The sequence below is a fragment of the Rutidosis leptorrhynchoides genome, chromosome 6 (genome assembly GCF_046630445.1).
Source record: "Rutidosis leptorrhynchoides isolate AG116_Rl617_1_P2 chromosome 6, CSIRO_AGI_Rlap_v1, whole genome shotgun sequence".
NCBI classification, from domain to species: Eukaryota; Viridiplantae; Streptophyta; class Magnoliopsida; order Asterales; family Asteraceae; genus Rutidosis; species Rutidosis leptorrhynchoides.
This window is the reverse complement of record NC_092338.1, coordinates 360,216,434-360,288,522: the sequence shown is the minus strand read 5'-3', so window position 1 is coordinate 360,288,522 and position 72,089 is coordinate 360,216,434. Positions and strand designations below refer to the sequence as shown.

Sequence of the window (72,089 nt, the reverse complement as noted above, 5' to 3'; positions counted from 1 at the left end):
ATCACTAGAACATAGTTTAGTTAATTCTAAACTTATTCGCAAATAAAAGTTAATCCTTCTAACTTGACTTTTAAAATCAACTAAACACATGTTCTATATCTATATGATATTCTAACTTAATGATTTAAAACCTGGAAACACGAAAAACACCGTAAAACCGGATTTACGCCGTCGTAGTAACACCGCGGGCTGTTTTGGGTTAGTTAATTAAAAACTATGATAAACTTTGATTTAAAAGTTGTTATTCTGGGAAAATGATTTTTATTATGAACATGAAACTATATCCAAAAATTATGGTTAAACTCAAAGTGGAAGTATGTTTTCTAAAATGGTCATCTAGACGTCGTTCTTTCGACTGAAATGACTACCTTTACAAAAACGACTTGTAACTTATTTTTCCGACTATAAACCTATACTTTTTCTGTTTAGATTCATAAAATAGAGTTCAATATGAAACCATAGCAATTTGATTCACTCAAAGCGGATTTAAAATGAAGAAGTTATGGGTAAAACAAGATTGGATAATTTTTCTCATTTTAGCTACGTGAAAATTGGTAACAAATCTATTCCAACCATAACTTAATCAACTTGTATTGTATATTATGTAATCTTGAGATACCATAGACACGTATAAAATTTTTCGACCTATCATGTCGACACATCTATATATATTTCGGAACAACCATAGACACTCTATATGTGAATGTTGGAGTTAGCTATACAGGGTTGAGGTTGATTCCAAAATATATATAGTTTGAGTTGTGATCAATACTGAGATACGTATTCACTGGGTCGTGGATTGATTCAAGATAATATTTATCGATTTATTTCTGTACATCTAACTGTGGACAACTAGTTGTAGGTTACTAACGAGGACAGCTGACTTAATAAACTTAAAACATCAAAATATATTAAAAGTGTTGTAAATATATTTTGAACATACTTTGATATATATGTATATATTATTATAGGTTCGTGAATCAACCAGTGGCCAAGTCTTACTTCCCGACGAAGTAAAAATCTGTGAAAGTGAGTTATAGTCCCACTTTTAAAATCTAATATTTTTGGGATGAGAATACATGCAGGTTTTATAAATGATTTACAAAATAGACACAAGTACGTGAAACTACATTCTATGGTTGAATTATCAAAATCGAATATGCCCCTTTTTATTAAGTCTGGTAATCTAAGAATTAGGGAACAGACACCCTAATTGACGCGAATCCTAAAGATAGATCTATTGGGCCTAACAAACCCCATCCAAAGTACCGGATGCTTTAGTACTTCGAAATTTATATCATATCTGAAGGGTGTCCCGGAATGATGGGGATATTCTTATATATGCATCTTGTTAATGTCGGTTACCAGGTATTCACCATATGAATGATTTTTATCTCTATGTATGGGATGTGTATTGAAATATGAAATCTTGTGGTCTATTGTTACGATTTGATATATATAGGTTAAACCTATAACTCACCAACATTTTTGTTGACGTTTAAAGCATGTTTATTCTCAGGTGAATACTAAGAGCTTCCGCTGTTGCATACTAAAATAAGGACAAGATTTGGAGTCCATGTTTGTATGATATTGTGTAAAAACTGCATTCAAGAAACTGATTTCAATGTAACATATTTGTATTGTAAACCATTATGTAATGGTCGTGTGTAAACAGGATATTTTAGATTATCATTATTTGATCATCTACGTAAAGCTTTTTAAACCTTTATTTATGAAATAAAGGTTATGGTTTGTTTTAAAAATGAATGCAGTCTTTGAAAAACGTCTCATATAGAGGTCAAAACCTCGGAACGAAATCAATTAATATGGAACGTTTTTAATCAATAAGAATGGGACATTTCAGTTGGTATCCGAGCGTTGGTCTTAGAGAACCAGAAAATTTGCATTAGTGTGCCTTATCGAGTTTGTTAGGATGCATTAGTGAGTCTGGACTTCGACCGTGTTTTCTTTAAAAATGATTGCTTAACATTTTTGTTGGAAACTATATATTATTAACATGTATATATTATGTGATATATTAATCTCTTAACATGTTTGATATTGTGTGATATATGTCTACCTCTAACACAAATCCCATTGACTCACCTAATAATAATGAAGAGTCGAATATATATTGGACTGATCCACAAGTTCCCGAAGAAGAACCGGAAGAAGAATCAGAACTGGAAGAAGAATCAGAACCGGAAGAGGAGGAACCGGAGGAGGAAATAGAACCGGTGGGGGAAATAATAAAACGGTTAAGTAAAAGAAAATCCTCAACCAACCGACCAAGGTTAATTATGGTCAATGGTGTTTCCGCCAAGGAAGCAAAATATTGGGAGGATTACCAATTCTCCGATGAATCGGATTCCGACGAGAATTCCGATGATTTTATAGAAATTACCCCAACTGAATTTAAAAAGGCAAAAGAAAATAATAAGGGAAAGGGCATAAAAATAGAGAAATCTAATTCCAACCCCGATGAACTTTATATGTATCGTCAACCCCCGAAGTCCTTAAGTTGTAACAATGACCCGGGAACCTCTAAACCACCAAGTTTTTCTAAACCGTTGTGGAAAACGACAGCTCGTATTAGGGGAACATCATATATCCCTAGAAACTTGGCAAAACGAACCAAAACCGAAGAAGAAGAAATGAGCGAGTCGGAATAAGATAGTTGTATTCGTGTGGTGTAATATATGTAATATAGTGTGCTTATGCTTTATGATATATGTAAAAATTGCTTGTATTAATAAGTATTTTTTTATGAATCTAACCCTTGTCTATTTTACAGTATAAAAACACAAAATGGATAGACAACCCAATATTTTAAGAGACCTACCCGGAGACATGATTGATGAAATCTTGTCTAGAGTCGGTCAGAATTCTTCGGCATAACTATTTACGGCGAAATCAGTTTGTAAGACATTCGCAGAACGTTCCAAGAATGTCTTGGTTTATAAGAGACTTTCGTTTGAAAGATGGGGGATAACACATTGGGAAACCCATAAGTTACGATGTGTTTACTTTGACGCATATATTGCGGGGAACCCAAATGCTATTTTATGCAACGGGTTAAGAAATTATTTTGCCTCAATGTATCCGAATATAGGACTTCATGATTTAGAAAAAGCGGCTAACATGCAACATAAAGAAGCATGCTACGCTTACGGGTTAGTAATGTTCGCTTCTCACCAAAGTGAGAAAAAGAACATCGGGCTACAACTATTAAACAAAACGTTCCCACAAGTGACGGAGTCGGTAATTGGGGTAAGAAATGAGGTTTTTAGGTTATTATGAGACTGTTGGTCATTACGTAACCCTCGTCCCTTTGACGACGTTACAACACGCTGTCTTATCAACGGCCATAACGGTTATGTTCCACAAGACCAAGGATGGGAAGTAGTCCTAGTAAAACCAGAATGCATGACTTGTTTCTGGACGTATGAATTACGTGTCTTTATTGCCTTTGCTGAACGACTTGTGTACTAGCTAGAATTATCTTCACAACTATCTTGTATTAAAGTTATTGTGTGCTATATTTCATGCCTTATGTAAAATAAGCGGTATTGTAAGTTTGTAAAATATTGTATAAAAGTTTGAACGCGAAATATTATTATAATCAGTTTTTCATATAGAATTGTAGTAGTTGAATTGTATATTAGCTACTAAGTATGAACTTAACGGGTAGGTACTACCCGAATTTAAACTTATAAAACGCTAATATGAAGAAAAAGCTTTTATAAATGAGTTCATATTATGCTACGAAATACTATTAACTACTCTTAATATTCTGTATGATTAACTTGTTCCATTTGACTATTTTGAAGGAAATGGCACAGACTACTCGACACACCGTGAATATGAATGAAGAGGAATTCCGTACTTTTCTAGCTTCAAACATAGCCGCAGTACAGGTTGCGCTACATACCAACAATAACCTTGGATCTAGCAGTACAGGAATTTGTGTAGGATGCACCTACAAAGAATTCACTGCCTACAAACCTTTGGAATTTGATGGAACCGAAGGACCGATCGGATTGAAACGGTGGACCGAGAAGGTCGAATCGGTGTTTGCCATAAGTAAGCGTACTGAAGAGGACAAAGTGAAGTACGCTACGCATACCTTCACAGGTTCTGCGTTAACATGGTGGAATACCTATCTAGAGCAAGTGGGACAAGATGATGCGTACGCACTACCGTGGTCAGCATTCAAGCACTTGATGAACGATAAGTACCGTCCCAGAACCGAGGTCAATAAGCTCAAGACAGAACTTAGAGGGTTACGAACCCAAGGATTTGATGTTACCACGTACGAAAGACGATTCACAGAATTGTGCCTATTGTGTCCGGGAGCGTTCGAAGATGAGGAAGAGAAGATCGACGCGTTTGTGAAAGGATTACCGGAAAGAATCCAAGAAGATATAAGTTCACATGAGCCCGCCTCCATACAACAGGCATGTAGAATGGCTCACAAACTAGTGAACCATATTGAGGAAAGAATTAAAGAACAGACGGCTGAAGAGGCCAATGTGAAGCAAGTCAAAAGAAAGTGGGAGGAAAACGGTGATAAGAATCACCAATACAATAACAACAACAATTACAATAATAATCGCAACAATTATCCCAACAATCGCAACATCAATCGCAACTACAACAAACGGCCCAACAATAACAACAACAACAACAACAACAACAACAACAACAACAACAACAACAACAACAACAACAACAACAACAACAACAACAACAACAACAACAACAACAACAACAACAACAACAACAGCAACTACAACAATCATCCCAACAACAATAACAACTGCAACAACAACAACAATCAGAAGCAGCTATGCCAAAGGTGTGAAAAGTATCACTCGGGGTTCTGCACCAAATTTTGCAACAAGTGTAAAAGAAATGGTCATAGCGCGGCGAAGTGTGAGGTCTACGGACCAGGGGTTAACAGAACGAAAGGAACAAATGGTGTCGGAACGAGTAATGGCGGAGCAAGTAGTGTCGGAGCAAGTTATGCCAATGTAGTTTGTTATAAATATGGAAAACTGGGCCACATTATTAGAAATTTCCCGAACCAGGAGAACACGAATGGACAAGGCCACGGAAGAGTTTTCAATATTAATGCGGCAGAGGCACAGGAAGACCCGGAGCTTGTTACGGGTACGTTTCTTATTGACAATAAATCTGCTTACGTTTTATTTGATTCGGGGGCGGATAGAAGCTATATGAGTAGAGATTTTTGTGCTAAATTAAGTTGTCCATTGACGCCGTTGGATAGTAAATTTTTACTCGAATTAGCAAACGGTAAATTAATTTCAGCAGATAATATATGCCGGAATCGAGAAATTAAACTGGGTAGCGAAATATTTAAGATTGATTTGATACCAGTAGAGTTAGGGAGTTTTGATGTAATAGTTGGCATGGACTGGCTGAAGAAGGTGAAAGCAGAGATCGTATGTTATAAAAATGCAATTCGCATTGTACGAGAAGAAGGAGAACCCTTAATGGTGTACGGAGAAAAGGGCAACATGAAGCTACATCTTATTAGTAATTTGAAGGCACAAAAACTAATAAGAAAAGGTTGCTATGCTATTCTAGCACACTTCGAGAAAGTACAAACTGAAGAAAAGAGTATCAATGATGTTCTCGTCGCAAAAGAATTTCCCGATGTATTTCCGAAAGAATTACCGGGACTACCTCCACATCGATCTGTTGAATTTCAAATAGATCTTGTACCAGGAGCTGCACCAATAGCTCGTGCTCCTTATAGACTCACACCCAGAGAGATGAAAGAACTGCAAAGCCAACTGCAAGAACTATTAGAATGTGGTTTCATTCGACCAAGCACATCACCATGGGGAGCTCCTGTTTTGTTTGTCAAGAAGAAGGATGGTACATTTAGGTTGTGTATTGACTACAGAGAGTTGAACAAACTTACCATCAAAAACCGTTATCCACTGCCGAGAATTGACGACTTATTTGATCAACTACAAGGCTCGTCGATTTATTCGAAGATCGATTTACATTCTGGATATCATCAAATGCGATTAAAGGAGGATGATATTCCAAAAACTGCTTTTAGGACGCGTTATGGTCATTACGAGTTTATGGTTATGCCGTTTGGATTGACTAACGCACCAGCTGTGTTCATGGACCTTATGAACCGAGTGTGTGGGCCATATCTTGACAAGTTTATCATTGTTTTAATCGATGACATACTTATTTACTCAAAGAATGATCAAGAGCACGAAGAACATTTGAGAAAAGTGCTAGAAGTATTGAGGAAAGAAAAACTGTACGCTAAGTTTTCAAAGTGTGCATTTTGGTTGGAAGAAATTCAATTCCTCGGTCACATAGTGAACAAAGAAGGTATCCAGGTGGACCCGGCAAAGATCGAAATCGTTGAAAAGTGGGAAACCCCAAAAACTCCGAAGTATATACGTCAATTTTTAGGATTGGCTGGTTACTACATAAGATTCATCCAAGATTTCTCCAAAATAGAAAAACCCTTGACTGCATTAACGCATAAAGGGAAGAAATTTGAATGGAAGGATGAACAAGAGAAGGCGTTTCAATTATTGAAGAAAAAGCTAACTACGGCACCTATATTGTCATTGCCTGAAGGGAATGATGATATTTTGATTTATTGTGACGCATCAAAGCAAGGTCTCGGTTGTATATTAATGCAACGGACGAAGGTGATTGCTTATGCGTCTAGACAATTGAAGATTCACGAGCAAAATTATACGACGCATGATTTGGAATTAGGCGCGGTTGTTTTTACATTAAAGACTTGGAGGCACTACTTATATGGGGTCAAAAGTATTATATATACCGACCACAAAAGTCTTCAACACATATTTAATCAAAAACAACTGAATATGAGGCAGCGTAGGTGGATTGAATTGTTGAATGATTACGACTTTGAGATTCGTTACCACCCGGGGAAGGCAAATGTGGTAGCTGACGCCTTGAGCAGAAAGGACAGAGAACCCATTCGAGTAAAATCTATGAATATAATGATTCACACTAACCTTACTACTCAAATAAAGGAGGCGCAACAAGGAGTTTTAAAATAGGGAAATTTAAAGGATGAAATACCCAAAGGATCGGAGAAGCATCTTAATATTCGGGAAGATGGAACCCGGTATAGGGCTGAAAGAATTTGGGTACCAAAATTTGGAGATATGAGAGAAATGGTACTTAGAGAAGCTCATAAAACCAGATACTCAATACATCCTGGAACGGGGAAGATGTACAAGGATCTTAAGAAACATTTTTGGTTGCCAGGTATAAAAGCCGATATTGCTAAATATGTAGGAGAATGTTTGACGTGTTCTAAGGTCAAAGCTGAACATCAGAAACCATCAGTTCTACTACAACAACCTGAAATCCCGGAATGGAAATGGGAAAACATTACCATGGATTTCATTACTAAATTGCCAAGGACTGCAAGTGGTTATGATACTATTTGTGTAATAGTTGATCGTCTCACCAAGTCAGCACACTTCCTGCCAATAAGAGAAGATGACAAGATGGAGAAGTTAGCACGACTGTATTTGAAGGACGTCATCTCCAGACATGGAATACCAATCTCTATTATCTCTGATAGGGATGGCAGATTTATTTCAAGATTCTGGCAGACATTACAGCAAGCATTGAGAACTCGTCTAGACATGAGTACTGCCTATCATCCACAAACTGATGGGCAGAGTGAAAGGACGATACAAACGCTTGAAGACATGCTACGAGCTTGTGTTATTGATTTCGGAAACAGTTGGGATCGACATCTACCGTTAGCAGAATTTTCCTACAACAACAGCTACCATTCAAGCATTGAGATGGCGCCGTTTGAAGCACTTTATGGTAGAAAGTGCAGGTCTCCGATTTGTTGGAGTGAAGTGGGGGATAGACAGATTACGGGTCCGGAGATAATACAAGAAACTACCGAGAAAATCATCCAAATTCAACAAAGATTGAAAACCACCCAGAGTCGACAAAAGAGCTACGCGGACAGTAAAAGAAAAGATATAGAGTTTGAAATTAGAGAAATGGTCATGCTTAAGGTTTCACCTTGGAAAGGCGTTGTTCGATTTGGTAAACAGGGGAAACTAAATCCAAGGTACATTGGACCATTCAAGATTATAGATCTTGTCGGACCAGTAGCTTACCAACTGGAGCTACCTCAACAACTCGCTGTTGTACATAACACTTTCCACGTCTCAAATTTGAAGAAATGTTTTGCTAAAGAAGATCTCACTATTCCGTTGGACAAAATCCAAATCAATGAAAAACTTCAATTCATTGAAGAACCCGTCGAAATAAAGGATCGTGAGGTTAAGAGACTTAAACAAAACAAGATACCGATTGTTAAGGTTCGATGGAATGCTCGTAGAGGACCCGAGTTCACCTGGGAGCATGAAGATCAGATGAAGAAGAAATACCCGCATTTATTTCCAGAAGATACGTCAACACCTCCAACTGCTTAAAATTTCGGGACGAAATTTATTTAACGGGTAGGTACTGTAGTGACCCGAACTTTTCCATGTTTATATATATATATATTAAATGAAATTGTTATTTACATGATTAATTGTTTCCAACATGTTAAGCAATCAAACTTGTTAAGACTTGATTAATTGAAATAGGTTTCATATAGACAATTGACCACCCAAGTTGACCGGTGATTCACGAACGTTAAAACTTGTAAAAACTATACGATGACATATATATGGTTATATATATAGTTAACATGATTTTATTATAAGTATGTATCTCATTAGGTATTTTAACAATGAGTTATATACATAAAAATGAGACTATTAATTTAAGAAACTCGAAAACGATATATATAACGGTTATCGTTATAACAACGTCTTACTAGGTACGTATGAATCATATTAAGATATTGATACACTTGGTTAATTATGTTAAATGATAAGTAAATATATTATTAAGTGTATTAACAATGAAATACATATGTAAAAATAAGACAACTAACTTAATGATTTTGAAACGAGACATATATGTAACGATTATCGTTGTAACGACATTTAACTGTATATATATCATACTAAGATATATTATATATCATAATATCATGATAATATAACAATTTAACATCTCATTTGTTATAATAAATAATGGGTTAACAACATTCAACAAGATCGTTAACCTAAAGGTTTCAAAACAACATTTACATGTAACGACTAACGATGACTTAACGACTCAGTTAAAATGTATATACATGTAGTGTTTTAATATGTATTCATACACTTTTGAAAGACTTCAAGACACTTATCAAAATACTTCTACTTAACAAAAATGCTTACAATTACATCCTCGTTCAGTTTCATCAACAATTCTACTCGTATGCACCCGTATTCGTACTCGTACAATACACAGCTTTTAGATGTATGTACTATTAGTATATACACTCCAATGATCAGCTCTTAGCAGCCCATGTGAGTCACCTAACACATGTGGGAACCATCATTTGGAAACTAGCATAAAATATCTCATAAAATTACAAAAATATGAGTAATCATTCATGACTTATTTACATGAAAACAAAATTACATATACTTTATATCTAATCCATACACCAACGACCAAAAACACCTACAAACACTTTAATTCTTCAATTTTCTTCATTTAATTGATCTCTCTCAAGTTCTATCTTCAAGTTCTAAGTGTTCTTCATAAATTCCAAAAGTTCTAGTTTCATAAAATCAAGAATACTTCCAAGATTGCAAGTTTACTTCCAAGTTTTCTAAATCCATTCCAAGTAATCATCCAAGATCAAGAAACCTTTGTTACTTACAGTAGGTTATCTTTCTGATACAAGGTAATAATCATATTCAAACTTTAATTCAATTTCTATAACTATAACAATCTTATTTCGAGTGGAAATCTTACTTGAAATTGTTTTCGTGTCATGATTCTGCTTCAAGAACTTTCAAGCCATCCAAGGATCCTTTGAAGCTAGATCTATTTTTCTCATTTCCAGTAGGTTTATCCAAGGAACTTGAGGTAGTAATGATGTTCATAACATCATTCTATTCATACATATAAAGCTATCTTATTCGAAGGTTTAAACTTGTAATCACTAGAACATAGTTTAGTTAATTCTAAACTTGTTCGCAAATGAAAGTTAATCCTTCTAACTTGACTTTTAAAATTAACTAAACACATGTTCTATATCTATATGATAGGATAACTTAATGATTTAAAAGCTGGAAACACGAAAAACACCGTAAAACTGGATTTACGCCGTCGTAGTAACACCCCGGGCTGTTTTGGGTTAGTTAATTAAAAACTATGATAAACTTTGATTTAAAAGTTGTTATTCTGGAAAAATGATTTTTATTATGAACATGAAACTATATCCAATAATTATGGTTAAACTCAAAGTGGAAGTATGTTTTCTAAAATGGTCATCTAGACGTCGTTCTTTCGACTGAAATGACTACCTTTATAAAAAGGACTTGTAACTTATTTTTCTGACTATAAACCTATACTTTTTCTGTTTAGATTCATAAAATAGAGTTCAATATGAAACCATAGCAATTTGATTCACTCAAAACGGATTTAAAATGAAGAAGTTATGGGTAAAACAAGATTGGATAATTTTTCTCATTTTAGCTACGTGAAAATTGGTAACAAATCTATTCCAACCATAACTTAATCAACTTGTATTGTATATTATGTAATCTTGAGATACCATAGACACGTATACAATGTTTCGACCTATTATGTCGACACATCTATATATATTTCGGAACAACCATAGACACTCAATATGTGAATGTTGGAGTTAGCTATACAGGGTTGAGGTTGATTCCAAAATATATATAGTTTGAGTTGTGATCAATACTGAGATACGTATTCACTGGGTCGTGGATTGATTCAAGATAATATTTATCGATTTATTACTGTACATCTAACTGTGGACAACTAGTTGTAGGTTACTAACGAGGACAGCTGACTTAATAAACTTAAAACATCAAAAAATATTAAAAGTTTTATAAATATATTTTGAACATACTTTGATATATATGTATATATTGTTATAGGTTCGTGAATCAACCAGTGGCCAAGTCTTACTTCCCGACGAAGTAAAAATCTGTGAAAGTGAGTTATAGTCCCACTTTTAAAATCTAATATTTTTGGAATGAGAATACATGCAGGTTTTATAAATGATTTACAAAATAGACACAAGTACGTGAAACTACATTCTATGGTTGAATTATCGAAATCGAATATGCCCCTTTTTATTAAGTCTGGTAATCTAAGAATTAGAGAACAGACACCCTAATTGACGCGAATCCTAAAGATAGATCTATTGGGCCTAACAAACCCCATCCAAAGTACCGGATGCTTTAGTACTTCAAAATTTATATCATATCCGAAGGGTGTCCCGGAATGATGGGGATATTCTTATATATGCATCTTGTTAATGTCGGTTACCAGGTGTTCACCATATGAATGATTTTTATCTCTATGTATGGGATGTGTATTGAAATATGAAATCTTGTGGTCTATTGTTACGATTTGATATATATAGGTTAAACCTATAACTCACCAACATTTTTGTTGACGTTTAAAGCATGTTTATTCTCAGGTGAATACTAAGAGCTTCTGCTGTTGCATACTAAAATAAGGACAAGATTTGGAGTCCATGTTTGTATGATATTGTGTAAAAATTGCATTCAAGAAACTGATTTCGATGTAACATATTTGTATTGTAAACCATTATGTAATGGTCGTGTGTAAATAGGATATTTTAGATTATCATTATTTGATAATCTACGTAAAGCTTTTTAAACCTTTATTTATGAAATAAAGGTTTTGGTTTGTTTTAAAAATGAATGCAGTCTTTGAAAAACATCTCATATAGAGGTCAAAACCTCGCAACGAAATCAATTAATATGGAACGTTTTTAATCAATAAGAACGGGACATTTCATTAGGCGACTTGAGATAGGTGCCTAGACTTTGACTTTTTGTGTTTGCTTGTTGTTGGGGGACTTGTAGGAGTACGGGTCGGACTAGAATTTAGTTAGTGCCTTAGTGTGTAGGTTAACTAACTAGGATGGTGTTTGTGTTGCACTTATTTTTGCATGCGCTAATTATTGCGTTGTGTTTGTCATTGAGCAAGATGGTCGTTGTACTAATGAGTTGGTACGAAGTGCGTGCGAAATAAGGACTTGCAAACCTTATTACGAGTGCAGATCGTGTCTACAAGTGATGTACGACGAGTGTCGAGCAAGATGGGGCGGTTTGGTGCGTATGGTTGATTTTTCGTTTGTGTTTAATCAGTTTCTTGCATTCTTTAGAATGGCGACGGGAAAAAGTGCATCGAGTGTGGAGCGAAAAAACAACGATGAGTTTGCGGCTAGGGTTGAAGCCAAGTTTGTAAAGCAAGTGAAAACGATTCGAGAAGAGTTCGAAAGAAGGCTTATCGAGCCTCGGGGTAACGGTAAAAAGGAGTTTAGTTACAAGGAGTTTCGAGCGACTAAACCTCCTATGTATCATGCAGAACCGGATCCGTTAGTGAGTACTCGTTGGATCTCGGCTATCGAAGGATGTTTACGTACAAGTGAGTGTCCTCCAGACAAGAAAACGAGAATCGCTACTAGTTTATTGCGAGATGGTGCGAAAGATTGGTTGGATGGTAAAATTGATACGGTCGGTGAAGAACCGTTCATGAGTTTGTCATGGGGCAATTTTAAGAAAGAAATCTTTGAAGAATTCCGAACGCAAGCCGATTTGACAAGAATGTGTGAGGAGATATGCGTGTTGAGACAAGGGTCTATGGACCTAAATACTCTACGAGCTACCTTTATGTCTAAGGCGCAATTTTGCCCCGAGTACGTAAATAACGAAAGGTTGTTGATGCAAGATTTCCGTAAGGCTTTAAATGATGAGTTACGTGGGAAGATAAGCCTTGGGCAAGTGAACTCGTTTGCCGAGCTATTTGCCTTGGCTATGGGTTTTGAGCCATATCCTTGTGAGCGGATCAATAACGTTCCGAGTAAGAGAACGGTTGACTCGTATGGCGCTCCGAGTATGAGAACTAAAAGCGCAATTGGATGTACGAGTAATGTGGGGAAAGGAACATCGAATTCTAGTGCGTCTAGATGTTTCAAATGTGACGAAAGAGGTCACAAGTTTTGGGAGTGCCCGGCATCGGGTGATGGTGATGTTGTGTGTTTTAATTGTCATGGAAAAGGGCATCGCAAAGCGGAGTGTCCTGCGCTAGGGACGGCGAATGTCATGAGGAGACGATGAGGTACATTTATGTTGTTTTTGTATAATGTACTTTTGTGTTAAATGCATTGTGAGTGTAGGCCTTAGCTAAATTCTATTCTCCGTTAGATATAATAGTAGTGGGTGGTCGGCCTACTATTGTGATTTTGGTTTGCACTCGATAGAGTGTGTTGCTTTTTTGATGCCTTAACATTTGCATGAGTCTTTGTTGCATAGGCATTTTGTGATATGGCGTTCGGGTCGTTAAGCTCGCTTGAGTGAGACCTGTAGGACATTGGAGGCGATAGTGTCCAAGTGAGTGGAATAATTATGCATATGTGTATGTAATGTATTCACTTGTGTGAAATGCGATGTGGGGTTTAAGTTCGGGCGTACGATACCACATCGTGTTCACATGTGATATGGGTTTAAGTTCGGGCATTCGATACCATATCATCATGTGTGCGTGCGGGCGTGAAGTGTGGGTTTTAAGTTCGGGCGTTCGATACCACATTTCACGTGACGGGTGGGTTTTAAGTGCAGGCGTTCGATACCACCCAAGGGACTAGTGATACATAATAGTGGCGTCTGCGTGGCTAACGGTTCATTCGCGAGAATAGTTCCATTTTGGATTTTGGTTAACCATGGTTATGTGTTGTAGTGTAGCATATTATATTGTTCGTGTTATGCTATTGTTTGTGCTAGCTTGTATATTGAAGATTTAGCGTTATACTTTGCGATGGTATGCTAATTATTTTTGCTAGCGTGTGTTGATGGATAGTGTTATCCGTTAGGATTCACTAGAGTGTAGCAGTGCGCGATGTTGCACTACTCGTTGAGTAATCGAGGCCGAAAGAGCGTGGATGTGAAATGGATTGACGATTTGACTTATCCATACGGTATAGTGACTAGCAAATTCGAGTTAGTTCACTTGATGATCGACTAGCCTTATAAGTATAGTCTAGAGATGTGTGTTGACTTAAGTTGACTGTGTATAGTTAACCAAGTATATGGTGATGAGACCATAATGCAAATTGTACGATTGGCGAAATTGACAAGGCGTGTCAATATATATTAGCTAGTGATACGATGTTCGTTAGCGATCGAATGTGACGTGGTGAGTGATGTCGATTGATATAACACCACGCCAAAATACCATCTGACGGCGTGTTAATTCCGGTCCCACAGTTAACAGTTACGCCCTCTATATGAGACGTTTAGAGCAATCGCATTTAATTTTATTTAAAATAATAACTTTCAAAAACAAAAGTCAGAAATCCCAAAATAGAAACACTGTTGTGATCGTAACCACAAGCCAACAGTATTTAAACAGTTATAAAAGTTTTAAATGCAAAAGTAAATAATGTTCTTTAAAATCAAATGCTGACTCCACGGCCAGACATGCAGCAAACACAGCGGAAGCATACCTCTTAAGGACCTGAGAATAACAACACGCAAAAACAGGTCAACAACTAATGTTGGTGAATCTACAGGTTTAAACTAACATAACAATGTCTGAAAAACAGTTATCAGAAAAATAGTTTAATTTCATTGACCACAAGATTCTATCGCAAGCATAAACCGACCACCTGAATACTAGCATTAACCCGAGTATAGAAACCATTACACCCGACCTTACCTCGTAAAATGTTATACATTGTTCAGATGTATTAAATGTTCAAAGTAAATGCACCACTGCTTTTATAGTGGGTGAGGTTGTCAACCTAACGAATCCGTCCATCTAAATTGTGCCTACTAAATGGTATTAAAAGTATTCAAGCTAGAGGCTTTTTGAACAAACTCAATATGCATATGTGTAGTACTCATGTCAATATAAAGCATTTGAAAATGTAAATATAACAGCGTATATTCTCATCCCTGAAAACATGTAAAAAGCGGGACTGTAGACTCACCTTTGAATAAGCTCGGAATGAAAGACAAATGACTTGTACGGTTTAGACCCGAGTAATGTAACCTAAGTATACGTATGTAGGTTGGTCAATATATGTATCTTATATAAGTGTGGTTTCATAGTGTACGTTGTCTTATTGCTCGACCCGACGCGATTTAAAGTAAATGTCAACTATATCATGCAAGTCAAACAAAGTCAACCGAAGTCAAACCGAAAGTCAAACTTGGTCAATGTGGTCAACTAAAGTCAACATCAGTAGGTTCATGTCAAATATTGGTCAATAAGTCAAACCTAAGTCAAACAATACATTTTAGGTCATGAATAATCATTTTCACAATTTCAGTTTATCGTCATGCACCAAATTTATGAACACGTAGCATATTTAGCACATTACCTCATAGTACAAAATTCATGCAAACATGGCAAGCTCCAGATCATAAATAGACTCAAAATTGATTCCAAAAAGTCCTGCCAGGGACTCATACAACAATTAAAAGTCAGGAATCAGAAGGAATACATTTGGGGTTTGCCAGGTCAGTTTCTGACCGTGCACTGATTTCATTTCGGCTATAACCAGAGTTAGAAACATGCAATTGATACAATACCAGTGGCCATAGTTCAAGGAAAAATCAAAGTAATACATATCAAAAATATAGCCACTTTTGTTTAGCCAATTTGTACAGTTTATTCGTGCAAGTTGATTATTCAGTTTTCAGTTCAAATCAGAATTCACATAAAGTATGGCTCTATTGTGCCCAATGCATAAGGTTTCAGAGATTGACATAAACTAACAATAAGTCACATATCATGTTAAGTTTCATTTTCCAGAAGCATACATGTGATGCCCCGTACTAAATCAACATGTACGGACTATCAACAACATGATCATTACAAGGTCAAACACTATATGCGTTTTCAAAACAAGTTTGCATTCATAATAAAAGGTGACGTCGTAACCAACGTCAAATGTTTAACAACCCAAAAGTATGCTTCTAAGAATAGCAAGCATATGTAATAGTACGTGACCCATAGGTCGTTACAAATATATCATTTCAGAAGTTTCATGTTTGAATGCAAAATAACGTTTCATGCGGTGACATCTCTAAAAAGCGCAGCGGGTGTCTACAAAGCATGACTAGTACAGCGGAAGCAAGCAAACCTTAAGCACCTGAGAAATACATGCTTAAAAACATCAACACGAATGTTGGTGAGCTATAGTTTAAGTATAACAGTAATATAAGGTAGGCCACGAGATTTCAGTGCTACAAAGAGCGTTTCAAACAGTAATCCAAATTAGTATGACAAAGTATATGTTTAACCGTGGGCACTCGGTAACTAACTTAACGTTTATACCCCATGAAAGTACACTTGGCAAGTGCGTATGTCTACGAAGTATTAAACACTCGTTAAATGCTAGCGCTACTAGCCCGAGTGGGGATGTCAAACCCTATGGATCCATATCTAAGATTCGCGTTCACGGTTCAAAAACCAATGATTAAACGTTACCGAGCTAAAGGGAATGTTTATGCCGTTGTATAACCCACACATATATAAGTTTAAGTACTCGTTCCTAGTATGTAAAACATAAAATCCGCATGTATTCTCAGTTCCCAAAATAAGTTAAAGTAAAAAGGGAATGCTATAACTCACAATGATAAAGTAGCGGTAAGGTATGACTCGGAAAGTAAGCAAGTAATGAAGGTTGTCCAAACGGGTCCTCAACCTAAGTCAAATAGTACTAAGTCAGTAAATCGTCCGAATAGGTTTAAAAGTATGTAAATAAGGTCTTAAGGGTCATCATCATTCATCATCAAACAAAAGGTGTAAAGTAAGTTTCGTTTATGAAAAGAGTTTGAAACAAAGGCTGAGTTCGGTCAGTCACCACGGCCTCAATACCTACTGAAATAAGGTGAGACCAGTGGCCATGGCTCCGTATATGAGTCCTTTAGTTGTGGTAAAAATTACAGAAGCAAACTCATCTTCGTTTGACCGTGGCAACGGTCTAAGTGCGAGTAGGTCAGAATTTTCAGCACAACGTTAAATGGACATAGTGACGATCGGAGGGCCATAAATCCTAAACCGTAACTCGGATTAAGACGAGTCCTATATGAAAAGTTATCTACTCAAACAGAGCTATCGAAAAATCATAATTACAGTAGCCCAGGTCGTAAGGGTCAGACACATAAACAGTAGAACAGTAGGGTCAGTAGGTTCCGGTGGTTCTTGGTGCTCGATGCTTATCATGGTTCTCATCCTTGATGCATGTAGCTTCAAGTGTACAACTCGTTGATGTGTTTGCACCACTTTCACTAAGGTTTGACCATCATAACCCAAGTGTAAGTCTAAGACATGAAGCACAACTCACTTAAGTGTTGCAAGTGTTTTGATGAACCAAAGTTACATCAAAGTCTTAGATCTAACACATACATGAACTTTAAAACTAATAATAAGTTACAAACTTGAAAGTGAACTTATGAAATCAAGATCTTAAGATGTAGAACATAGTTCTTAGTTTGATCTTGAAGATCCAAGACTCAAAAGTCTAGATCTAACATAAGTGTACAAAATTATAATTAAAGAAAGCTTACTTACATGTTCTTGAACTTTTAAAGTAAATTTTAGTTCAAGAAAGTATGAGATCAAGACTAACTTGTAATACTTGACCAATAGTAACAAACATGAATTTAAAGTGCATAATATAAAGAAACAAGCTAGGTAAACAAGTAACTAGTTCATGGGTTGTTCATACTTTAAAGATTCAAACCAAAGTTTGATCTTTAAGAATGTAAACTTTAAAGTCTACAAACATGATTTACAAGTATGATTTTTACAATCATGAACTTACAAATTTTAAAACTTTAATGGTAGAACATAAACTAGTAAGTTTATGTTCTTGAGTGTTCTTGTAAATACAAGATAAAAGAAGAATCTAACTAGAAAGTTGATCCTTGTACTAGTAAGTAAATAACAAACAACAAGTAAGTAAGTAAATCATAAACATGAACAAGTAACAACAAACAAAAGATGATGGTGATGAGAGGTCTTGGGCCACGGTTTTAGTACAAGAAAAAGAGGAGAAGAAAAGTCTATGTTGCTTACATGAAAGGAGAGAAAATGAGAGAAAAGATGAGAGAACTTGCAAGTGATTTTGTGTGTGTGTAAATGAAAGAGTAATACTAGTAAATGAGGTAGTAAAAAAAAAAAAGCAATCAAACTCCTCTAAAGGCCTTGGAGGCCGTTGGTTCATCAAGGAATCAAGGGGAAGACATATATCCACAAGGTTCTTACAAGTATTATGCAAAAAAAATGGATACAAGGGGTGTTGCATGGGGAAGATGTGAGTAACTAGATTCCACAAGTTAATCTATCTAGTTTAAACTCAAAGTAATACTTACATTCATAAAATGGGCTTATTAATCCAATTCGTGTGTAGGGTGGGCTCTTAAGTCCATTAACAATAATAAAAGCCCAAGTTCAAGTAATTAACAAATTAATCCAATAAAGCCTAAGTAATTAACTAGTAACCTTAGTTAATTAAAATGATTAATAATAATTAATCATGAATGTAAATAATATTCAAAAATATTATTCGTGTAAAGTTCGTGTGTCACAAAGATGTGTCGGGCATTTAAAAGTCATGTATGGTAACAAGTAAATGTATAAAAATACATTCATTAAATCACAAGTATTAATAATAAACATTATTAATTAAAGATGGAAAAACCAGGGTCATTACAATACATGCTCAATCAATATACAAAATTCACAAAGTAAAAAAACCGTGTTCAATTTACAGATTCGATTCCCATTTCGTTAGTCACATTCACATACAATTATCCGAAGATCTAGATACAATTGGCCTATGATATCTACATGAAAGATGAAGTACTTTTTGTCTATTTTTTAAATATGCAAAGCTTCAATCACAGAAGTTAACACATTTTATCGTACAAGGTTATTTTCATGCAAGTGCTGTATAAAACTACATTTACACTAATCCTAGCATATCTCGGGCTATACATAAGCAAACGACATGATATCCTAGTCTAATTTGAGTGTTTTTAAATTATCTTTCCAGTGGTATAAGTCTCACATGCCAATTCGTTTTCTATCAATACCAGATTTTTGATCAAGCAACAATAACACAACGATAATTCAAATCGACATAACTTAATCATACGGAAACGAAATCAAGCGAATCCAAAGCCTAAACTGTCACGACCCGGAAAATTTTGACTAATTTTGAACCAAATTCTCGATACAATTTAATATCTTTAACACGATAAGCAAAGTCTATTAGGTTGAGTCTCAAAAATTTTGAACTGTTTTATGAATTCAATTACCCTTTGACTGTTTCCGACGATTCACGAACAATTATTACATAAATAGATACATATATATTTAAGTATATATAAAAAAAATGTTTAATTAGAAATATACTTTGAAATAATATGATTTAATTGTAAGAACTAAAACTATAATATAGCACCATGAATGTACCAAACATCCACACACTAACGTGATTGAAATTGATAATTAATTATTACACTAACTTTATTTTTTTCTTATTATTCTAATATTAACCGTATTGAATCTCTAGTTTTATAAACCCCTTGTTGTTTTACTTCACCCATTTAGAATTTGCTTTTACCACCTTATTATTATTATTATTATTATTATTATTATTATTATTATTATTATTATTATTATTATTATTATTATTATTATTATTATTATTATTTTGATTATTATTATTATTATTATTATTATTATTATTATTATTATTATTATTATTATTAAAAGTATCCTTATTGTTAAAAATATCATTATTAGTAAAATTATCATACTTACTAAACTTATCATTTATTTTCATTAACACTATCATTATTATTATTAATATCACTATTAATATTATTATTATTGGTACAACAAATATTATTTATCAAAAATATATTTATTACATACCTATACTAACATTACATAGTTTTATATTTTTAAACAAAATATTATTTTTATGAAGTAATACATAATATATAAATATCTTATACAATATAGATAGTAATATGATTATATATTTAAAAATTAATCTTAATACATTATAAACTTAATTAATTAATATTATACGTGTTAATATATATATACTTGATATAGGTTTGTGAATCCGATGCCAACCCTGTCTTGTTCAATGTCGTTATATGTATTTTTACTACAAAATACAGTATGGTGAGTTTCATTTGCTCCCTTTTTAATTGCTTTTGCAATATATATTTTTGGACTGAGAATACATGCGCTGCTTTTATAAATGTTTACGAGATAGACACAAGTACTTAAAATATATTCTACGTTGAGTTGTACCACCCTGCATATCTTCCCTAATAGCTTGGTAACTACTATTTACATGTGGTATTGTAAACGCGAATCCTGTTGATAGATCTATCGGGCCTGACAACCCCAACCGGACTGGACGACCAGTATTCAACGGTTGTACAGTACTTCGTTTTGGTGACTACACTTGGTACGGTGTAGTGAGATTTCATAATAAAGGGAATATGCGACGTTGATTAAATGTTAAGTATGGTTACCAAGTGCTCAACCACTTAGAATATTTTTACTAAAATGTTTATGTAAACAGAAATCTTGTGGTCTATTAATATATTGAAATGATTGTTATGATAAACCTATGAACTCACCAACCTTTTGGTTGACACTTTTAAGCATGTTTATTCTCAGGTACGAACTAAGTCTTCCGCTGTGCATTTGCTCATTTTAAAGACATTACTTGGAGTCATTCATGGTATATTTAAGTCAGTACCTCGCAATGGGACCAGATGTTGATGACTTCGTCCAGGTGGATAAGGACGGGTTGTTTCAGTTGGTATCAGAGCAGTGGTCGTAGCGAACCAGGTCTTGCATTAGTGTGTCTAACTAGGAGTTGTTAGGATGCATTAATGAGTCTGGACTTTGACCTAGTAGTTGTTAGGTTATATTAGTAAGTCTAGACTTGAACCTGGTCCGCATGTCAAAAGTTTTGCTTATCATTTCGTGTCGAAAAATTTCCTGCTTATCATTCTTAGGGAATCACTTGTTTTTCATTCTTAAAGTCTAGACACGTCTTACTGCCTCTATTGCATGGACTGTGTATAGATAAATTCATATCTTAGCGTATCTGTTATTGTTACATTTGCCTGACAGCTTCCGTAGATTTCTCCGTACCTTATGGGATTTTAGAATTATATATGCATATGTAAATTATGTATTGCAGGGTACTAATCTACATCCTATAATCTATTTCCTATCGAAAAATCCTTTATCTGATCATACGAGATGAATCCCTCAACCAATTCGAGTCCCTCAGATTTCGATAGCTATTCTGATAGTTATTCCGACAGCTATTCCGACATGGATATTCACCTAAGCTCTGAAAGCGGTGTCACCAGAATGAATCAATCAATCATCCATCCCCAATTCATCTGATGGATTCGTAGCCTCCTTAATCAATGGAGACGCGAAGAAGGCGATCCCTTTCATCAACCGAATTCACCTCTTGGCGATGAACCTGAAGCACTTACCGGCGAACCTATCTGAAACACCATTTTTAGCCTCATTTCCTGAGTAGCTCGACATGATTATATTCTACCCACAATTCTAAACCTTATTCATCCACTCGTTCTGACCGACAATCATCCGTGAATAATGGAAGAAGTCAACGAGCTTCGCGCCCGAGTTGTAGCCTTGGATAATATGGTGCAAAACATACCAGCTTCGGCAATATCATCGGCACCAACAGTACCATCAATAACAGCAACAGTACCATCAACAATCCATGCCTCAACATCTCATTATGTACCTCGAGTATAATCACCGTTATATCGTTCTACATCAATTATCTTCATTCTTCATGGCGATTATGTAATCTCTAAAGTATTAGAGATTATTTATTCTAGCTCAAACCGAAAAGAAAATGAGATTAATAACATATTAACTCATTAAATCCATGATTACATCTTAAGAAAATATATATGTATGTATGTTTTCATAAAGATTGTAGTTAAAAATTCTTTTGTACAAACTGTTAATGATGAAAATATTTTAACGGGTAGGTAATACCCGAGGAATATTTAAGATTTCACATTAATAAGTTACACTGTACATTCTTCGAATCTGATTCAACAAGCCAACTACTATCCTACTTACACCCACAGATATGCGTATCTGTTCACCGCAGAATAACCTTTTTTATTCAATTTAATATTTGGATTTTGACCTATCAGAATTTGACAAGTGGCATAATGAAGAAAACATTGGACAAAATAAAATTTGTTAGAAACAAACAAATTAACTATGTGAAATTTTGTTAAGAATCCACGCTAACGAAATCCTAGCTAACTGTTCCTAGCTAACTGATTACATTTTATTTATCGCAATTTATTTTATCACAATTTAATTCTCGCAATTTTATTTATCGTCATTTAATTCCTGTTATTTATTTACGCATTTAAATATCGGGACATGTATACAAGGTTTTGACATATCATATCGACCCATCTATATAAATATTTTGGAACAACCATAGACACTCTATATGCAGTAATGTGGGAGTTAGCTATACAGGGTTGAGGTTGATTCCAATATATATATATACTTTGAGTTGTGATCGAGTCTGAGACATGTACACGGGTCACGATACGTATTAATTAATTCAAATATTATATATTAAACTATATATGAATTATTGGACTGTTAAATGTGGACTATCGACTGTGGACAAATAATATTGGACAATTAAAATGAATTAAAATACTGATTATAACATATGAAACTAAATAATTCTTCAAGTTTGCCACTTGATTTTATCTTAAACCTCATTTGAATCTTGACAATTCCAATCCATGTTCAAATCTTTCATGATTCTTGAAAACACCTCGATCAAGAGGATGAACCAGCCGCATTTCATCTACGGAAGAAAAGATGGATGCATATAGTTATGCACCTGAAAAACCCTCGGAACCTGAGTAAACGTTTAACACGTATCTGTGCTAGCTCCTTTGGCATCGTTATTATCAAAAATAACATTACAATTCATTTCCAAATTAGCCAATTTTGTCACAGCTCCAGCAAGTCAACTTCGACTTTTCATTCGAAACACCTTATTATAATCTTGATATATCTGCGTGCTTTTTTATTATTACCGGGAAACCTTTTATATTTCACCATATTACCATCAGCGTTTAATCATCTAAAAACACAATTCTCTTGAAACCATCCCGGATAGATAACCGATGATTCAGATATGGCTGCATTAAATGCCAAGGAAACAGTAAATTGTAGATGGTCTAAAAGTTCAAAAGTTTGATAATAAAGAATGGAATGTTGGGAACGCTCGATAGAAAATTTAGTACTGAAAGCGGATTCGAAATTATGAAGGAGACTGTGGACAAATCACAAGGACTAAACTTGTACATAAAGAATCCTGATGATTCTGTATCTGATGAAATCTCTAGAGAATATCTTGCTCCGAGGTCATGTTAAAATCTTGCGGAAAATTTTTCTTCATCAACTTTCGAACTTAGAAATTCCAAAATATCATCATAAATATCTTCGAGATTTCTGAGAATATTTTCATAAATATTCTTGTCTGAAATTATATTGGAAACTTCTGTAAAATGTAAGTATAAATTATGAATGAATTGTAGAGAAGTGTTGGGAATTGAAGCATGAGTTAGTATAATATAATGGCGCTTGGCCAACGTGATTATATTACAGTAAGTTATGCTGAGTTTCTAATGAAACGTGATGATTCATAGATCATACCCTCATCATGTGCCATGTTACATAACTCTTTCATTCTACTTAATTTCTAAGCATATCACGGAAGTATTTCTTTGATATTTCAGTTCTTCCGTAATTCCAACAGTTTGCTAATAAATCATGCTATTTCATTTTCTTTCTGATTAGAAAATTTCTGTAAATTCCTTGAATTCTGGAAATCAAGCGTAACTATGTCAAAAGTTAAAACGAAACTTTTCACTCTTTTGTGAAAGCTTCACTCGTACGCTTTACATAATCGAATCATTTTATCTATATTAATCAATAATGATAAAACTCTATTTATCAACTCATATTCGCCACGAAAACATTTTTATTGTAAGCCACGACAACCTCACCCAAATTTCGGGACGAAATTTCTTTAATGGGTAGGTACTGTCACGACCCGGAAAATTTCGACTAATTTTGAACCAAACTCTCGATACGATTTAATATCTTTAACACGATAAGCAAAGTCTATTAGGTTGAGTCTCAAAAATTTTGAACTGTTTTATGAATTCAATTACCCTTTGACTGTTTCCGACGATTCACGAACAATTATTACATAAATAGATACATATATATTTAAGTATATATAAAAAAAATGTTTAATTAGAAATATACTTTGAAATAATATGATTTAATTGTAAGAACTAAAACTATAATATAGCACCATGAATGTACCAAACATCCACACACTAACGTGATTGAAATTGATAATTAATTATTACACTAACTTTATTTTTTTCTTATTATTCTAATATTAACCGTATTGAATCTCTAGTTTTATAAACCCCTTGTTGTTTTACTTCACCCATTTAGAATTTGCTTTTACCACCTTATTATTATTATTATTATTATTATTATTATTATTATTATTATTATTATTATTATTATTATTATTATTATTAATATTATTATTTTGATTATTATTATTATTATTATTATTATTATTATTATTATTATTAAAAGTATCCTTATTGTTAAAAATATCATTATTAGTAAAATTATCATACTTACTAAACTTATCATTTATTTTCATTAACACTATCATTATTATTATTAATATCACTATTAATATTATTATTATTGGTAGAACAAATATTATTTATCAAAAATATATTTATTACATACCTATACTAACATTACATAGTTTTATATTTTTAAACAAAATATTATTTTTATGAAGTAATACATAATATATAAATATCTTATACAATATAGATAGTAATATGATTATATATTTAAAAATTAATCTTAATACATTATAAACTTAATTAATTAATATTATACGTGTTAATATATATATACTTGATATAGGTTTGTGAATCCGATGCCAACCCTGTCTTGTTCAATGTCGTTATATGTATTTTTACTACAAAATACAGTATGGTGAGTTTCATTTGTTCCCTTTTTAATTGCTTTTGCAATATATATTTTTGGGCTGAGAATACATGCGCTGCTTTTATAAATATTTTCGAGATAGACACAAGTACTTAAAATATATTCTACGTTGAGTTGTACCACCCTGCATATCTTCCCTAATAGCTTGGTAACTACTATTTACATGTGGTATTGTAAACGCGAATCCTGTTGATAGATCTATCGGGCCTGACAACCCCAACCGGACTGGACGACCAGTATTCAACGGTTGCACAGTACTTCATTTCGGTGACTACACTTGGTACGGTGTAGTGAGATTTCATAATAAAGGGAATATGCGACGTTGATTAAATGTTAAGTATGGTTACCAAGTGCTCAACCACTTAGAATATTTTTACTAAAATGTTTATGTAAACAGAAATCTTGTGGTCTATTAATATATTGAAATGATTGTTATGATAAACCTATGAACTCACCAACCTTTTGGTTGACACTTTTAAGCATGTTTATTCTCAGGTACGAACTAAGTCTTCCGCTGTGCATTTGCTCATTTTAAAGACATTACTTGGAGTCATTCATGGTATATTTAAGTCAGTACCTCGCAATGGGACCAGATGTTGATGACTTCGTCCAGGTGGATAAGGACGGGTTGTTTCATAAACTCAATAGTTTTTCGCAAGGAATCTGATTATAACATAATAATTAACATTTGAAAAACTTAATTTTTCTGATCAAACAAATACAAATTCATTTTTAAACCCTAGCGCATCAAACAATCAAAATTACGATTACAATTAACACGTACGCATATGGACTTGAGCAATTGACAACATAACTATGAAACTTTATAAAAATCAGATTTTTAAGAATTAGGGTTCATGCAATTATACCTTTGATCGCTAAATTAAATACACCAACGCGTAGAGGAGATCGAGCATTGCAACTTTCGTGTTCAAGGTTTTATCAAAAGATCAAAAATTGAAGGTGATGATGATGGTGATGTTGGGCGACGATGGGGAGGAGCCAGGGAGAGATCGACTGCAGTTTTTGTGTAAGGGTTTACTAATTTTAGGTTAATACTTCTATTTATACTAACCCTAGTTTCACAAATTAGCACATAAGCCCCTAAACTTACAAAAATTGAAACATAAGGGGGTGAGGGGGAGGGGTCGGCCGAATGGGGCCCACCATGGGTTCCCGGGTTCTCGTTTTGCAATTCCGTGTATTCGTGGTCCATTTTAAGTGTCGTTTAGTCGTACCGAAGGCCCGGAACGCTAATCCGATCGTTAAACGCAACCAATCGCTTAATTTATTAAAAACCCAATAAATTAAATATTTTAAAAAGTTAATAATTAATTAAATTAATTATTAAAATAAACCCGAGCGTTTCACTGCTCAAAAAGCTATTATCAAAATCGTATCGTTTTTATCGTATTTCATTATCCGAAATATTTATTTGAATTAATATCAACCCATATCAATTATTGAAACCCTCCAAAGGTCAAGTACGCATTTAATACACGTAAAAACATAAAAGTTAAATAATCGCCGTTAAATAAACTAACGGAAGGTTAACGAAAGTAACGGAAAAATCAGGGTTGTTACATTGCCCACCTGTTATTGAAAATTTCGTCCCAAAATTTTAGTGATCGTCCGCTGAAGTGGTTTCCTCGGGAAACAATTGCGGATACTTCAGCCTCATCTGGTCTTCACGCTCCCACGTGAACTCTGGTCCTCTTCTCGCGTTCCACCGAACTTTAACGATAGGAATTCTGCTTTGCTTCAACTGCTTGGCCTCACGGCCCAAGATTTCAACAGGTTCCTCAATGAAATGAAGTTTGTCATCGATACGTAGTTCCTCTAGAGGAATAATCAAATTATCATCGGCTAAGCACTTCTTTAGATTGGAAACATGGAAAATGTCATGAATACCGCTGAGTGTTTGTGGTAGTTCCAATCTGTAAGCTACTGGTCCAACTCTTTCAGTTATCTCAAATGGTCTAACATATCTAGGACTCAGTTTACCTCGTTTCCCAAATCGTACAACACCCTTCCAAGGTGATACTTTAAGCATAACTTTGTCTCCAACTTGGAACTCTATGTCCTTCCGTCTAACATCGACATAACTCTTTTGTCGACTTCGAGCCGTTCTCAATCGTTCCTGAATTCGTAGAACTTTCTCAGTTGTCTCCTGAATAATCTCAGGACCTGTCAACTGACTATCTCCCAACTCGCTCCAACAAACGGGAGATCTACACTTCCTTCCATACAATGCTTCAAATGGTGCAGCTTTAATACTCGCATGGTAGCTGTTATTGTATGAGAACTCAGCTAGTGGTAAATACTTATCCCATCCGTTTTCGAAATCAATGACACACGTTCTCAACATGTCCTCAAAAGTCTGAATAGTTCGTTCGCTCTGGCCATCCGTCTGGGGGTGATATGCTGTACTCATATCTAAACAAGTCCCCATTGCTTTCTGCAATGATTGCCAAAACCTGGAAGTAAATCTGCTGTCGCGGTCGGATATAATAGATATAGGAACTCCATGCCTAGAGACGACTTCCTTAATGTAGATCTGAGCCAACTTCTCCATCTTATCAGTTTCCCTTATCGGTAAGAAGTGTGCGGACTTAGTGAGAAGATCCACGACAACCCAAATAGTATCGTGACCTCCTGCCGTTCTCGGCAGTTTCGTAATGAAGTCCATGGAAATTCCTTCCCACTTCCACTGGGGAATCTCTGGTTGAGTTAATAATCCTGATGGCTTCTGATGCTCAGCCTTGACTTTAGCGCAAGTCAAGCACTTCCCGACATAAGTGGCAATGTCAGCTTTCAAGTTCGGCCACCAATAAAATGCCTTCAAATCTTGGTACATTTTATCTGATCCCGGATGAATTGAGTATCTCGACTTGTGTGCTTCCTCCAACACTAGTTCTCTCAATCCACCAAACTTTGGTACCCAAATTCGATTAGCAAAGTACCATGTTCCATCCTCCTTGATGTCAAACTTCTTATCCATCCCTTTGAGAAATTCGACATCAACATTCTCCTGTTTCATGGCTTCTTGTTGTGCTTCGCGGATTTGCGATGTGAGATTCGTACGGACAACTATGTTAAGCGCTTTAACCCTAAGAGGTTTCTCTTACTCCTTTCTGCTCAAGGCATCTGTCACAACATTCGCCTTGCCCGGATGGTATTGAAGTTCGCAGTTATAATCATTAAGTAGTTCCATCCAACATCGTTGTCTCATGTTGAGTTGCTTCTGATCGAATATGTGCTGTAAACTCTTATGGTCAGTGAAGATAGTGAACTTGGTTCCAAACAGGTAGTGTCTCCACATTTTAAGTGCAAAGACAACAGCTCCTAACTCAAGGTCGTGCGTAGTGTAGTTCTGCTCGTGAATCTTTAACTGACGCGATCCATAAGCAATAACTTTGTTTCGTTGCATAAGTACGCAACCCATTCCTTGACGTGAGGCATCACAGTAAACAACAAAATCTTCACTTCCCTCGGGTAGAGACAATACTGGTGCAGTTGTTAACTTCTCCTTCAACAACTGAAATGCAGTCTCTTGCGGTTCTGACCACTCAAACTTCTTGCCCTTATGAGTCAATGCGGTTAATAGTCGGGCGATCTTAGAGAATCCTTCAATGAATCTCCGGTAGTAACCAGCTAGACCCAAAAAATTGCCTAATCTGTGTTTGCGTCTTTGGAGTTTCCCAATTCTTAACCGACTCAATCTTTGCTGGATCGACCTGAATTCCATTGGCCCCTACAACATGGCCAAGAAATTGTACTTCTGGTAACCAAAAGTCACACTTAGAAAAATTTGCATACAACTGCTCTTCTCTAAGCATAGTCAATATCGAACGTAGATGCTGCTCGTGCTCTTCTCTGTTCTTGGAGTACACCAATATATCATCAATGAACACAATGACGAATTTATCTAGGTATGGCTTACACACACGGTTCATGAGGTCCATGAACACTGCTGGTGCGTTCGTCAAACCAAACGACATTACTGTAAACTCATACTGTCATACTGTCCATAACGTGTTCTAAACGCTGTCTTCGGGACATCAGCTTCTTTGACTCTCAATTGATGATACCCGGATCTCAAATCAATCTTCGAATAGCAGCTGGATCCCTGCAACTGATCAAATAAGTCATCAATCCTCGGTAGCGGATACCGATTCTTGATTGTCAGCTTGTTCAATTCTCTGTAGTCGATACACAACCTCATCGACCCATCCTTCTTCTTAACAAACAGGACCGGAGCTCCCCAAGGTGAAGAACTCGGTCTAATAAATCCCTTGTCTAACAACTATTGTAATTGACTAGACAACTCTTGAAGTTCTGGGGGTGCAAGTCTGTACGGTGCGTGAGCCACTGGTGCTGCTCCTGGCACTAAGTCTATCTGAAACTCAATTTCTCGATGCGGTGGGAGACCAGGTAATTCCTCCGGAAAAACTTCCAGAAATTCCTTAACTATAGGAATGTCTTCGGGTCTCCTTTCTTCTGGTACAATTTGGCTTACATGAGCCAAGAACGCGATACATCCTTTTCTCACATACTTCTGGACTTTCAAGTAATTAATGAGATGTAATTGTGAGCCATTCTTCTCACCATAAACCATCATAGGTTCACCGTCAGCAATAGGAATACGAATAGCCTTTAGGTCACAGACCTCCTCGGCTTTGTTATCAGCTAACCAGTCCATTCCAACCGCAAGGTCAAAACTTCTCAGTTTAATAGGTATCACATTAATGCTAAAAGGCTTACTTTCTAACGTCAAAGTACAATCACGATAAATCTTATCAGCTCTCATCAAGTTACCATTCCCTAGTTCTATGGAATACACGTTATCTAGGGGAGAAACAGGTTTCTTAACATTGTGACAAATATCCTTTGATATAAAACTTCTATCAGCGCCAGTATCAAACAAAACATAAACAAGTTGATCATCAAGTGAAAACGTACCCGTGACTAGCCTTGGATCATCACGAGCTTCCGTAGAATTGATGTTGAACGCCCTTCCACGAGCATTCCCATTATTGTTCTTAGGACACTCCTTCTTGAAATGACCCGGCTGTCCACAACCATAACAGTTCTTACCACCATTAGCATTGTTCGCGTTGCTTGCAGTGCTGTTGTTGTTGGTGTTGCCGTTGAGATTAACCTTGCAATCTTTTGACAAATGACCAAACTTCTTACACTTGGTGCAATCCAGCACTTTGCATTCCCCACGATGGTGCTTTCCGCATCTTCCACACAAGGGTAGTTTTCCCTTATAATTCGTGTTGGACGAAGATCCCTTCTCAAAGTTACGGGGCATCTCTTGCTTCCCACCTCGATTCTGTGAGAGATTTCCAGTATAATTCTCACATCGTTTCCTTTTCCCCTTAACTTCATTTCCTGTAACAGGCATCTTTCTTCCTTCTGATCGGCCAACTTGCTTCATCTTGTTTATCGCCATGTTGATGACTCCTAGTATTGTCTTTGGTTGATGGGAGAGGACAAAACCAAACACTTCCATCGGCAATCCCGACATGTACCTCTCAATTGCTCTTTCTGTTGATGAGACCAAATGTGGGCAAAGCAACGATAGTTCCCGAAATCAGGTAGTGTAACTAACAATGTCGTTTCCAATGACCCTTAGGTTCAGAAGTTCATTTTCCCATCTTATCCGCTCTCGTCGAGGACAGTATTTCTCAATCGTGCAATCAAAACCTGCAGCTATAAGAGCTTCCGTCACATGCTGGTTAATGAGTTCTTCCAATTGAGCCTCGAGCATTTCCGTAGTAAACATGGTCTCCTTCTACACAAACGATACATCGAGGTAAGATCAATGAAAACAGAGTTACTAAAAATATACTAACAATGAGTGTTGAAGACTAGTAATTAATAGTATGAAAAGATTCGCTAGTAGTGGGAAGTAGTGTAAGTAGTGATAGTAGTGTTAGTAGTGTTAGTAGTAACACTAGTGGTAGTAGTAGTGGTACTAGTGTTATGTAGTGATAGTGGTGATAGTAACACTAAGTAGTAACATTAATGGCAATAGTAGTAGCATAACATAACACAAGTATTATGATCATACAAGTTACTAAATACAAAATATTACCGCATGCAATAAAAGATAATAGTTACCAATAGCATAATCCACCATTAATATAAGTATAATCCACCATTAACACCCGGTAAGTCTTATATAATCAATTAAAGAAGGTATGGCGGATGAAAAAGGAAAAGAAGCTCATGGTCAACGACCCTTCACTTCCTCTTCTGTCAGGTACGGAAGGCAGGTCCATCATTCCTCGGCCTATTACGTTCCGCCTCTAACGCAGCAACCCTGGTAGTTAAGGCTGCTATCAATCTCGCCATCTCAACGAACCTTGCTTCAGCCTCGTACGTATAAGTATTTATACCTGTGACTCTTTCCTCCATCCTCTCTAGATCATCGGGGTGCGGATATGTCCTAGCAATATTGCTCAAGGCGTTAACACGATCAAAAATATCCCTCTTACGGTTAGTATGAACCAAATCCAATGCATAAAGGTTCACGGGATGGTTAGGTATCCGATGCGGAGCAGGTGCTAGTGCTGGGGCTGGAGCATTCACCTCAGCCACACTGGAGTCGTAGTCACTGCTTCCTGAATCCTGTGACATCTAACTCATAGTACAAGAACACAAACAAAACAGATTAGTCAAGTAAATAACGTTAGTCACAAAGTACTCATGTAATGACTAAGTCCCGGTCGTAGTCTAGACTCATCAAGGCGTCCTAATGACCAAATTAGACACACTAATGCAAGTCCTAGTTTCCCTACGAACCTAGCTATGATACCAACTATAACACCCCGCCAAAATACCATCTGACGGCGTGTTAATTCCGATCCCACAGTTAACAGTTACGCCCTCTATATGAGACGTTTAGAACAATCGCATTTAATTTTATTTAAAATAATAACTTTCAAAAATAAAAGTCAGAAATCCCAAAATAGAAACACTGTTGTGATCGTAACCACAAGCCAACAGTATTTAAACAGTTATAAAAGTTTTAAATGCGAAAGTAAATAATGTTCTTTAAAATCAAATGCTGACTCCACGGCCAGACATGCAGCAAACACAGCGGAAGCATACCTCTTAAGGACCTGAGAATAACAACATGTAAAAACAGGTCAACAAATAATGTTGGTAAATCTACAGGTTTAAAGTAACGTAACAATGTCTGAAAAATAGTTATCAGAAAAATAGTTTAATTTCATTGACCACAAGATTCTATCGCAAGCATAAACCGAGCACCTGAATACTAGCATTAACCCGAGTATAGAAACCACTACACCTGACGTTACCTCGTAAAATGTTATACATTGTTCAGATGTATTAAATGTTCAAAGTAAATGCACCACTGCTTTTATAGTGGGTGAGGTTGTCAACCTAACGGATCCGTCCATCTAAATTGTGCCTACCAAATGGTATTAAAAGTATTCAAGCTAGAGGCTTTTTGAACAAACTCAATATGCATATGTGTAGTACTCATGTCAATATAAAGCATTTGAAAATGTAAATATAACAGCGTGTATTCTCATCCCTGAAAACATGTAAAAAGCGGGACTGTAGACTCACCTTTGAATAAGCTCGGAATGAAAGACAAATGACTTGTACGGTTTAGACCCGAGTAATGTAACCTAAGTATACGTATGTAGGTTGGTCAATATATGTATCTTATATAAGTGTGGTTTCATAGTGTACGTTGTCTTATTGCTCGACCCAACGCGATTTAAAGTAAAAGTCAACTATATCATGCAAGTCAAACAAAGTCAACCGAAGTCAAACTGAAAGTCAAACTTGGTCAATGTGGTCAACTAAAGTCAACATCAGTAGGTTCATGTCAAATATTGGTCAATAAGTCAAACCTAAGTCAAACAATACATTTTAGGTCATGAATAATCATTTTCACAATTTCAGTTTATCGTCATGCACCAAATTTATGAACACGTAGCATATTTAGCACATTACCTCATAGTACAAAATTCATGAAAACATGGAAAGCTCCAGATCATAAATAGACTCAAAATCGATTCCAAAAAGTCCATCCAGGGACTCATACGACAATTAAAAGTCAGGAATCAGAAGGAATACATTTGGGGTTTGCCAGGTCAGTTTCTGACCGCGCACTGATTTCATTTCGACTATAACCGGAGTTAAAAATATGAAATTGATACAAGACCAGTGGCCATAGTTCAAGGACAAATCAAATTAACATATATCAAAAATCTAGCCACTTTTGTTTAGCCAATTTGTACATTTTATTCGTGCAAGTTGATCATTCAGTTTTCAGTTCAAATCAGAATTCACATAAAGTATGGCTCTATTGTGCCCAATGCATAAGGTTTTAGAGATTGACATAAACTAAAAATAAGTTACATATCATGTTAAGTTTCATTTTACAGAATCATACATTCTCAATCAATATACAAAATTCACAAAGTACAAAACCGTGTTCAATTTACAGATTCGATTCCCATTTCGTTAGTCACATTCGCATATGATTATCCGAAGATCTAGATACAATTGGCCTATGATATCTACATGAAAGATGAATTACTTTTTGTCATATCTACATGAAAGATGAATTACTTTTTGTCTATTTTTCAAATATGCAAAGCTTCAATCACAGAAGTTAACACATTTTATCATACAAGGTTATTTTCATGCAAGTGCTGTATAAAACTACATTTACACTAATCCTAGCATATCTCGGGATATACATAGGCAACCGACATGATATCCTAGTCTAACTTGAGTGTTTTTAAATTAACTTTCCAGTGGTATAAGTCTCACATGCCAATTCATTTTCTATCAATACCAGATTTCTGATCAAGCAACAATAACACAACGATAATTCAAATCGACATAACTTAATCATACGGAAACGAAATCAAGCGAATCCAAAGCCTAAACTCAATAGTTTTTCGCAAGAAATCTGATTATAATATAATAATTAACATTTGAAAAACTTAATTTTTCTGATCAAACAAATACAAATTCGTTTTTAAACCCTAGCGCATCAAACAATCAAAATAACGATTACAATTAACACGTACGCGTATTGACTTGAGAAATTGACAACATAACTATGAAACTTTATAAAAATCAGATTTTAAGAATTAGGGTTCATGCAATTATACCTTTGATCGCTAAATTAAATACACCAACGCGTAGAGGAGATCGAGAATTGCAACTTTCGTGTTCAAGGTTTTATCAAAAGATCAAAATTTGAAGGTGATGATGATGGTGATGTTGGGCGACGATGGGGAGGAGCCAAGGAGAGATCGACTGCAGTTTGTGTGTAAGGGTTTACTAATTTTAGGTTAATACTTCTATTTATACTAACCCTAGTTTCACAAATTAGCACATAAGCCCCTAAACTTACAAAAATTGAAACATAAGGGGGTGAGGGGGAGGGGTCGGCCGAATGGGGCCCACCATGGGTTCCCGGGTTCTCGTTTTGCAATTTCGTGTATTCGTGGTCCGTTTTAAGTGTCGTTTAGTCGTACCGAAAGCCCGGAACGCTAATCCGATCGTTAAACGCAACCAATCGCTTAATTTATTAAAAACTCAATAAATTAAATATTTTAAAAAGTTAATAATTAATTAAATTAATTATTAAAATAAACCTGAGCGTTTCGCTGCTCAAAAAGCTATTATCAAAATCGTATCGTTTTTATCGTATTTCATTATCCGAAATATTTATTTGAATTAATATCAACCCATATCAATTATTGAAAACCTCCAAAGGTCAAGTACGCATTTAATACACGTAAACACATAAAAGTTAAATAATCGCCGTTAAATATACTAACGGAAGGTTAACGAAAGTAACGGAAAAATCAGGGTTGTTACAATTGATCTCACTTTTGAGGACCAAGATGGCGATTGGTGATTGTGTGGTGAGTGTTGTACACTCTTGATGGCCACTTTTCTTTTATTTGTGTGTGATCGTGGTATGCCATTCGAGAGGCATTTTCGTGGACCACGTACGGGTGTGAGTAAAGTCACGGGTGTTGATTAGTTTTGAAGTTTGTTGATAACCGTGTCAACGGTCAAGATAAGTGCGAGTTAGAGTATAAGACTTGGTGTTTCCAAGCATCTCTGTGACGATAAGTGAAAGGATGTTAGGTTCGTTATGCGGCCTAAATAGTTGAGACTAGCGATTGAGGCTAGTGTGATGCGAGCATCGAACCATGAAGTTCGTTGGTTCGTTTGATTTCGATACTTAGATGAAGTGTTGCATCAAGTGTGAATCCCGAAAGGGTTGAGTTTTGAAATCTTGATGGCATTGACGAGAGTTGCATAACACGACGATAGGTGCCTTCCTTATACCTACTAGTGTAATGTTGACTTCGATGGTGATTATTTTGTACATGGGTGCCGATGAGAAACCCGAGGGTACGATGATGTGTGGTGATGGCGTATAGCGGACGCCAAATATTAGACTTAGTTGAGAAGTCGAGGTTTGAATGCCTCAAGAGTTGTTTGTGAAGAGATGATGAAATTGACCAACATTGTGACCGGTCATTTGTAATCCGGAAGGTTAAAATTCCGCGAGATGCGATGATCTTGGCGGTGATTTTACGGGACTAAGGACCCTAAGTGGGGGAGTTAGCTACCGGAGATTTCGGTACAATCCCTATATAGTGAACGTGATCGTGCGGGCTAGAGGAAGTCGACCCGATGGAGAATGATCACGAAGTGTGAAGTGTTGAATCGACTACTGAGTTTCGTGTTGTGAATGCCATGTGTGAGAATAATGACAACGTGTTTGATTGAAGAGTCGATATTTGTGTGATTGAGTGAGCAGGTGTTGCTTAAATTGAGAATAAAGACTTTAAAAGTCTTCAGAAAAGTCCCGAGTTAGACCTTGAAGCGGTTGGTGAAGGTTTTAATGGCAAGAATCATCGACGAGTTGTGCTATCTTTAGACGATTGTGTGATGGGTAGTGAAGGACCGGATGCTCGGCGTTGAGGCGAGCGGTCGCGGTTGATGTCTAACTCCTAAGTGTGGGTGCGGATCACGAGGACGTGATCGAAATAAGTGGAGGAGAGTTGTAAGACCCGTTTATTCGTACGATGTATGTATGTAGAGCACGTACGACATATAACAGATATATATGTGTATCGAGTAAGTATATATGTTGCATGTATGTAAATAGAGTACGAGAGTGATCGAAGGGTTGTTATACGTGTTCTAGAGAGTATATACGTCTAGTGTATGAAGGGTACGAGACGTGTTCGTGTGTTGGGGTTCAAGTACGCGAAAAATGGACAAAACCCACACTAGGTCGCGGCGCGGCCTAGTGGGTCACGGCGCGGTATTGAACACAAATCAAGATCAGACATCATGCAAACAAGACCACCAGACCACGCTGTAGGTCGCGACGCGGAGAAAGAAGGCCGCGGCGCGGCTCTTCTGGGAGTCTGGTTCCGAATTTTGTAGTTTTAAGGGTTTCTAGGGGCATTTTGGTCATTTCACATGTGTGACAGATTTGTGTCCATAAACCTCATCCACCCATTTTATTTTCTTATTTTCTTTTCCATTTTCTTCTACATTTTCTCTCATTTCTTCATTTTCACACTTGATTCAAAAGGCATTTTGGAAAGGAAAGAGTTTGATCGGATCTTTGGAGCAAGAAGAAACGTTGTTCTCTTCGTTCTTAGCTACGTATTGATACTAGTGGTAAGCTTTAACTCCGAATTTCGTTTTCGTGTTCATCATTTAAATTTAGGGCTTTTGATTGTATGTTCATAAATGGAACCCCACTAGTTGTTAATGGAAGATGAAAACTAGATTCGGGTTTAAAGGTGTTGAAGGCGGGTTTTGGTTTGGTTAACTAATTAACCAAGTTTAATGCTTACAAACGAGTGTAATCACTAGTATTTAGTGACTACTGAGGTATTGGAAGCCATTAGTGTTCATGTGGTTGACTAATTTTGAATAGAGTCAAAATTAGGGTTTGATGATGATTGTGGCTCGATTGTCGAATTAGTTGAGTTTATAAACTTAAAATGAGTTAAGTTAAAGTATAAACTTGTGCTGGTGGCGTTTTGAAGTCAAAACTTGTAAATGTGAGAATTTGACTTTGTTAAGGGTCAAAATGGGTTTTGGGCGAATATGCGGACTAGTGTGTGTTTAATGGCTAAATGTGGTGTCTTTGGGTATTTCGGGCACGCGGGATTTGGTCTTGTTGGTTTCGGACCTTCGAGTAGCGTTAAAAGTGCAAAAGGGTGTGATTTGCACTTGTTGTTCATTTGGGCGGGTCGAGAGTCCAAATGAGTTTGTATTGATGATTATGTGATAAATGGAATAGGTACGTTCCATTGGCGAGTTGCGGGATTTGGTTTGCACTTCATCGAGGCGTTTAAGGTGAGTGTAAATTTACTATACGTGTATGTATGTATAGGATGAGTGCGTGTGTAGAGTGGCCCTTGCTCGCAGTGGCGAATTTAGGATTGAAACTCAATGGGGTCCTAGACAATTTAAGTGATACTTAGTAAAAAAAATTCCTAAAATATGACTGTTACTTAAAAAAAACCCTTGATTTTAAAAACATATGGGGTCATATCTTTAGATTTAGTGGTGTCCTATAAAAATTTAGTAGTAATTTACACAAAGAAATCAAATTATTGTGGGGTCCTTTGACCCCATACCATATAAGCTACAATCGCCTCTGCTTGCTCGGGTTTACTCTATGTTTGTGTGGGAGAATGGACCCCTCTTGTGCTTCGGGTCCATGTGATACGCTTATGCGTTTTGGGTTACTACCCTTGATGTCGTGATTGGCTAGCGTATTGGATAAACCCTTTGGCGATGGGTTTTGCTAGCATTTGTTGTGGAGATGGTTCGGGTAGTGAATCGAGTGAAGTTCGGATTCACTAAGGCGTGTGAAGTTCGGCCAACCCTATTGTGATGTTTGACTAAGGTATGAGTCGCGTGATGTTCGGATTCATAAAGGCACGTGAAGTTCGGCCATCCTTAATAATCAATTGTTTGAAGGTAGTGAGTCGCGTGAAGTTCGGATTCACTAAGGCGCGTGAAGTTCGGCCAACCTTCATGTGGTTTAGGTTAAGGGGTTAACCTTATTGACATTGTTGATTATATTTATTGTATATGCGTATATACTTATTGTTGTGTTGTAGCTAATCTTGTGGCGTTAGCTTGGTGATTACGTAGCGTGTAGCTACTTTGTGTATGTGCTCTTTTGTAGCTTGTTTACCATGCGGAGGTGGTATATGTTTACTTTTGTGCTTGGTGATGCGTAGTCATTTTATGCATATGTATGTGTATAGTATCTTTATATTCACTAAACATTAGCTTACCCTCTCGTTGTTGATATTTTTTTATAAGTTCGCGTGATGGCGGCTCGGGTAAGCGTGGGGATTAGAGATCTTGGTTAGGTTGCTTTAGAAGATCTTGCTTTTAGACTTGATTTAGGATTGGGTAGCGTAGTTCCAATCACCATGCTCAGTTTTGTGTTAAGTAACTAGTCGGGTCATGTGACGTATATTGGTTTAGTCAAATGGGTCATGAGTATAACTCGGTTTATGATTTAATTATGTAATGTATGTTTTATTAAAGTCGTTAGACGTAATGTGAAAACAAATACGTTTTGGAAATTGTGTAATGGGACCTAAAGTGTTATCTAATGTATATTAAAAAGGAAAAAAATTTATGGGTCGGAAATCGACGGGTTGGGTCGTTACAAGTGGTATCAGAGCATGGTATAAGGGATTTAGGCGACTTGAGATAGGTGCCTAGACTTTGACTTTTTGTGTTTGCTTGTTGTTGTGGGACTTGTAGGAGTACGGGTCGGACTGGAATTTAGTTAGTGCCTTAGTGTGTAGGTTAACTAACTAGGATGGTGTTTGTGTTGCACTTATTTTTGCATGCGCTTATTATTGCGTTGTGTTTGTCATTGAGCAAGATGGTCATTGTACTAATGAGTTGGTACGAAGTGCGTGCGTAATAAGGACTTGCAAACCTTATTACGGATGCAGATCGTGTCTACAAGTGATGTACGACGAGTGCCGAGCAAGATGGGGCGGTTTGGTGATTGGCTGTTTGATGTATGTCATGACTTGTACATGGCCGGATGTTGCTTTTGGTTTGGAAAAATTGAGTAGATATACTAGTAATCCTAGTACTCATCCCTGACAAGCAATTAGGCGAGTACTGAAGTATTTGAAGAAAACTATGGACTATAGTTTATCTTATAGTGAGTTTCCTTCGGTTATAGAAGAATACACTGATGCTAGTTTGATAACCAATGCTGAAGATCATTCTTCAACAAGTGGTTGGGTGTTTTTGCTAGGGGGAGGAGCCATTTCATGGGCTTCAAGAAGCAGACATGTATTACCAACTCAACGATGGAGTCAGATTTTGTTGCTTTAGCTGCTGCTGGTAAAGAGGCAGAATGGCTTAGAAACATGATCCATGAGATACCATTATGGCCTAAACCTATTGCACCCATGTCTATCCATTATGATAGTGTTGCTACATTGGCAAAGGCTTATAGCCATATGTCTAATGGAAAGTCTAGACAGTTAGATGTCAGACATAGCAAGATTCGTGAACTAATCACGAATGAGGTAATTTCTATAGTGTTTGTGAGGTCACAACTGAAATTAGCCGATCACTTGACGAAGGGATTAGCATGAGACTTGGTTGACAAGTCTACTGTGGGGGTGGTTGTCCACATAAATTTCTGATAATAAGATACCCAATTCTCTTCTGATGAAAATCATAAGATGAATCCAATGTGAAAGACTTATACTTAGAAATTTAGATTACATAAATATTGTATCATCCCAAGGTAGGGTATGAACTCGGACCTGCTGAAGGTGAGATTGAAGTCTGGATTCTTAATCGTTTATTTGAAAAAATGCAAGAGCAGGTGCATGGTCGAAGTGAACTACCTATGTGAATGTGAAGTTTTGCCTCTTCAAGAAAGGTTTGGACTTTTAGCTTTGGATACATTCATGAAAGGATATGGACACATGGCTTATAAAGTGTCAGGATAGCGTTAGAGTTTTTAAAAACTTATGTGTATGTTATTTCAGGTATTCAAATGGGTTGAAGGGTTCAATTCTTAGAACACCCTGACTCTTAAATATTTGGAATGTGTAATGTACTAAGGTGAAAATTCAATCTTCAAGATATTTTCATTTATGCATGAGTTTTGTTTTATTTGTTTATTTCTCATGAAACGATTTGCACTAAATTGGGGATGATAGTTGGAAATTTAGTGTTATTGGGGATTTAATCTACGCTTGTAGATGAGTTAGGATGTACGGAGTGTACACCCATTAAGTGATAGATTACCCGGACCCATATGGTTTTCCTTTAGTCACTATAATGACTAAGTCAGCTCGAAATTTGACTAATTGTTTTCGTGCTTAGTTTTATTAGTAAGCACAAAATGTTGTGCTTAGTCTTCTTAGTAAACACGAAATGTTTTCTTGCTAGGTCTTATTAGTCAGCACGAAAATTTGACTAAGTGTTTTCGTGCTTGGTCTTCTTAGTAAGCACAAAACTTTGACTAAGTGTTTTCATGCTAAATTTTCTTAGTAAACGTGAAATCTGACTAAAGAATTGTGGTTAAAGCAAATAATTATCTAATCATGAGTTAATATCATTATGATGAGTCTTTTAACCTTCTTGAAGATCAATGGTCATTGTGACTCTTGAGATGGATATACTTACGAAGGTTAATTGGCCATTAATTCGCATAATGTCTTCCATGTTTTGGGTGCCTATATAAGGAGTAGAAATTATTCATAAGAAAGAACACAAGCAAATCACCTAATACTCTCTAGCACACGGGTTCTTACTTTATGCCAAAAGTTAGAACATAATCTCTTTCTTATCCCAAAGTGATATTCATATAACTCGGGCAATAAGGGTCGAATAGTTACTTTCGAAAAGTGATACCACGATTAAGTGATTTATCTGGTCATCGATTATTTTACCTTACACGAAAACTCTAAAACTTCCAACAATTTCATCCAAAAATTTCAAATGTCTAATAATTCCAGGCAAAATCCAAATTAAAATGACTTTTGGTATTTTCATTTCTTGCATTTCAGGACACCAATCACTCCTAGTACATCATCTTCGTCTCCAATTCGTAACCCCCTCTTAATCCGAAATTTACCCAACAAAATCTATTTAACAATTTAACAAACAACTTTTACAACAATTATTTCAACCTCAATAACAACTTCCTTTCCAAACTCCTTTTTAACTACAACAAAATCTTTTCTAAATTCAACCACATCCACAACATCAATAACAACGATAATAACAAAATAAAGGGGTTGCGAGAGAAGCATGCAACAAACAGATTTGATCGTCAAATGGATAAGTATGGTTGAGGAAGTGTTGGATCGACGCATCGAAGATTCTAGAAAAGGAAACTCACAAAAGTTGAGGACTTTATGTACCATACATGAAAAAATTTGACAAAATTAAATTCGGGTAGGTTCAAGGAAATGATCAATTATCGGGTAATTGACATTATTTGTATAAGGCGTGCACAGATTTTAAAGCCATATACAATGAAGAAGACCGCAATCCAAGGCGCATGTGTCGAAACGAAAAAGATGTTTATAAGACCACAAGTTATTCAGGACAAGGAAGAAACTGACAAAACTGGTGATAATCTAACTGTTGAATTTTGAAAGATCTAGTCAAACTCAAATGAACGAGTATTTGGTGATGATCCGTTAACGCGTTATATGGGAAGTGATCGAGCAAGAAAAGCGCTTAAAAGACCTCTTCTGACGAGGGCGCTTCGTCTTGCGTAAATAAACTCCTCAAGAATAGAAGAGTTTATTAAAAATATACATGCGTGCAAGGCTTCGAGGAACAATTGATCTTATCGCCGAGGAAGAAAGGCTTCGATTCGTAACAGAAGGTCAAAGTTTCTCGCGATTGATACCGACAATGTTGCCAATCAACAAAAACAAAAACGTCTTATTAAGAGGAAAGGGTGATGAAAGAATGCTATAAAGTATACCTCGAAATATCGAATGACGGCAACGAGAGTAATTTTTAGGATATATAATAGAGTGTATTTTTCAATTTTTAGGACCTTTATTTTATTATATTTATCTAACCTTTAAGAACTTTGGTTATTACATTCTTGTATAGTTAGAACCTTTTAGTTTTATTGTATTACGTGTTTACGTTTATATATATATATATATATATATATATATATATATATATATATATATATATATATATATATATATATATATATATATATATATATATATTTAAATTATAAATTCATCTAATTAAAAGACTATAGTCATTGACTCCGAACATGTTGTTAAAAAAACTGATAATAAAAAGGAGTTTTATATTATTAATTCTTAGGGCTATACTTAAAGAAAAAAGTTTTAAGCTTTAAAGAGTATACATAGAAAATAATAAGGTAGTTATTTGAGGTGATTTTTCATAATGTACAAGTAGATAATACATTTTTTGGCCAAAAACGGTAACATTAGAACGGATCCGAAGAGCAACAAGTAGACCGATATTAAAGAATCCAACAAACGAGTCCTAGCAAACTAAACCAAACAGCTAACTAACGGAGAGAACAACCCGTTCAATTTATCAAACAAGTAAAACAAAGACGGTAACTAATGAAAACTTAAATAACGGCTACATTAACATTAAATAAACAACAAACAAGAAACATAAAACCGCCGGCAGCTCACCAAACACCTACCAGAATAAACCACCGAAAAGGATTCCGGTTACCAAAAATAACCATGAACCATGGCTAAAAACAACAAGCCAAAAGAAACGGGGATGATGGCTTCCACCTCAAAAACGTCACATGAAAGGAAATCTAACCAAAAAACCCTAGATCTAACCACCTTCGAAACCAGACTTACAAGGAGGAAGTCGCCGCCTGGCAACCAAGAAAATTAGACCGGAGCCAAGAAACCTGGCATCGAAGCGTAATTTCCATCGAAGATCAAACCACACATGGACTCAATCTAACCCTCGATCTGATTAGGAGAAGCATCTCTAGCGCAGAGAAAGATCGACAACACGTCGAAACCAAAGTTTCGGCGATCGGAGAGACCACTTCAGGTCAGATCCGCGGATGAAAACAAGAAGAGGAGGTCATCATAACGGAGCGAAAATGACGAGCAATATGAAACCAACCAACCTAAAACTCCGAACACGTAAAATGCCTTGAGAAAATATAGGCCAGCCAAAAATTCTACTCGCTAGAGAAGGAGAGAAGAAGGAAGGTTTGACAACTTTTGTTTAGTACTTCATCCGTCTCAAATCTATTGTTTCAGACAAAAAATACACGGTTTAAGAAAAAGTATCCAACACATGTATTTTTCTGTTAATTTTTCAGTTTTATCCTTTACTTCTTATCTATCATTTTTGTCTTATATGTATAAAATATGCACACAAAAGCAATTTATCATAGGGAGATGATTCTCACACACCTATAATTGATCCATACACATAAACATACTATTATACCCTTACTTTATAATTATAGAGGTTCAATTCTCTAGATAAATTTAGGGATATAAATGTAAATTTTGTACAAAATAGTGTGTATGGATCAATTATAAGTGTGTGAGAATCATCCCCTTTATCATATTATTACTTTTAATTTTAATTTAGGAAAGTGAATTAATTTGGGAAAGGAATACTATTAGTGAACAATCAACCGTCAGACGTGGCACTACCCTGTTTGTCTAGCACATCACCCAGCTGTAACCCTAACGAATTTCTTATAGCCCGGGTTTCTGTTAAAAAGTCGCAAGTGTTTCACAATCCCGCCTTCAGACATCTTCACCGTCGCACTCGCCGTCGCCGTCACCGTCAGCGGAACCGGATTTTGTAGCCGGAAACCTAACAAGCTTGGAATGGAAGCCTTATGTTTCGCTCCGTACATAAAAATACCTAAAAATGGCGTCAGTTTCCACAATGTCACCTCCACGAGACGCCAGAGACCTACCGTCACCGCCACCGTTTTTAAATCAAAGGCGGATGTAGATATGTTATCTGCGACGGGGGGAGAATCAATGACGGCGGTGGTACGGAAACAGGAACAATCGCCGGCGTTGCTCAGAGTGTCACCGTCATCATTGCAGTATGAATCAGGTAAATTAGGAGCTGTGCCGGATCATAAAGTTGAAGAAGGTAACGGTGCGTTGAGTGAAATGGAATATTTAACAAATATTTTGTCATCTAATCGAGTTTATGATGTTGCAATTGAATCACCATTATCACTTGCCCCTAAGCTTTCGGAGCGGTTAGGTGTTAATTTTTGGCTTAAGAGAGAAGATCTTCAACCTGTAAGCACACAATTAATCACTTAATTGTTTGTGAACGTTTAATTGAATTTGTTATATTTATATTTATGTTTAATTATGTAAATGTTTATAGTATTTGATGTTACAAATGGTGATTTTGAGTGTGCAGGTGTTCTCATTCAAGCTTCGTGGAGCGTATAACATGATGGCGAAACTTTCGAACGAACAGCTGGCACAAGGCGTTATTTGTTCTTCTGCTGGTAATCATGCTCAAGGAGTTGCATTAGCAGCCAAGAAACTTGGTTGTGATGCTGTGATTGTTATGCCTGTTACCACGCCTCGAATCAAGGTTAGGTTTATGAAGTATGCTTATGTGTTAAGTATAGAAGTTTACAATAGTTTATTCCTAAATAGCTGACCTAATGGTTTATTGATTGTTGGATGGTGTATTTAGTGGGAGTCGGTTAAGAGGTTAGGTGCAACAGTTGTTCTTGAAGGCGATTCGTATGATGAAGCACAAGCTTATGCTAAAAAAAGAGGTGTAAAGGAGAATCGAACTTTTGTTCCGCCATTCGATCATCCGGATATTATAATGGGCCAGGGGACTATTGGAATGGAGATTGTGCGACAAATGCAAGGCAAAATTCATGCCATTTTTGTTCCTGTGGGTGGCGGTGGCTTGATAGCTGGTATCGCTGCCTACGTAAAGAGGGTATCTCCAGAGGTAAATATGTGTATCCAGAAATTCATTATTTAGTATTACAAGTTTGTAAATTTTGATTTTTTTTTTTTTTTTTTTATGTATGTATCTATATTGATTTGTGATGATGTAGTTATATGTAATGATTTTCACTTGTTGGAATCATTTATGCAGGTAAGGATCATTGGTGTTGAGCCTGCTGATGCGAATGCAATGGCGTTGTCGTTACATCATGGTCAAAGAGTAATGCTTGATCAAGTGGGAGGTTTTGCAGATGGTGTTGCTGTAAAGGAGGTTGGTTTGGAAACTTTCCGTTTATGCAGGGAATTAATAGACGGAGTTGTTCTTGTCAGCCGTGATGCTATCTGTGCATCCATAAAAGTGAGTCTCTTTCATTTTAGTAGTCCTCATCTTTATTTTACTAAATGTTATCTTGGAATATGCAATTGTGTATATGTGGCTATTGAATTGTAAATATTTAGAAATGACCTACGGGATGAATTTTATGTTGTAGTTTAAACTTCCAATTTAACCTTTTTTCTGCAACACTTGGGGGCTATTTACTCTTGGGGGCTATTTACTTTTTTCTGTATCAAGTCTTGTTTCAATTTGCCTTTGTTTGGATAGGGATGTCTGATTCTATGTCTCCTAGAAACATTCCTAGAAACATTCCTAGAAACATTCGATCTCTCCTAGAAACATACCAATTTTTAGATTTAGTGACAGATTAAATGACAAAGTAACAACAATTTTACTTACTGAACTAAGAGCTGAACAGAAACAGATCATTAAGTATTAAGCAGTATTACGTAGGTCCAAATCATTAAGTAGAAAGTAAACAACCCCTTAGATGACATCAAGGGCAAATTTTGGAATTAATCAACACGATTTCTTTATTTTCTATATCATTGTCTCTTAATAACACACTATCTGTATTTGATAAACATAGTCTTGTGATATTAATCCTTTTTCAAGTCAACATCCAGTTATTTTATGGTGTTTCATTGCGTTCTATTTTGTGGTGGGTACTTGGATCATTGTAGAGTACAGAAAAGTTTGTTTAGTTCTTTTCGTCACTATAGATTTCTTTTTTAAATAAAATAAGTTTTTTTTGTAGGACGTGTTTGAGGAGAAAAGGAGCATTCTTGAACCAGCGGGTGCCCTTTCCCTTGCTGGAGCAGAAGCATACTGCAAATTCTATAACCTAAAGGATGTAAATGTTGTAGCAATTACTAGTGGTGCAAACATGAACTTTGATAGATTGAGATTGGTAACGGAGCTTGCAAATGTTGGTAGGCAACGAGAGGCTGTGCTGGCAACTTTCTTGCCCGAAGAAGCTGGAAGTTTCAAACAATTTGCCGAACTAGTGAGATTTAGGACAGAAACACATGGCAAAAGTTGATATACATGTTTTCTAGACAGTTAGACTAACTATAATTTGTGTTGACAGGTTGGGTCTATGAATATAACTGAGTTCAAGTACAGATATGACTCTGGAGAAAAACAAGCTCTTGTTCTATACAGGCAAAAACAAGAGCCTTTTGCCCTTAGAATAAATAAAAATAATATAATATTTATATGTGTGACCCTGATAATTATTTTCTGTTGTTTACAGTGTTGGCCTTCATACAAAGTTTGAACTCCAATCGATGGTGGAGCGAATGGAGTCATATCAACTAAAAACTATTGAATTTACAAACAATGACATGGTTAAAGATCATTTACGCCATCTGGTAATGTTCTTTTTTAGTTTTCTTGCAACTATATATGTATTGAAACCTAACCAAAGCCTATTGTGAATTTCTAGATGGGTGGCCGAACCAATGTAGAAAACGAGCTGCTATGTCGGTTTATATTTCCAGAGAAGCCAGGGGCATTGATGAAATTCTTGCACACTTTTAGTCCACGTTGGAATATTAGTTTGTTTCATTACCGTGCACAGGTTTGAGTTCAACAACATAGCTAACTCGTATACGCCTATTAAACCCTTTTGATCTTGAATATAATGATTGTTTCCCCTGTTTACAGGGAGAAGCGGGTGCAAATGTTTTGGTCGGTATCCAAGTTCCATCAAGTGAATTAAATGAGTTTAAATATCATGCCAACAATCTGGGATATGAGTATGAACTTGAGACTGATAATGAAGCATTTCAGCTTCTAATGCGTTGAGGCCATATGACCAACTTTACAACTGAAATCGTCAAGTTTTCAGATTGAGCTCTAGGTTTGACACAACTTCATTATTCCACCTGAAATATCTTGTTGTAGATATGTTTTGTTGTAATTTTAATAAACAATGTATGTTCATATGTTTATGTTCATTACCAATAAGGTTTAATGAAGGGTGTGTTAATTGAATTACTCATTTGGGTACTAGATTCCAAGGGCATACTCACATATGCTCTACACAAAGGTATCATGTTCTATGAAGAGGAGTTGCGCAATGAAATGGTCTTTTTTTTTTTCTTTTTTTTTTTTTTTTTTTTTTTAATCCAATGTCATTGCATGATCTCAGATTTGAGCTTTTTTCAGTTTCACTCATACAGAAATACAGACATAGATATGCCCCGTTTGACAGAGTTGAGTACAAGGAACACTTGAACACACACTGACAAATGGTAAACATAAATCTGTTTGAACTTTAGGTATTCTGCCATTTTACAATGAGACTTTGATCACTAATATAAATACCAAAAGCATGAAACACGAGGCTTATTTATTTTAGGAAACACGAGGCTTATTTATTTATTTACCGAAACACGAGGCTTATTTATTTGCCAAAACACGAGGCTTATTTATTTACCAAAACTCACATCACAATCACAATCACAAATTTCACAATTTATTGTATTAAATTACCCACTTAATTAATCCCAAAGAAAGTGAGAGGTGCTGAATTCCAAAAGACGCTCTCAACTTACCTTCTTCTTCTAGAAACTTTGACATGTTAATGAACAAAGGTTGTAGAGAATTATGTCTAGTTTCTAGAACTTTGATCTCATTAAACTGAGTTCCGAGCACTCAAGCAGAAACTTACGATCAAAATACTAACTAGTAGACTAGAGGTCAGAAAGTCAGACCAACTAAAAACGGGTCTCTCCACATGCTTACTCCAACTGTATCATGCGGTAATCCAGCCGATGAGGATTTCAACATATTCTTATTCTGTTTCTGCATGTTGACTCTGTTCGTCAACAAATGCTTTCAGGAAAATTGTGTTTGACTTGTCAATTGTCATGCATTGCATAAATCGTTAAATTAGTGTTCGGTTACCAGATTTCAAGAGACGTTACTGTTAGGTTCCACAAATAGCCCTTTCGAGATGTCCGTCTGCAATAAAAGCAGCTTGAACGAACTTACAATGCCAACTCGATCTAAGTTTTTAAGGTTGACTTGTGATTTGGGCTTAAATTGGGAGTCATTCAGCACTGAACATACTGTAGTTTTAAAATTAGTCTACCTCAAACAAGAAAATCATGGTAATAATGTGACACTGATGTTACATTTATATTTTCTCAAAAACATATATAGCATACATAGTAATTACAAAAACAGAAGGATGCAATTCCCTTAAAAATCAGTATATACGTTTGTACTTCAGTGTATCGCTCAACCTTTCAAACATCTTTGGCAGCACAAGTCTCTGTAAACAGATGGGGAAAAGGTATTAGAAACAGTAGTGCATGTGTTCCTTTCCACTCATATATATATCAAAAGTATGATCACAAGTTATATGAGTCTTAGGTAGTTCATAAATGAATGATAATACAAGAAATGGTATGATAAGAATTAGCTAATATGAATGTGTGAGAATACGAAGGTGATTATACGTGTTTATGGCAGTGAACTAATTACATTCTTCTCGGAACAAAATATCCTCAAACAACTCGGTATATAGTTATTTTAGCAGGCTTGCTTGACTAGAAGACACACTACAATCGTACAAGTATTCATGCCAAAAGAGCACCTCTTTAATCCTATGTTGACTTTGAAATTCTAATTTCCGCATTTAAAGCAACAAAATTACTAATATTAGCAATTAGCACCTTTACACTTTCAAACAAAATATAATCTTCTTAGAATGTGAACATATTGTCAAGTAGTTTCATCATTATAACTAAATAGGCAGAATATCCTAAAAGATATATCAACATTGTAATATACAAAGATGTAATGCAAAGAAATCAAGAAAAGTCTATATCATATCCAAAAGTTTGTCAATTACTCCCTTTGTACACATTAAATGCCAGTTTGACCTTAAAGTTGATCTTGGTGAATAAGGTTGGTATTCATTGTTTTACACTTGTCAAAATGATGATTTTTTTTTTTTTTAATCTTTCAAAAAAGAATGTAGAGTACTACTTTAGAGTGGTTATTCGCCACTAAATATCCAGATGATTTAGAGAGGTAACATGTGTAGCATGCCATACATTCAATACACACAAAAACGTACATAGATACAAATCAGAGGTAGTTAGAATTCTTACCTAAGCAAGCAGTATAATTTAAGTGATCATGAAAGTTCAAATCCCGCATTGGAATTGATGGCATATAGTAGCTTTGTTCTCAACGTGGTAGATCTTTTGTAAGTTGGGAGCTGCATACCATGGTATAAATAAAAGTACGTGTGGTCAAGAGTAGTTTCAAAACTCACCTTTTAGTCGCAAAACAGAAACTAAACGTTATGAGGTACCTTAAGAGTATTATAGCACGTTGAAGCTGAGGGAAGGCGATCCACATCTTGTCCTCCAAATGAGGCCCAAAGAGGTACATCGCATGCAACCTACATGAATTAAATATCTTGTTATTTTTCTAAACGTCACCTTGGTTCTAATTGTATATTTATAACCCCTACCTAGGTATAACGAAACACTTTCTATTTCAAGATAGAATCAATTTCTCTTTTAAACCTTTCTGTTATGTTAATAATAATGGTTTAATGGTTTATTAGTTTTATGGGCAGAGCTTTAAAAGTAATAGTGTACATGATGAAAGCTAAAAAGTTACCTTGTGGATGGTGAAACTTGGCTGAAGGTGTTTAAAACCGAGCAAAGGAGCTCGAGAACAACTTGTTACAAACTTCATTAGCATACAACGTTCTTTTGGCTCGAATTCTCTTATAACCTGAGAAAAGATAAGCAACAAAATCTCATAGGTAACTACTTTTAAAGAAAGGGACAGATGTCAGTAGCAGCATCATAATCTAACAAGTGCCTTTCTTAAAAGGGAAATTTAAAGAAACAGACATTAGATCATATCAGCAGCTATATTTAGTGTGCTTTACAAAAAATAATAAAATAATAAATAAAAAAAAGCTATATTGAGTTTACCTCCCAAAAGAGCTTAACCGTTCGACTCCCTTCAGTGTAACCACCAGTATATCGTGTATTATTCCTCAAATCATCAACGTCTATATCATGATTACCACCAGAAAGAAGCTTGAAACATACACAAGCTATCAGTATCAACCATTAGGGTTAATTTAGAGTTAAGAGTTAAACTCAGATACATCTAAAAAGAACAAATACCTGATTGAATTCGCTGGTGTTAAACAGTTTTAACCAAGATGGGGATATGAGATCTGTCAATCCCCTATAAAATGCATTAGAAAGTGGCAATACCTGGCATCAAAAATATAAATCAATTAGAAGAGCACATATCTTAAGATCATATAGAAAACTTTGTTTATATACCTGCCGGTTAAGTTTAAAGTCTGCCATAGCATATATGTATTGCAACTTGTTATCATTTGTCACCGTGATATCCTTGCCACCAGGTTTAAGTTCTACAACATGCCGTTTCCCGGGTAACTCTTCAGTAATCGTGAAGTCTAGTGAGAGATCCTTTACATCACCATCATAATGCTGCAACAAAATGGCTACCAATACATCACTATCTTTTTTATGAAGTGCATATACTTCAATTTATACAGCACTTGTACTATGGAAAAGATGAAATCGTCTTCCCAATTTTACAGTAAATTATTTCTTTTTCTATAATGAAATATACTTTTAGATTAGATATGTACTTTTAACAAATGGTTACCTTAACATACATAAGGTTCTTGTAGAGTTCTGGATCCAGTGCTGAAAGCTCATCAATAAAGCTATAGCGTCCTAGCAGTTTTTGTACAAATACATGGGAGAAGGAATAATCTAGTAATATTCCTTCATAGAGTGCTTTACCAACAACTCTTCCAAAAAACTCTATCATTTGTACACCATTATCCATAAATCTTGCAGTTGGACTTGGAATTAGAAGTCTGTCTGAAGTTGAGGTCTGAACGAATAGCCCATAACTAACAATATAAATAAATTAACAAACATTTATACTTTCAAAGTCCACAAGTGGTGTGAGTATATATATAAAATATGAGAAAAAAAAAAATTAAAAAAAATATGAACTTACTCGGGGGCAAAAGCGGCTTTAGCTATATCAGTTAGAAACTCTTTTGATAAGCCACCATAGTCTAGTCCAGCCTCAGGGAGACCACATTCACTAACAAACGACACATGGATGCTAGACTTTAATCTTGATCCAAGAGAATTTAATTGTTGGAATCCGTCTTCAATGATATGACTACGGCGAATTACTACCTCAACCGCCTGTGGACCAGGTCCAATCATTTCACCAGCCATTCTACGTGAGACTTTGTCCATGCTAATAAATTCTCTGAACATCTGAACTCTGCCAAGCGAACAATCTGTCTTAAAAACCTTATCTATGGATAACAAGCAAGTAAAACTAAAACTTACCAATTAATCAAGGGAAAATTACATAAAAAGGTAACCTATTTTTCCTGTTTTCCTATTCTAGGTAATATATTTCATTTGGATATAAAAAAAAATGAGTCTTTTTTCAAAAGTTAATCAAAAAGAGGCGTGTCGTTAACTTTCGTTAACTTTCTCAGTTAATTGTGTCAACTTCGGATAACATGTCAAGTCATTTATCGACCAACATTTTCAACTCACGATTTCGACGTGCAATTCCTACACGAGTTTTTGACCTGTGTTTTCGAAGCGCGTTTTTTAAGGCGCGTTCTCGAGGCGCGTTTTTTACCAGAGTTTTCGACCAGCATTCTGGAGGCGCGTTTTCAACTCGCGAATTCGGCACGCCTTTTCGAGGCGGTTAACGAGGTGCGTTTTCGAGGCGCTTTTTCGGCTCGAAAACGCGCCTTGAAAACGCGCGCCGAAAAACGCCCCTCGAAAACGCACCTCGAAATCGCGAGTTGAAAACGCGCCTCCAGAAGTCGAAAACTCTAGTAAAAAAACGTCTCGAAAACGCAGGTCGAAAACGCATGTATGAATCGCGCGTTGAAAACGTGCGTCAAAATCGCGAGTTGAAAATGTTGGTCGATAAAGGACTTGACATGTTATGCGAAGTTAACACTTAACTGAGAAAGTTAACAAAAGTTAACGGCACCCCTCTTTTTAATTAACTTTTGAAAAAAGACTCATTTTTTATATCCGAATAAAATATATTACCCAGAATAGAAAAACAGGGAAAATAGGTTACCTTTTTATGTGATTTCCCCATTAATCAAATTTAAGTTATAATCAAGCAAACTAAAATTATAACTTACTAACATTTTAGAAAATGTCATTAGTATGATGACACATTTGACGCTAACCTCCAAGACACCAACAAAGCTTTCCTGGTACACTGGTGATTCTACTCTCCTTACTAATTTATACAGTTTTCTAAAATACTGTCGAGAAACAAACCACAAGGTTGTTGTTCCAAATAAAAACAATCTCATCATCATTAGCCAATTCTTTCAACACATATTTCGACTTCACGATATTTGCCTCCGACTGAAAAATATCCCTCATCTTACCAAAAAAATCATGTTGTTTCAGATGAATACCGACGATTCCACGTTGCCCCTCAAAGTATAAGTGGTCGGTTAAAAGTACAAATCTTACAATAGCGTTTGTGTTGGGCTTATTATACTAGTAAATTGGAAATTTCGTTTGAAAAAACCTAAATTGAGTCATGATGTGATGAATAGCGATGAACTAGTTTTTAGAGAATGAATTCAAACCCCATTCAAAATTCTTGAAATTTTGACCAAGGGTTTTGAATTCATTCCCCCAAAATCTGGTACATCACTTTATGACTCGATTTAAGTTTCTCCAAACGAAACTTGCAATTTACAAATATAATAAATTCAACATAAAAGCTATTGTGAAATCACTACCCTTTAACTGACCACTTATACTTGGAGGAGCAACATGGAATCATAGATATTCATCTTAGGGAAATGATGTTTTTGGTAAAATGAAGGATATTTTTCAGTCATATACTCATATGCAAATCGTGTAGTCAAAAGATGTGTCAAAAGAATTGGCTAAAGATGATGTAATTGTTCTTGTGGTATATTTCTCCACAGTATTTTCAAAAATTATATAAGTTCGTAAGAAGAGTAGAATACCAGGAAAGGTTTGTTGGTATCTTGGGGGGAGCGTCAAATGTGTAATTACACGAACGACATTTTCTAAATGTTAGTAAGTTTTAATTGTAACTTGCTTGATTATAACTTCAATTGCTTAATTAGTAAATTTTAAGTTTAATTCTAATTTTATTTGCTTACAAAGTCTTAATTCTATTAACTTGAATGAATATAAGAATGACGGGTTTAATGGACCACATTCACTAGCAATTACCTTTCTTCAAATGGGAAAACATGTGGGGTTGTAGTGATAACAGAGTGCATACTTGAAATGGCCAATGAATCATCAGATCTCAGATTAGCTGACACAACTTCATGAGTTCGGGCAGCAACAGCAATTGGTGGCCTATTCTTTTTAGCCGGAGAAAGCCATAGAGCAGGGGGACAAAACTGGTGCCTACAGTCCCTTTCATACAACAAATGTAGACAACGAACAGCAGCGTCCATAAGAGCACGATTACGCCAAGGAACGTTATGGGAAAGAGCATTATAAACTAATGTATTCACCATTGATGCGATTCGGCGCTGTTGCTCCAAAGTAAACGGAGCCTAATCAATTGTTAAAGTGATGCATTAGTTTCATATAACATAGAAAACTTGTGGATATTTATATCAGCATAAGACACTCACACGCTACCTGTTTCTCATAGAACTCTATGTCATCAAGAACCAGTAACAAATGTGAATAAGTAGCACAAAATAGGTGGATTAAATGAGAAGAACCAGTTGTTAAACCTTCAGGACCTCTTCTTAAAGACTCGATATCCCATACATCAGATGGGTCATCCGCACTCGTTTGAGTTCCAAGGTCGTTAACGGATTCTGTCGGCTCGTTATCTCCTTGGGACTTTCGGGTGATCTTATTTAACACGTTGACCCATTTGGTGCTTCCATTCTTAGCCGCCCCCTTTTTCTTTTTCTTTTTCTTAAAGGTCCCATCTTTAAAGTCTTCACTATTAGAAACGGTAGCATCATGTACGGAACTTAAATTAGGATAAAACGACTTTTCAAGTGCTTCCCACAAATTCAAAAGGAATCCAGGGGTAAAAGAGAGCATATTGAGAATCGGCATCGACCCAACCACCGGATTAAGTACTGTAAATATTCTAAGCATGCAAGAATAATAATATGCAACATCCGTTAATTCACAATCAGCTTTCTGAATCGGTGAACCCTTGTTTAATGTCAACAACTTCATCAAATGCCATTGTTGACAAACAGGTTTAAGTAAATCTGAGTATGACATATTAGAATGTTTCAGCGACTCAAAAGATATTTTGTCAGGTGATTCAACCAACGGGTCAATGTTAACTTGGAGTGACGGGTCGTCTTTAAACCATCCACCTTCCTCAAAGCAAGTTAATAAGTTTTCAGCAAGTATGATAGCAACTTGAATATAGGATGAAAAATCTAGACCTTGAGTGAATTTTCCAATATCCGTAGTATGGTTGTCTACCACTAGACAAATTATATTTGCAAGTGCCCAACCAACGGGTGGTAACGTCTTTGTATTTGAGCTATGGTCCAATTTATTCAACTTTAAAATCTCTTCTAGAACTCTCTCTTTCGAGATCTGCCATCACCTGCCAAAGATTGATCAGCTTTGCATACTTTATGAAAGATTATGTAATTGACAAATGAAGAGCTAATAAACCTAAAAGATAATTCATCATACAAGGCTCAAAACACATATCTGGACCAATACAATTATATAGAATTTACCGTTTGCCATGTGTGTGTTGGTTCCCTAGCTCTATTAAGTGCCATGTTATTAAAGTATGTTAAGGTCTAGTTTTGGTTGATATGATTTGTAAAGTAAAAAGATCTAAATGGCCCTTAAATCTTTAAAGTGTACATTGTGAGTATGCTACTATAAATACACACCATCCCCATTCATTTAGGAGTTACACTTCTAGCATCTTAACCAATTCCTTCCCCTCACAATTATCATAACAAACTATCTACATCTTGTAACTATTTTCAGCGTTCAATTTTCATCGGATTCATCATCATATTCATACCATCATCATCATCTTCATAGATAATCATCATAACCTACTGTATCCATAATCGAACCAACACAAACACGAATTGAGCTATTTTTAATCTTTTCAAAGTACACTCCTAAAGTAACATATGGTGTCTAAAAAATCTCAAGTCCATGCGTATAAGAATATTTATTTCCTCATTTATGATGTTATATTGGTTAAAATATATCAGACACTAACCCTAGGAATTCTACACAAATGCTCAAAACTGTAAGTTCTAGTACAACGTGATAAAAGATGTAATGTAGAATGTTTTCGCACAAGCCTTACCAATATTTGCCTGAAACATGGTGATAAGATAGATTTATGTTTCAAAGCAGATAAAAGCACTGTTGGCAGCCTTTGAGTAAACCATGGTAAAGTAAGCACAAACACACAGTACTGCTCAACAGCAATCTGAAAATCAACGATCCCGTCCTCATTCATATCCATATTGCTACTATTAAAGGGTCGAAGTGCCAAAGTGATTGCACTCGCTGTAATTAAAAAACTGTCATCTGTATGGCCAACAGGTGTGGAGAAAGGAACATCCAATCTACTAAGGTATCTTCTGATGGAAGGGTAAAGTAGACTTTTCTCACTGCACATGTACACTACTAGATCATTCACTGCCTTGTTTGCATCTAGAAGCATGACATCATCAAGAGCTTTCCAACTTTTCAGGTCAGTCAAGCTAACAACAAAGCGCATCGCCATAGATGTAAGGGGAACATATTGATGTCCCTGTTGACATGAGTAATCACATTCTGAAAGAATGAGTACGCATAAGCTAATCAACTTCTTCGCTTGATATGTCCATGTTCTACGCTCTTCAACGCTCGATACAGCCAGGTTGCAAAAGTTTCTTTGTGGATCTTCAAAAGAGATAAATAAAAAGTACAAAAATAAGTTTAAAATTGCTCACTAACATAGTCAGATATGAAAAAGGTGCAGCTTATACAAATTACTATTATTTTCATTGACAGAAAAGGCATACCACTGGAATTTATACTCTCTAAAAGAATCTTGAAGCAGATCTGCATACAATCAACATCTCTATCTTCAAACCTTCGACGCCGAGTTGCTAAAGTTGTAACAAAGAAAAGAAAAGGTCTCAACACATCGTTCGAAATCCAATTTTTGCTCGTATTAAACGTATGACAACCAATCATCTCCTTCCACTCTTCTTGTATGTGTGCAGCTACCACCTTCATCGAAATATAACGTCTCCAAACCCTCTGCACATAAACTTAACACATCATTTTTCATTCATATAAATGAAGCATATCACAATCTTGCACCCTTACTTTAGCATGAACAGAATGATTTCTATTGAATCCTGGTATCATATCGATAGCAAAATTGACATACAAACTTTGTTACCAGTGGTTTACTTATCAGGTGTAATAAATTATGCTAATAACTGAATTTTAATTTATGTTGTAAACCTGAATAAACAGTGAAGCTGCAGTAGCTCGCCGCACGTAATTGCGAAATTCCCTCTCTTGTGTAACCTTCTCAAGTAAGGCATCTCTAGTGATCTCTTTCGCACTCGAACCACCGAGCGAAACCTAAATCCAACTCAAAGCAAACATTCATATGTTATTCACACATGTAAGAATTCATTTAAAATAAGAACGGTAGTAACTTATCTATACATATGTATGTATGTATGTATGTATGTATGTATGTATGTATGTGTGTCTGTAAAAATATATTCATCATTTCAATACAATCAACCGCAAATTAATTAAACGGAAAATCACACTAACATTTAGATCGATTTGAGATGGAAACGAATACATAATAACAACTAATCAATGAATCATACTGAATTACAGTAAATTAAATTCGATATTTGAGCAGATAAACACACCTGATGTTTACGAAGTCCGTCCATAGGGATTCAGAGCAGGAGATCGATTGAGTTAAAGAGGTGAATCAGCGTAGAAAGCTTAACCTAACGTCCAGACAGTAGCGTCAAATTTGATGATCGATCAATAATTCTGATAAAGTTTGAGAGTACGAATGTGTTTATTTTTCAGATTTTGCTAAACACGGCCTGCTATCGTTAAAACTATAGTATAATAGTATAGTATAATCATCACTACTACTCCGTATAAATATAAACAAGTTTTTGGGTTACCCCACGTTGCGACGGATAAGTTTTAATCAATTAAAAGAAATTGATGTTAAAGATTGAACCTAAAACTACATTAAGCATAGTAACACTCTAACCACCCAAACAACAATTCAAAGATGTTAAATATTAAGAAGTAGAAGTATACATCTAGTGAATTTGTATATTTTTAGTAAAAAATAAAATAAAAATAAAATATGACCAAGCCGTGGGTCGAACTCGCAACCCTTCGCTTGGAATTGGATTCCACAATTATCCAGCCATTTATACATTTCTAATTTAATTTACAACAGTTAATATATATTAATTCGAAATAATATGGTTTAAAAGCCATGTATGGTTTAAAAGTCAAGGCTTGAAGTTGAGTTTTTTTACAATTGGGTCCCAATTGAACAGTGCTCGTTTTTTTGTCTTTTTGTGTTTTCCAATTGAATATATGTATAATATAATATAAATATAAATAAATTATAAATTACTCCGTAATAATTATAACGAGTAAGTATAAAAGAACCGCGCTTCGCTGCGGATGGTTTTAGTCCGTTGACGATCAGTTAATTGAATGCTAAAAAAACAGTTAACGGTTAATTAATTTGAACGTTTGAAAAATAGAAGAATGAGTAAGAAAAGTCAATAACGAAGTGAATAAAAGTTAAAAAATAATAATAATAATAATAATAATGTGATTTAAAAAAAAATGCAAATTACCAAATTATCTCCAAAATTGAGGGTATTTACAAATGTGTCAACATGGACAATGAATGCCCATAACAGTTTTAGTATACATTTTCAAGCCGATAAAAAACTAAAGTTATCAATTTGTTAATTTCGGTAAAATAAATTTTATAAGATATTTGTATGTAAAATAATAACAAATTATATATATATATATATATATATATATATATATATATATATATATATATATATATATACACACACACGTACGTTACATTTAGTATATATCATTTTAAACATGTTATTATTTGTAAACATGTTATAATCAAAGAGTAAAATCAGTTAAGGGTAATGAAAAAGAAAAAATCTAAATATAACTTAATGCTTACGTTAAGAAAAAAAAAAGGGGGGGTTATGCATTTCACTTTTACTTGTGTATCTTTCTATGATTAAATTTTCATCATAATAATAACCATAACAATAACAATAAAGAAATATTCTGGAACTTGAGAATAATGATAAAGGCCCAATTCTATGGGTTAGCCCAGTTTTATCTAAAAGATTTAAAGGCATTTTTGAGTCCATGTTAAATGGTTGAAAGTTATATACGGAGTAGATAAAACTTCTCGAATAGCAAGGCTGTATACACCTACCTTCATTCTCATATCCACACAAACCCTAAAACTTCCTCTCTCATCCCTCATATATCAGCCGCCACCATCACCACCAGATTCCGCAGTCATCACCTCCAAACCAAGGACAATCGTCTCTCCCGCTCCTTTCTGTCACTGCTCTACACTTAAACGTCATCCATTTCTGTTTATATGCAACAACCACCTTCGATCACCATCAAGCCGCCGTCTGGAACCACCATACCTTCTCCTTTTTTTATTTTATCTCTCTCATCTCGTCGCAGTCATTACACAAAAGTCGACGCCGTCATATAGGTTTCTGTTATGTTTTTTTTTCTAGTTGACGGCGGTGATGCATGGTTTCGTCGTTATGACCATTAACAAATCGCCAACAGATCTGGTGTTTGTTTCCGGTAATAACTGTAAATGGTGTTCTGGCAATGACTGATGGCTGGTGGCGGATGGTGGTGGTGGTGTGGTGGGTGGTGGTGAAAGGACCCGTTCATATACATTATAAACGATTTACAATAGTTGATTACATCGTGAGGTATTTGACCTCTATATGATACATTTTATAAACATTGCATTCGTTTTTAAAAGACAAACTTTCTTTACAACGAAAGTTGACGGCATGCACACCATTTCATAATACATCCAACTATAATTGGCTTAATAATAATCTTGATGAACTCAATGACTCGAATGCAACGTCTTTCAAAATATGCCATGAATGACTCCAAGTAATATCCTTAAAATGAGCTAATGCACAGCGGAAGATTTCTTTAATACCTGAGAATAAACATGCTTTAAAGTGTCAACCAAAAGGTTGAAGAGTTCATAGGTTTATCATAACAATCATTTCAATATATTAATAGACCACAAGATTTTCGTTTATAAATATATGTACACTCGCAAGTGTATAAAAGTATTCTATAAGTTGTAGGCACCCGGTAACAAGCCTTAACGTTCATGTTTTACCCTCTGAAGTACACCAGATCAGGTGTGTTTAAAATAACCTCGAAGTACTAAAGCATCCCATAGTCAGGATGGGGTTTGTCAGGCCCAATAGATCTATCTTTAGGATTCGCGCCTACCGTACATAGACAAGTAGTTTAATGTTACCAAGCTAAGGGTATATTTCTGGTTTAAACCCACGTAGAATTAGTTTTAGTACTTGTGCCTATTTCGTAAAACATTTATAAAAACAGCGCATGTATTCTCAGTCCCAAAATATATATAAAAGGGAGCAAATGAAACTCACAATACTGTATTTCGTAGTAAAAATACATATAACGTCATTTAACAAGTGCAAGGTTGGCCTCGGATTCATGAACGTATCAATATTGAGATTCAATAGCAGGAAAGTACGTAGACGCAACGGAGATGATAAACACTAGATTGACCTCACGAGCATACCCATGAACCATACCCATCACCTCCATAGCTATAACCCATAATTTCCTTAGCTTCGACTCATTAAAAAAAACTATTTTGAAAACACTCGGACAGCACTCCGTCGTAATATTTTATGTATACTAATAATATCTTGAAATAATACAGAGCAAATATATATATATATATATATATAAATCGATTGAGAGAGTTTAGAGAAATATATTTTCAAGTTTCTATGAAATAATGAAACTTATTGAATTCTATTTATAATAGATTTTTGAATTATTAAAGTGAATTATTAAAGTATGAATTATTAAAGTGAATTATTAAAATATAAATTATTAAAGTGAATTATTAAAGTATGAATTATTAAAGTGAATTATTAAAGTATGAATTATTAAAGTGAATTATTAAAGTATGAATTATTAAAGTGAATTATTAAAGTTAAAGTAAAGTAAAAGTAAAGTAAAGGTAAAGTTAAAGTATAGTAAAAGTATAAAAACTATGTATGTATAATACGCGTATAAATATATATAATATTAATTTAAATCATTATATATATTTAATAAAATAAAATATAAATATCGTTATATTTATTATACTGGTTAAGTAATGAGTTGTCAAAAGTGATTCTAGATATTTATAAAAGTTATATACGTTTTAATAATAAAGTTCTTTTTAAACTAAAAACGTCTTTGTACGTTTAAAAATAGATTAATAGAATATTATGGAAACCAATTCTCCACTAACTTTTGTCTAACTTTCGTAAATGACACTTTTTGTTTTTATTTATAAATAGCTTTACAAATTATTCTGAATATCGTTAAGAGGAATATATTTTCTCAAATCATAGTGGACCTCTCAACAGAGACTTGTAATCATAATTCAATGTTTCTGATAATTCAGTCATTTAATATATATTTTTTTTATTTCGTCGAAAATCATATTGAAACAAATACGTTCATGTAAAGTATTATACGTTTAATACTTTATTAATATTCTCAAGTTATAATATATATATATATACATATACATATCTATTTATATATAACGGTTCGTGAATCGTCAGAATTTGGTCGAGGTTATAATGAATGTATGAACACAGTTTAAAATTCTTGAGATTTAACTTAACAAACTTTGCTTATCGTGTCGGAATAATATAAAGATTAAAGTTTAAATTTGGTCGGAAATTTCCGGGTCATCACAGTACCTACCCGTTAAAGAAATTTCGTCCCCGAAATTTGATAGAGGTCGTCATGACTAACAATGAGAATGTTATTATAACGATTATAGAGTTTTATCATGTTCAAGAAGAATGGATAAAATAATTCGATTACTCAAAGCGTGTGAGTGAAGTTATCGTAAATGAATGAAATAAGATAATAGTGATTCGTCGTATCTTTTGACGTCATCACGATTGATCTATGAAAAGAAAATCTTTGTAATCTATATTGGATTTGATTATTCGGCGATTAAGGAAATTATGATCCTCTTTGAATTAATGCGATAATCCATTTTGATTTCTCTATCGGATATTTCACTATAAATCCACCTCATTTGTTTTCTTACAACTAACACCTTCTCAACTCATATTTTAAAGTATTTGTCAATATGCTTCATCCAGTGCTGATTCTTGATATACTCCTCACTTTCATATATGTCGCTCTTCTTTTTCATCTGCCTCCGGAAGAATCTATTTACTTCTACTATACTCTTGGTTTTATAGTGTTTTTAGTTCTCCCATGTCTTTATATTGCTCTATGCATTGATATATACGATTTGTGATTTCTGGGTTGTTGTTGGGTTTTATATCTTCCCTTATATTTCAAAGTCCTTGCTTCTTCTATAATCATTGTCATCCACAGTTAATGCTCTCTTCTATTTGCTATGATTTATACTCCCATTTCTAGTTCGGAGCTTTGTCCTTTCGTTTCTTCTTTTTGCGATTAAGCACCGCTTGTAATGGTCCAGAATTCGCAGATATAAATTTCAGAATGAACATTGTTAATGTTCTAGGAAGGAAATTGTAATGGCACGATCTTGACTTGTCAAATTACCAGAATACCTCGAAAAAGGCCGAATCATCAAGAAATATTTTCTTGATATTTAGAGATCAAAGAGAATACAAGAGTCGTGTAACATAGCACATGATGAAGTTATGATCTGTGAATCATCATGTTCTATTTAGAAACTCAGCATGAATTACTGTAATATAATCACGTTGATCAAGTGTCATTATATTATACTAACTCATGCTTCAGCTCCCAACACTTCTTCAAGAATATTCCTATTTTAAACTCGAATGTTTCAGAATTTAGAAACTAAAATAGTTTCTTTTATGATATAATACAGATAGCGCGAAAAGGTAAATGATTTCAGATAAGAATAATTATAAAAATATCTTCAGAAGTATGGATGATATTTATAATGAAAGATACGTTGATATCTTAGAATGTCTAATATCAGAGGATGATGAAGGATATTGTCCGCAGGGGTTTAGAGTCAGGAGCAAGGTATTCGTTAATGACTTCAGCAAGTACTGAATCATTTGGATTCTTTGAAGGCAGGTTCAGCCTTTGTGATTTGTCCACAACCTCCTTCATACTTTGCTCAATCCGTTTTCCAGTTCCAAAGCTTCTCTTTTTCTGAGCTTTGCCAATATACTATCCTTTATCATCCAACTTTTTACTGTTAAGGTCGTTTACAGTTTTTGCTGCTTCATCAGCATTTTTCAAAATTTCGAGAACTGGTTCGCAGTTTAGGGTGTTTTTCAGAAATTTCTCATTCAAAGAATGTAAGTCTTGGAGGTAGACGTTGTGTGTATATGTAATTGTTGATGTAGACATGCTGCGAGGTTTCAAAATACTGATTGCTGATTCTCAATAATTGGTATGACAATTCTTATTATAAGGTACGAATGAGTATATGATAGGGTTTCGATAATTATAATGATTTTTTTTTTGAAAAGTTAAAGATCAGTGAAGTTGTTGGTAAGTTTATTGCTAATGTGGTGAATATAAACGATTCCCCGGTAACATTGGCGAAAGGGCAACGTATCTATCGAGGTTATAATAAGACTGTTTTGATTGAGAAGTCGAAGTTGACTTGCTGGAGCTGTGACAAAACTGTCTATTTTGAAACGGAATTGAAAAGTTATTTTAGCTAGTAAATGTCAAAGGGTCTAACACGGATACGTGTCGAACTATGACTTGGGTTTTGAGAGTTTTTCAGGTGTATAACTGTGGGTAACATGTGGTTGGATCATCATCTCGATTGTTCCTTAGTTGAAGTGTCTTCAGGAATTTCGAAGGGTTTGAGCACATATTGTAATCGTTAATACATATGATGTTCTAACACAGTTTTGAAGTCAAAGTATAGCTTTGAAAGATATAGGAATCTAAGAGTGATGATACTGGTTATATTTCGAATTGAATTATGCGATTTCAAAATCAGAATATCTAATTGAATTTGAATGAGTATGATTATTTTGATTTATATGAAAGAATGGATATTGTTGTGAAAGTAGGGAGTATAGTTGATGATTGCTGAATCAGTTTCGAAAAATGTAATATATTAATTGTGAATTTGTATATCTCTCGGGTATTACCTACTCGTTAAAAAAATTTCACAATTAATATTTTGTACAAAAGAAGTTTATTACAGTCTTTATGAAAATATATGTGTATATTTTCTTTAGATGTAATATAGATTTAATGAGTTAATATTAAATTAAACTCATTTGTTTTATGGTTGGAACTAGAATTGAGTAATCCCTAAAACTTTATAAATTGCATAAGTATTTCTTCAATAATATTGAAATTATGAATCATTACTTTGTTATTTGTTGGTTTTCGTGAAATTCTTATGAACTTCGCAAGGTACGAATGATGTTATTTGAAAAGTTTCGAGTACATCGATGATGAAAGTGTAAAATCAAACATATATTCGAATAATACACTTGATTTATTATGAATTGGATTTTTATTGAATTGAGACAGAGATTGTAATTAACGATGGTTAAGTTGCGGACGAAGAACGTACATCATTGCATATTTGTAATATGAATTAACTGAGTAGTTAAGATTCACACATAATAGCTTAGTACGGGAAGATTTATTATGGTTTAAAAATTTATAAATATAAAATATACATATAAATCTTTCGATTGGAAATGAGTTAATACTTCATAACTCGTTGATAAAATATATTTGTTGTTGATTCGTAATGATGTCCACAATGATTCTTGAACTGACAGAGTTTATGATGTTACAGGTGCTGTTGATTCTGACGATACTGACGGCACTGACTGTGTTGATGATGCTACAGTCCTGTTGATGCTGTTGGTAAAACAATTCTAGCTTGTAAATCGTACACCATTTTTGATCAAAGTTTCTACTCTACCATCTCCGTTCACTCATCCGATTTACGGTCAGAATTAAATAATCTCTAAGATTTTGGAGATTACATAACTGCCGCAGAGATATCTCTTCAATGAAGTTTATGAATTAATACTTCATCGTTTGTTGTTGTTGATATTCCTGGATATTTACAGGGCGTATGACGTTGATTTTTGAGATACAGATTGTGATGTTGTGGTGTGGGATGTGGATGTTGTTGGTGGTGGTGGTGATGGTACTGTTGGTGTTGCTGATGGTGGTACTGTTTATACTGCTGGTGCTGCTGCTGGTGTTTGTAACCTTTGCACCATATTCTCCAAAGCCACTACCCGAGCGCGAAGCTCGTTGACTTCTTCTATTACACCGGGGTGATTGTCGGTTCGGACGAGCGGATAAATAAGATCTAAAATTTGGTGTAGTATGTAATCGTGACGAGATACTCTAGAAATAAGAGAGAAAATGGTGTTTCGGATAGGTTCGCCGGTAAGTGCTTCAGGTTCTTCGCCAAGAGTGCAATGTGGTGGATGGAAGGGATCACCTTCTTCTTGTCTCCAATGATTAAGGAGGCTACGAACCCATCCCCAATTCATCCAGAATAGATGATGACTAATTGGTTGATCCATTCCGGTCACACTGCTTTCGGAACTTGAGTGGGATTCCATTTCGGAATCCGAGGGACTTGAACTAATGACGAATTCCATTTCGTACGATTTGATAAAGGATTTTTCGATACGAAATGATTTTCCGGCTATCGGGTGGTATTCTAACTACATAGAATATCTATATATATAGATCAAAAGATTTCATAGATTACGGAGGAATTTACGGAATATGTCAGGCAAAGTTTACGGTAATAGATACGATAAGATATGATTTAGCAGATACGCTAAGATATGAATTTTGTCTATACACTATTCATGCAATCAATTCAGCAAGACGTGTCTAGACTAAGAATGATAAGCAGGTAATTTCATAAGGATGGTAAGTAGATGATTTTCGACTAAAAATGATAAACAAAACTTTTGACATGCAGACACGGTTGAAGTCCAGACTCACTAATGCATCTTAACAACTATCAGTTAGACACACTAATACAAGACCTGGTTCGCTAAGACCACCGCTCTGATACCAACTGAAAGGACCCGTTCATATACATTATAAACGATTTACAATAGTTGATTACATCGCGAGGTATTTGACCTCTATATGATACATTTTATAAACATTGCATTCGTTTTTAAAAGACAAACTTTCTTTACAACGAAAGTTGACGGTATGCACACCATTTCATAATACATCCAACTATAATTGGCTTAATAATAATCTTGATGAACTCAATGACTCGAATGCAACGTCTTTCAAAATATGCCATGAATGACTCCAAGTAATATCCTTAAAATGAGCTAATGCACAGCGGAAGATTTCTTTAATACCTGAGAATAAACATGCTTTAAAGTGTCAACCAAAAGGTTGATGAGTTCATAGGTTTATCATAACAATCATTTCAATATATTAATAGACCACAAGATTTCCGTTTATAAATATATGTACACTCGCAAGTGTATAAAAGTATTCTATAAGTTGTAGGCACCCGGTAACAAGCCTTAACGTTCATGTTTTACCCTCTGAAGTACACCAGATCAGGTGTGTTTAAAATAACCTCGAAGTACTAAAGCATCCCATAGTCAGGATGGGGTTTGTCAGGCCCAATAGATCTATCTTTAGGATTCGCGCCTACCGTACATAGACAAGTAGTTTAATGTTACCAAGCTAAGGGTATATTTCTGGTTTAAACCCACGTAGAATTAGTTTTAGTACTTGTGCCTATTTCGTAAAACATTTATAAAAACAGCGCATGTATTCTCAGTCCCAAAATATATATAAAAGGGAGCAAATGAAACTCACAATACTGTATTTCGTAGTAAAAATACATATAACGTCATTTAACAAGTGCAAGGTTGGCCTCGAATTCATGAACGTATCAATATTGAGATTCAATAGCAGGAAAGTACGTAGACGCAACGGAGATGATAAACACTAGATTGACCTCACGAGCATACCCATGAACCATACCCATCACCTCCATAGCTATAACCCATAATTTCCTTAGCTTCGACTCATTCAAAAAAAAAACTATTTTGAAAACACTCGGACAGCACTCCGTCGTAATATTTTATGTATACTAATAATATCTTGAAATAATACAGAGCAAATATATATATATAAATCGATTGAGAGAGTTTAGAGAAATATATTTTCAAGTTTCTATGAAATAATGAAACTTATTAAATTCTATTTATAATAGATTTTTGAATTATTAAAGTATGAATTATTAAAGTGAATTATTAAAGTATAAATTATTAAAGTGAATTATTAAAGTATGAATTATTAAAGTGAATTATTAAAGTGAATTATTAAAGTATGAATTATTAAAGTGAATTATTAAAGTTAAAGTAAAGTAAAAGTAAAGTAAAGGTAAAGTTAAAGTATAGTAAAAGTATAAAAACTATGTATGTATAATACGCGTATAAATATATATAATATTAATTTAAATCATTATATATATTTAATGAAATAAAATATAAATATCGTTATATTTATTATACTGGTTAAGTAATGAGTTGTCAAAAGTGATTCTAGATATTTATAAAAGTTATATACGTTTTAATAATAAAGTTCTTTTTAAACTAAAAACATCTTTGTACGTTTGAAAATAGATTAATAGAATATTATGGAAACCAATTCTCCACTAACTTTTGTCTAACTTTAGTAAATGACACTTTTTGTTTTTATTTATAAATAGCTTTACAAATTATTCTGAATATCGTTAAGAGGAATAGATTTTCTCAAATCATAGTGGACCTCTCAACAGAGACTTGTAATCATAATTCAATGTTTCTGATAATTCAGTCATTTAATATATTTTTTTTTATTTCGTCAAAAATCATATTGAAACAAATACGTTCATGTAAAGTATTATACGTTTAATACTTTATTAATATTCTCAAGTTATAATATATATATATATATATACATATACATATCTATTTATATATAACGGTTCGTGAATCATCAGAATTTGGTCGAGGTTATAATGAATGTATGAACACAGTTTAAAATTCTTGAGATTTAACTTAACAAACTTTGCTTATCGTGTCGGAATAATATAAAGATTAAAGTTTAAATTTGGTCAGAAATTTCCGGGTCATCACAGGTGGCGAATGGTGGTGGTGCTGTAGTGGTGACAGGATGTACCGTTAGTGGGAGGTTAGAGTTGTTGCATAACTGTAAGTAAATTAAAAGGGAAATAAATCTTTTGCTACTGTATAACAGTAAAAAAGGCTGACGTCGTGACGACCCGGAAGTTTTCGACCAAATTTAAACTTTAATCTTTACATTATTCCGACACGATAAGCAAAGTTTGTTAAGAATTTTAAACTGTGTTCATACATTCAATTAACCTCGACCAAGTTTCGACGATTCACGAACCAATACATAAATGTATATGATTATATATATATATATATATATATACATATATATATATATTATAACTTGAAAATATTAACAAAGTATTAAACGTATAATACTTTACATGAACGTATTTATTTCAATATGTTTATCGACGGAATTAGAAGATAATATCAAATGATTGATTTATCAGATACATTGTATGATTACGAGTCTCTGTTGAGAGGTCCACTTTGATTTAGGAAAACTTTCTTTTTAACGGTATTCGGAATAATTGGTAAAGTGAATTACAAGTAAGAACAAAAGTGTCAATTAACGGGAACTAGACAAGGGTTAGTGGAGACTCCTGTTTGATTTTCAATACATGCCTTACAATAATTTTTCTCGTAACTATTGATAGGTTAATTACTAGGCTTTAATGATATTTTATCATGAAGAGTAAATAATTGAGTTAATGTTCGTCGGCAAGATAAAACCATTTGTCATGTTAAGATGATTTCATACGTACATTTATTCATTTGACCTAACCCTACAACTCTTGAATAAACTGTAAGTTAATAACTTGAAACCTGTTATGATTTATATATTATTTTACTTTCTTAAGTAAAAACGTTTTTCGACATAATAGAACTAGATTATTAATGTATATGTTTAAATAACGTAAGTTGGAATATTAGTTGTTAGATATATGAATAACTTGCAACATACATTAAACGTGTTCATTTAATTATATGTGTTTTCAAATTAATTATGTACGCGATAGTAAACACTCGCCTAGTGATGCAATTGATATTTAAAACGATTAGTATATAAATGAATTGTATCTATTTAAATCTTAAAATGAAAATGTTACGCGTTATATTATTTTTCTAAACGAATTTAAACAAACTTTGAAATAGAATTTAGTTTTAAAAATTAAATATTATATTATTAAATAAATATTTCAAATACATACAATACATACAAATTTATATTTTTAATGAAAATATAAATATATATAACTTAGTCATAACGTCTTGATAATAAACAACGAGCCATTGATTTATAGAAGCAAATGACCACAACACTCAATTATATAAGTTACATTTTTTTATAAGGTAATTTATTGATAAGAAAGTCAAATTATTAATAAGGGTACACGTCGCGTAACGTACAAGGCTAGTTTTCTAAACGTACGAAAATGCGTTCGAAAAACCGAAAGTGGTACATGAGTCGAGTGACAACGTACGAGTCATTTGAACAAAAATTACATTTTTATCATGCACGTAAATATAATATAATATATAATTAATTATATAGATTAAATATTAATTTATATATAATAATATTTAAGAAAGTGACGGTAATTCGTATTGGTTGAATATGTGCTGAAAATCCTTTTCATGCGATTGCATGAAATTATCAAATGGACTCCATGCGATCGCATGGAGTTAAAATCTTGGAACTCTTTATAAAACGAATTCGTTCGTGCACTGAAACACACACACATCCACATTACTCCCTCTACTCCCTCTGTAAGATTATTATTATTATAGTATTAATATTTTTAATATTATTATTATTATTATTATTATTATTATTATTATTAATATTAAGATTATGAATATTAATCTTATTATTATTAGTATTAGTATTATTAGGAGCGATATTATTAGTATTTATACATAAAATACTATGACGGAGTCATAAGTGGGTTATGTCAAAAATGGATTTTATGAGTAGGATAAGGCTAAGGAAATTATGGGTTATAGCTATGGAGGTGATGAGTATGGTTCATGGGTATGCTCGTGAGGTCAATCTAGTGTTTATCATCTCCATTGCGTTTACGTACCTTTCCTGCAATATTGAATCTCAATATTGATACGTGAGTACTCATAATTTAATTTTTACATACTAATAGTGTATCCCTGACTAGTGCTCGAGTATATAGGATTATGCATGCTTGTACTTTTGATATTGCCATTAGATAGGTTATGTTGAATCCTGAATTAGTTACATATGCGGTTGAGATAAGGTATAAGATATGCATGTCGTTGGAAAGCTAGCGAAAAATTAAGAACTTTTCACTTAGATATCGAATGATTTCGATGAACGGATTAGAAGTTATAGTCAATTGAATTTTTGTATTATTATTAAAAATGATTATTATTATCGTCGTTATAGTTTTTATCTAATTATCATTATTATTATTATTATTATTATTATTATTATTATTATTATTATTATTATTATTATTATTATTATTATTATTATTATTATTATTATTATCATTATCAATAAAAGGTATCATCATTAAAAATTGTTATTTTTATTATTATTACTATCGTTATTATCGTTAATGTTATAATTAAGTATTATCATTAATATTATGATAATATTTATTATCATTAGTATTATTATAATTAAAAACTAATATTAGTAACTCCTAATTATTATGATTACTATTATTATCATTAACATGAACGCGATATAAAAGACGATTAAAAGCTATTAAACGAATCGATTAGGAAATAGTGAGTATGAGTATCATGATGAAATTAAAATATTGTAAGATATTGATTTAGATAAAATTACCGTTCTTATTTTTATTATTACTATTATTATTAATAGTATCGTTAGTATTAAAACTATCATTTTAACGAAAATTATCATAGAAATGTCATTGTTATTATAAAATATCATTATTATTATCATTTTAAATGGAGTTATTATTTTAAAGTTAATATTAAAAGTATTGTAAATATTAAAGTTATCATAATTAGAATTATCGTTTTAACATAATATCACTTTTAGTAAATATAAATATTGATATTTTTATTAATAGAATAATAATAATTATTATTACAAAATAATACAACTTTTACTTATTATTATTATTATCAATGTTATTTTATCAAATAAATATGTAATACAAAGATATTTTATCATACGTAATATATTTACATTAATAATACCTATCGTTATATTAAATGAACTTTATAAATTTTATTACTTAAGATATATAAAAGTATACTTTTATCATATATAAATTTTAAATATAAATTTTTATTAACAAGTGACTTTTATTAATTACTTTCATAAAACCTGTTAAAAATATTAAATATATATAAAACGACGATATTTAAGTTATATGATAATCATGTATGGATTTTGGAAATCATTTTGGGTCAAGTTGACTTTTTGTTGACTGTCGCATATTAGTCTCGAGCATTAGGATTGTGATACACTATGGCCTAACATACATACATACATATATATATATATATATATATATATATATATATATATATATATATATATATATATATATATATATATATATATATATATATATATATATATATATATGTTCGTGAATCCGAGGCCAACCTTGCACTTGTTCAAATGATGTTATATGTATTTTTACTACGAAATACAGTATGGTGAGTTTCATTTGCCTTTTTACCCTTTATATTTTTTTGGGCTGAGAATACATGC

The 72,089-nt window shown here is 34.4% G+C and overlaps 2 protein-coding genes across 4 annotated transcripts; one reads left to right on the top strand and one right to left on the bottom strand.

The window, feature by feature from the left end:
• Positions 1–44,181: 44,181 nt before the first annotated feature.
• LOC139852261 (threonine dehydratase 1 biosynthetic, chloroplastic-like) lies at positions 44,182–47,784 on the top strand. Its single transcript, XM_071841514.1, has 9 exons — positions 44,182–44,765; positions 44,893–45,072; positions 45,178–45,447; positions 45,598–45,804; positions 46,541–46,789; positions 46,874–46,947; positions 47,039–47,156; positions 47,231–47,365; positions 47,452–47,784. Exons 1-9 carry the CDS (start codon positions 44,334–44,336, stop codon positions 47,590–47,592), a joined length of 1,806 nt encoding a protein of 601 aa, XP_071697615.1. The 5' UTR covers positions 44,182–44,333; the 3' UTR covers positions 47,593–47,784.
• A 1,011-nt stretch (positions 47,785–48,795) lies between these two features.
• On the bottom strand, positions 48,796–57,939 carry LOC139851800 (E3 ubiquitin-protein ligase UPL7). Of its 3 annotated transcripts, XM_071840976.1 has the most exons (15): positions 57,779–57,939; positions 57,351–57,473; positions 56,900–57,140; positions 56,194–56,777; positions 54,513–55,448; positions 54,090–54,424; positions 51,832–52,110; positions 51,469–51,721; positions 51,117–51,287; positions 50,952–51,044; positions 50,754–50,861; positions 50,431–50,547; positions 50,117–50,206; positions 49,911–50,020; positions 48,796–49,066 (listed from the first exon to the last, which is right to left on the bottom strand). In XM_071840976.1, exons 1-14 carry the CDS (start codon positions 57,800–57,802, stop codon positions 49,937–49,939), a joined length of 3,438 nt encoding a protein of 1,145 aa, XP_071697077.1. In that variant the 5' UTR covers positions 57,803–57,939; the 3' UTR covers positions 48,796–49,066; positions 49,911–49,936. The 3 variants fall into 3 exon arrangements, 2 of the variants coding, with proteins under 2 accessions (XP_071697077.1, XP_071697079.1); XR_011760726.1 differs by lacking the exons at positions 48,796–49,066; positions 49,911–50,020; positions 50,117–50,206 and having other exon boundaries at positions 50,754–50,878; XM_071840978.1 differs by lacking the exons at positions 48,796–49,066; positions 49,911–50,020; positions 50,117–50,206; ... (1 more) ...; positions 50,754–50,861; positions 50,952–51,044 and having other exon boundaries at positions 51,136–51,287; positions 51,479–51,721.
• Between the last annotated feature and the right edge of the window lie 14,150 nt (positions 57,940–72,089).

Excerpts from the sequence above, each read along its gene's own strand:
- LOC139852261 (XM_071841514.1), top strand. The coding sequence starts at position 44,334 with ATGGAAGCCTTATGTTTCGCTCCGTACATAAAAATACCTAAAAATGGC. Across the intron at positions 44,766-44,892 it reads AGAGAGAAGATCTTCAACCT|GTGTTCTCATTCAAGCTTCG; the intron begins GTAAGCACACAA and ends TTGAGTGTGCAG. Across the intron at positions 45,448-45,597 it reads TAAAGAGGGTATCTCCAGAG|GTAAGGATCATTGGTGTTGA; the intron begins GTAAATATGTGT and ends TCATTTATGCAG.
- LOC139851800 (XM_071840976.1), bottom strand. The coding sequence starts at position 57,802 with ATGGACGGACTTCGTAAACATCAG. Across the intron at positions 55,449-56,193 it reads CATGTTTCAGGCAAATATTG|ATCTCGAAAGAGAGAGTTCT; the intron begins GTAAGGCTTGTG and ends AGGTGATGGCAG. Across the intron at positions 51,722-51,831 it reads AAAGCCGCTTTTGCCCCCGA|TTATGGGCTATTCGTTCAGA; the intron begins GTAAGTTCATAT and ends TTATATTGTTAG.